Raw genomic sequence first — 72089 nt, 5'->3', positions numbered from 1 at the left:
AATCGTCTTGAAGAATTTCCACAGAAGTTGGATCAGCCTATGTTCTCATTTTCCACTTTGATTTTGAGTATGATTCTGAATCCAGACCTTAATGGGCTAATGATTTTGATTTCCATTGATCATTCTTAGGTTATTTCGCTCTAAACACATTCCTCTGTCTAATAAATAAAGATTTTCAGCTGAAATATTTCATTCATCGAGGTCTATATTGTGTTTTTAGGTGTTCCCTTTATTTTTTTGAGCAGTATATTTCAAATTCATTTACTACTGCACTTTCAAGATGCCCAAATTTGAATATTTGCTGTCAGCAGGCAAGTGTTTAAAAGTACGTTTTAATACATTGCTTCAAAACTACACCCTCACAAGACCACCTCTATGTTTAACATAGTTTATGTGTGTGGGAAAATGTTATGTATCTCCAGATGGGGACAGATAGAGCGTGATGTTGAAGGCGTGCACAAGGCATGGATTATGCAAATCCATATCACAAGTCAGTGACTATCGACAGTATAAAAGGGAACGGAGGACCTGTGGCAAACCAAGCTGAAAACATGGCCTTCCTCTGGATCGTCTCCTGCCTCGCCTTCATTGGTGCTGCCTATGGTGAGTTTGATCAAAGTTTGACCTGACCTTCTGGGATAGTTTAAATCAACAAAATACATATTATAAAGCAATAATGTTTTATTATCATCTCCTTTTGACGCTTAATCAAGATATTACAATTATTCTAATGTAGTTTCTTCATAAACCTGATTAATCTGGAAACTTGGTGTCCAGCTCAATCACTCCTTCTGAGATGTTTTTGAATTTTAATACAGATATTTGATTAAACTGCATTGTTTTCAGCAGCATAAACATCAAGCATTCAATAAATGTCACAAATTGACACGTTGATATATTCAAGAATAGTATCAATACATTTTAAATCTATTAATGAGAGAATATGAGAGATGAAAAGCACAATCTGTTAAAATCTGACCATTGGTCCATCTAACTTTTCTGTCTGCATATCTACCTGCATTCAACTTGTGGTGATGTTTGAGAGTACGTCTTTTTGTTTTTTTGGGGTTTTTTTGCATTGCTGTATGTAGAAATGAATTATGACAACCTAGTAAACAATTAAACATATTTGTTTCCCCCTATCAGGTTGTGGCAACCCAGCCATCCCTCCAGTCATCACTGGTTACTCCCGTATTGTCAACGGTGAGGAGGCTGTGCCCCACTCCTGGCCCTGGCAGGTCTCCCTCCAGGTGAGTTCACAATTCAAGACTGACATATGTAAAGAGACATATAAAGGAGCTGTACACCAGCACACATATTCTGTATGAGACCATTATTCCAAGTCTATTATTCTGTATTGCATAAATTTGGGTGATCTCATTTATGGTCAAGATTAACTTTCATTAGCCCCGTTGGCACATTGCATGCTGTGTCATTGTGTAAATGCTAACCAAAAATCATTAAGTTTGAAAATTCAAGGCCTTGTAAAGTGTATGGGCACTGCAAAACCCCAACGTAAACCCCTACTCTCATGAATAAAGGCTTTTCATTATTCTGTGTTATATACTAGGATTACTCTGGTTTCCACTTCTGCGGTGGCTCTCTGATCAATGAGAACTGGGTTGTGACTGCTGCCCACTGCAATGTCAAGTAAGTTCAGCTTCTGCTACACCAATCAAATAAAAAAAAAAAAATCCAATGCAACATGCAAAAACCCCAATATAAAGTTTATTTTCATTGTGAGTCACTAGGCATAAATAATTTGCTGAATTCCTAACATATTTGCAAATCAATGTGAATTTGAATTCAAGTGTATTGCAATGACTGAGTGTTTTTGCAAACACTAATGGCTACATGTAAAATAGCCATGTTCTCTGTACTAAATTAAAAAGCCGAATTTAACTGAAAAATGCTGCAATAGTCAACTCAGCTAAATGGGACTGAATTGCATTAGAATGAAGTTAACTGGACTGAACAGAATTGGTGTAATTTGGTTTAATTCACTGAATTTACTGAATTGAACAGAAATCAAAATCTCATTCCAATGATCTGAAATGATTTTAGTTGAATTGATTAAAACTGAGTAAAAAATTTTAAATGATTTTTTTAGAACCTCTCACCGTGTGATCCTGGGTGAGCACGATCGCACCTCCAATGCTGAGGACATCCAGGTTATGAGGATCGGCAAGGTACAACACTACATCTGTTGTGTACATCAACTTTATGGGGAATCGTTGTTCTGTCTATACCGTACAATGCTGTCCCTCTGATCACACTATTGGTTGCTTGTGAAGTCATTGAGCACCACTGTCTCCTCCTCTAAAGGTGTTCAAGCACCCCCGCTACAACGGATTCACCATCAACAACGACATCCTGCTGATCAAGCTGGCCAGCCCTGCTAAGATGGGCATGCGTGTGTCCCCTGTGTGTGTGGCTGAGACCGGAGACAACTACCCTGGAGGCATGAAGTGTGTGACCACCGGCTGGGGCCTGACCCGCCACAACGGTAAGGAAATACCAAACAAACTCTCTCTAAAAAAAAAAAAAGACTGTTTCCATCCAACTTTCAAATACAGTTCAGTAATTAAACGTTACAAAAAAGAAAAGCAATCAGAGGTACGTTTCCATCAGATCTGTTTAAGGGAATAAAACCCTGAATGTGGGCCTACGTGTCCTACATCACACGTCCATACTTCATCACCAATGAAAATGATGGCCAATTTCAGGTTAAGAAACAGCTGATCATGTGATTAGCATTTCTTTTCTTTTTTCATTTGGCAAATGCAAATTTATTGCAATCTATCATGTTTCTTTTGATAGAATAAAAGGTTTATGTATCTCAAGCGAGTTAAAACAAAATTCACAGAAAACTCCAACTCCTGCCCTCTGGTAGGCGCTACAGAGCACTGTATGCCAAAACATCCAGACAATAACAGTTGCTTTCCGCAGGCTGTCACTCTGATGAACACTTAACATTATCAAAATAAATCTAAGCGTGCTGTATATATTATAAGTTGTATACATGCATATTCTGTCATGTCCACCTACCTCATGTAATATAATTAACCTGCTAACATATTTATACGACCATCTTTGCACCCTGCACAATTGCCTTACTGTTTCACCTGTATACGTAAAGTCATTCCTTGTATATATATAACTAAAGATTGTTGTGTTGTTATTCTATGTAAGTACATTGAGAGCCACTAAACTGGAGTCAAATTCAGTGTATGTGCAAACACATGGCCAAATAAAGATGATTCTAATTGATTCTGAAAAACACTTGGATGTAAACGTGGTTACTGATCCCTCTCATTCTTCCCATTGAAGGGGTTCATTGGGGAACTTTCTGGGGTTTCCTTTTGGTTGCTAACAAATAACTTGAGAGGTTCAAATTTTCCCAAAATGTTCTTCCTTTATCTATTTATTCACTAAGGTTGGTGCCCCATGTGGATTTGAAAATGTATTTTCAATTGCTGTTATGTATTTTAAGAAGTGACATGTGAGATTAATTATCACAATAAGCTGAGCACCCCCCCCAAAAAATACTTTTTTTTTAGGATTTACATACACCCAATTAAACAGAGTCAAATCTCAGCTGACAGATGTTTTCAATTTTCAGCTCCTGACACCCCCGCCCTGCTGCAGCAGGCTTCCCTCCCCCTGCTGACCAATGAGCAGTGCAAGCGTTATTGGGGCAACAAGATCTCCAACCTGATGATCTGCGCTGGAGCCTCCGGTGCCTCTTCCTGCATGGTGGGTCACCTTAGGCAATAGGCGGTCATTTTTTTTCCAGTGATTTAGTCTCACTTTGTGGGGAAATCAGGTGTCAGTCCATTTACTTTGCCTTGTTTTAAGTTGTGTTTGTATTTAATTTGCAGTAAACATAGTATTATATAGACAATGTTTTGCACCAATGAGAAAAACTGTGCAAAAAAAGAGGAAAAGTGAAATTAAAAAAAGCTCTGACGGCTTATAAAAACAACTCACCCCAAAGGGGGGAAAATATAAATAGAGATAGAAATGAAGATAACTGAAAAAATGTCTTTTAAAACGAAATGGGTTCTGGTGGGTAACAGGATAATAACAACATATGAAACTTGGACCAGGCTAATAACATTATACCTTACCTTTCACGCCTGTCTAACATTTGTCACTTTCATTGCCTATCGCATTAATGGGCTTTTAAATTGCTGTAAGTGCAGTAGTCAGTTAGTTGTACTATGGCTGGACATTAAGCATTTCACTGACAAGAAAATGGGCTCTGCGTAATTACAAGCAACACAAGTAGAAAACCCATCCACTGTCTTTAAAGGTGATTTTGTTTTTCTTTCCAAGAGCAACATGTGCATTGCAGCAGTCATTGAATCTCAACTCCAGTCATCAGTTTCACTGTTCACTGTTTTGATACTGGGTGGCTGTTTGCTGTATTTCAGGGTGACTCTGGTGGTCCTCTGGTGTGCCAGAAGGCTGGTGCCTGGACCCTGGTTGGTATCGTGTCCTGGGGCAGTGGAAACTGCACCCCTACCATGCCCGGCGTGTACGCCCGCGTCACTGAGCTGCGTGCCTGGATGGACCAGACCATCGCCTCCAACTAAATCCATCCTCATGACTCTTTTCAGTTTCATTTATGATCAATAAAACAAGTAACTCTCAAAAATAAGCATCTCTCTAGGTTTCCTGTGTGACTAAATGACATATTAATGGAATAGGGGGGCATCTTTAAAGTGTTAACGTTTTGGAGAACGTCAAAGTGTGGCCTGACCCAACAGACAGTAATGCAAATTCAAGTCCCAGCACAAACTAATCAGATAACCATATCAGATTATAAAAAATAAATAAATCACATAAACGGAGACAAGCTTGATCGTAAACTTGTCTCTGTTAAACCACAGCATGTCTGTAAATCTCCACCTTTACAGAGCATTATGTGTCTATATACAAATGCAGATCAACTCGATAACAACATGCATGAATTTATTGTTGTTTGAAAGTATTCCCTTTTTTTTGTACTATAAGAATCCCTGAAGTTAAGTCCAAAAATCAGAAGCATAAAATGAGCCCAGCAGAATTTAATTTGGATTGTACAGAATGTTTAAATTTATTTTCAAGGAATGTAGACAAATATATAGGTAGAGGTTTACTGCTTTATATTCATAAATCATATATAGACTGGAATTTTAATGATGCAAAGGGGGATAATCTTGCATCACTAGATAATAAGTTTCTGGACTGTATTCACAATGCATTGCTGTTTCAACATGTACAAGAACCAACAAAGTGGCAAGGTGATGACACACCACGTGTTGGCTCTTATAGTTACAAATTAAGATAAAATGATAAATGACATTCAGTAGTTAGGCCCTTTAGGTAAAAGTGATCATTGTGTCATATTGTTTAAGGTAATTTGTTACACAAAACGGTAAGAAATTGGACTACAAGAAAAACTTACATCAAGCGGAATTTTGAGGAAGCATGTAGAGAATTGGAAGTCTTTTACTGGACACAAAAACCTGTCTAATTATGATGTTGAACACAAATGGAGATTAATAAAGGATAAGTTGAAAGAAATAGAAGATAAGTATGTACCGAACAGTAAAACCGGGTCCCAGATAAAAAGCATACATTTCCCTTAGACGGTATTACAAAATGGAAAATTGTAGAAAAAAATATTCTTGAGAGAAGGGCAATAAGAAGTAAAATAACCAGAGGTACAACAGCAATATCGAAGAGTTAGAAACTTTGTGAGAACAAGAACACATTATTTAAGAAAGCGATACGAAGATGACTTAGCAAGACAATCTACGATGAAACCAAAGATTATCTGGAATTGCATTAATAAGAGGACAAAAATTAAGACATCAGTAGGAGACTTATATACCAATCGGAAGGATACGAACTCCACAAAATCAGATAAATATATTGAAAAAGCAGAAATACTGTCAGATTATTTCAGCATTGTATTTGTGATCAAAAACTGAAGGGCACATACCTGAATTGCCAGGAGTTGAAGTTCAGCAAACAGAATGTTTTATAATAACTTCTGAAGATATAAAACAGGTTCTACACGATATTAACGTCTATAAATTGCCTGGGCCAGATTCCATACACCCTAGGATCTTAAAGGGATTGTCTAGTGTGATTACTGAACCCCTAACAATGCTGTATAATAAATCATTAGAATAATCAACTTTACCCTGCGATTGGAAAGAGGCACATATCAGTGCCATTTTCAAAAAAAGAAAACATGTCACTAGCAGGAAATTACAGGCCAGTTAGTCTGACATCTATAGCATGTAAGACAATGGAAAAACTATTCAGGACATATATTGTTGACCATATGAAGTCTAACAGACTTTTTAGTAACAAGCAGTATGGATTTATATCTGGACGATTGACTACACTTCAGCTTCTCACCGTTGATAAGTGGTCAGCAGCTTTGGATAGAGGGTAGTCAGCTGATTGCATATACTATTGGACTTTCAAAAAGCTTTTGATAAAATTCTTCATAAAAGACTGCTGTCAAAATTAAAATTCTATGGCATAGATGACAGAGTTACAAGCTGGATACAGGATTTTTTACATAATAGGAAACAGCAGGTGGTGGTAAATGGGGCCACTTCAAAATGGAAACCGGTGACCTCTGGAGTTCCACAAGGTTCTGTGCTGGGCCCTGTAGTCTTTGTTGTCTATATAAATCATTTACCAATTGTGATACAAACTGATTCATACGTTTTTGTGGACGATAAAAAATATTTAGAATAATTAATAAGGACACTGATACAGCCCATCTTCAAGCAGACCTCCATAGCACAAGTAACTGGTGTGATAGGTGGCTACTGAAATTGAATCCATAAAAATGCAACCATTTACACATTGGGAAAATAAGTGCCAACTGGGTTAACTACAAAGTTGGAGATTTAATGGTTCAGCAAGTGGAAGAAGAAAAGAACATTAGTGTCGTGGTCGATAGTTCAATTGAATTTCACACACACATTTCTGAAAAAAAAAGAAAAAAAGCAAACTCTATGCTGGCGATAATTAGACGAACTTTTATAAATTTGGGTAAGGAACTAGTTTTACCATTATATAAATCCTTGTTGCCATCTCATCTTGAATTTGCAAGCTTGGTCTGGTGTCCTCATAAAGTAAAATATATAGAAAAAAATGAGAAGGTTCAGAGAAGAGTTACTAAACTAATCCCAGGTCTGATGTCATGAAGAGAGGCTAATGAATTTACAACTACCAAGTCTAGTATACAGGACACATGATTGAGAGTATATAAACTTGTACACAAAATATATGATTTCACAGATGAGCCGGTTGTTTATTTGTGGAATAACAGGTATGACTTAAGAGGGAACTCCTTAAAACTATTCCCGTTAAAGTGTCACTCTGAAAAGAGAAACAACTTCTTTACAATTTGTGCTGTAAGAGAATGAAATGAACTTCCAGAGGATGTGGTGCAGGCTCCTTCAGTTAATTCTTTTAAAAATAGATTATATAAATTTTGGTCAACAAAGGATTTTTTATACAATTATAAAGCTGAGTTGTGATCATTGTGAGTATTGTGTGACTATGATTATTTGTGAGACTAACATATTTGAGAGACTATTGTATTTATGTGATTTGATTATTTGTGAGATTATTATGATTTTAATAACTATATTGTGGTTCTTTTTTGTATGGTTGTTTGTTTTAATTTGTGGAATCAGATTTAGAGGATTTGTATCCTGTGCCAGAAAATTTTTCATTAAATTTCATTAAATAAAACTATAAGATGGGTACAATATGGAATTTTGTTTGTGATTTTTTTTTATCCACAAATACGCTATGTAATTTCATGTAATGTAATCCTCCATCGCCTGGCTGAAGACAATAACACAGAGGTTTTTGCTTGTATGGTAAGGTCTTGATACGCAGTTCAGCTAATGGATGATGGATGGATGGTAAGGTTTTGAATAAGTCCAAACTGTAGCCAGGACGAATTTTTGTGTTAATCTATCATTCAGAGTTGGCAAAGCTGTCTGCAGTTTTGATAATATTGTACTCACTTCTGATTGGTAGAGAAGACTTCAGGATCTTGATTAGCGTCATCAAAATGCCACTACCAGCAGGGCACAAGGGAAGGACTGTGAGAAGACACAAATCATTAGAAAAAACAGATTCAAACTATGCTTTTGGAATGAACAACGCAGAGTTCATCTGCTTCTTTAATAAATCCAACGTGTTACAATGGCTCTTCAGATTTCTGAAAGTGAGAGCTGTTCTCAGCTCAACACTGTGCTGTCATATCATTTATCCAGTCAGATTAATGTTGAAAAATAGGGTAAGGATTAGGGTTAGTCTAAGGCCAACGTATCGAATGTTGATCTGAGAAGCACTGCTCACTTGCAGAAATCAGCATGTGCATGTTAAATTAACAGAAGATAAACTTAATCCATTACAGAGAGGAAATGAGGACAAACAATGATGAAGATTCAAATATAGCACTTTTGTGGAGGTCATAATTTAACAGGTGGATTGCATTGTAACAAAATCGACTGAGATGGAAAAATATGAGATAGCTCTGACATTTACTGTGCATATTAATATTTCTCTTTCACACACATTGTCAACGTAAAGGGTGGGGGGGCTACGATGATTCCAAGGGCACCGGACTGACAAGGGCCCTAAAAAATACCAAAACCTAAGTCATAATGTTTTATTCCTCAGTCAATGAAGTTGTTTTTAATAGAATATTTAAGGAATACATTAATTAGATAATTAAATGAATCAAACTAGAGAAGTGCACCCAGTAGAGTGCAGATCTCTGTCAGGCATAGGTATCTCCCCTTCTGCAGTGCTTAGACTTGGTGACAAGCCACCCTTTTTTTTCTCCTTTTTTTCTTTTGCCTACTGGGAGAAGGGAAATACACGCACACACGGACAGAAAAAAACCCCAGTGTTTTTACTGCCATTATAAGACTTTTGCATAGCACCCAAGTCGATTGAAAGGGAAGTATGAAAAAGAACATTTGTTAATATCCAGTGCTCAAGCTTAAAGAATCTGCCTAATAAAACGGTTTTCAGTCTGTGGATGCACAGCCTCGTTGGCAGACCATCGCACTAAAGCGACCAAGTCTAAAATGAAACGACAGAGATCAGGCTATCATCATTTCGGGGTCAGCCCTCAGCCCTATGTTCCCTCAGCCATGTGGGTTATCTATTGAATAGGTTAGCTATTGGTTGAGTTTAGGTTAAGGTGAGTGTTGGGTTGAGGTTAGGGTTAGGTAGAAGCTGAGTTTAGATTAAGGTGGGTTAGGTTAAGTTTAGGTAAATTCAATGAAAGAGGGCTGAGGGAACATAGGGCTGAGGGAAGATAAACAACTCCTGTAGTGAATTTACAGACAAAACCCTTATTAAAGCGTTTAAATGTGTTTAACTGGCATGGTTTTCATTATATAGTAAAATGAATGAAGGCGAAAGGCTGCTCTGCTGATTGACTTTCATTCACAAACTGACGATAAGAAAACATCACTCAGCCATGGGAAATGTTTCATTGTAGCTACTGAAATGATTTCCAGCTGCAATCATTGTGAGGAAATGTCCCCCCCCCCCCAATGTAGTTCCATGGCAATGAATTTTGCTGCTCCGTTTACACTTCTTTGAAGCAGTCTGCAGTCCTGAGCTGTCAGGTTGCTAAACCACACTGTGATAAAAGCTGTCAAGACGCTCTCAATTTCGACTGTACTGAGAACACATTTTTATATACACTACCGTTCAAAAGTTTGGGATCACCCAAACAATTTTGTGTTTTCCATGAAAAGTCACACTTATTCACCACCATATGTTGTGAAATGAATAGAAAATAGAGTCAAGACATTGACAAGGTTAGAAATAATGATTTGTATTTGAAATAAGATTTTTTTTACATCAAACTTTGCTTTCGTCAAAGAATCCTCCATTTGCAGCAATTACAGCATTGCAGACCTTTGGCATTCTAGCTGTTAATTTGTTGAGGTAATCTGGAGAAATTGCACCCCACGCTTCCAGAAGCAGCTCCCACAAGTTGGATTGGTTGGATGGGCACTTCTTGCGTACCATACGGTCAAGCTGCTCCCACAACAGCTCAATGGGGTTCAGATCTGGTGACTGCGCTGGCCACTCCATTACCGATAGAATACCAGCTGCCTGCTTCTGCTCTAAATAGTTCTTGCACAATTTGGAGGTGTGTTTAGGGTCATTGTCCTGTTGTAGGATGAAATTGGCTCCAATCAAGCGCTGTCCACTGGGTATGGCATGGCGTTGCAAAATGGAGTGATAGCCTTCCTTATTCAGAATCCCTTTTACCCTGTACAAATCTCCCACCTTACCAGCACCAAAGCAACCCCAGACCATCACATTACCTCCACCATGCTTAACAGATGGCGTCAGGCATTCTTCCAGCATCTTTTCATTTGTTCTGCATCTCACAAACGTTCTTCTTTGTGATCCAAGCACCTCAAACTTGGATTCATCCGTCCACAACACTTTTTTCCAGTCTTCCTCTGTCCAATGTCTGTGTTCTTTTGCCCATCTTAATCTTTTTCTTTTATTGGTCAGTCTCAGATATGGCTTTTTCTTTGCCACTCTGCCCTGAAGCCCAGAATCCCGCAGCCGCCTCTTCACTGTAGATGTTGACACTGGTGTTTTGCGGGTACTATTTAATGAAGATGCCAGTTGGGGACCTGTGAGGCGTCTGTTTCTCAAACTAGAGACTCTAATGTACTTATCTTCTTGCTCAGTTGTGCAACGCGGCCTCCCACTTCTTTTTCTACTCTGGTTAGAGCCTGTTTGTGCTGTCCTCTGAAGGGAGTAGTACACACCGGTGTAGGAAATCTTCAATTTCTTAGCAATTTCTCGCATGGAATAGCCTTCATTTCTAAGAACAGGAATAGACTGTCGAGTTTCAGATGAAAGTTCTCTTTTTCTCATTTTGAGCGTTTAATTGACCCCACAAATGTGATGCTCCAGAAACTCAATCTGCTCAAAGGAAGGTCAGTTTTGTAGCTTCTGTAACGAGCTAAACTGTTTTCAGATGTGTGAACATGATTGCACAAGGGTTTTCTAATCATCAATTAGCCTTCTGAGCCAATGAGCAAACACATTGTACCATTAGAACACTGGAGTGATAGTTGCTTGAAATGGGCCTCTATACACCTATGTAGATATTGCACCAAAAACCAGACATTTGCAGCTAGAATAGTCATTTACCACATTAGCAATGTATAGAGTGTATTTCTTTAAAGTTAAGACTAGTTTAAAGTTATCTTCATTGAACAGTACAGTCCTTTTCCTTCAAAAATATGGACATTTCAATGTGATCCCAAACTTTTGAACGGTAGTGTATATATATAACTTTGTTAAAAGAAACACTCTCAATGGTAGGGAAAGTGCTCATCAAAGAAGGAGCAAAATAAGTCAGTGAGTCAAGTAAATTCTTTATGAGACTGTCTCATAAAGAATTTACTTGACTCACTGGATTATATATATACACACACACACACACACACACACACACACACGTGTATACATACGTGTGTACACACACACACACATATACAGTGCATCCGGAAAGTATTCACACCCCTTCACTTTCCCCACATTTTGTTATGTTACAGCCTTATTCCAAAATGGATTAAATTCCTTTTTTTTCTAATCAATCTACACACAATACCCCATAATGACAAAGTGAAAAAGATTTTGTAGAAATTTTTGCAAATTTATTAAAAATAAAAAACTGACATATTGCATGTATACATAAGTATTCACAACCTTCGCTATGACACTCAAAATTGAGCTCAGGTTCATCCTGTTTCCACTGATCATCCTTGAGATGTTTCTACATCTTGATTGCAGTCCACCGGTAGTAAATTCAATTGATTGGACGTGATTTGGAAAGGCACACACCTGTCTATATAAGGTCCCACTGTTGACAGTGCATGTCAGAGCAGAAACCAAGCCATGAAGTCAAAGGAATTGTCTGTGGACGTCCGAGATGGGAGAACCTTCCAGAAGGACAACCATCTCTGCAGCACTCCACCAATCAGGCCTTTATGGTAGAGTGGCCAGACGGAAGCCTCTGCTCAGTAAAAGGCACATGACAGCCCGCTTGCAGTTTGCCAGAAAGCACCTAAAGGACTCTCAGACCATGAGAAACAAGATTCTCTGGTCTGATGAAACCAAGATTGAACTCTTTTGCCTGAATGCCAAACATCACGTCTGGAGGAAACCAGGCACCTCTCATCACCTTGCTAATACCATCCCTACAGTGAAGCATGGTGGTGGCAGCATCATGCCGTGGGGATTTTTTCTGGCAGCAGGAACTGGGACACTAATCAGGATTGAGGGAAAGATGAATGGAGCAAAGTACAGAGAGATCCTAGATGAAAATCTGCTCCAGAATGCTCAGGACCTCAGACTGGGGTGAAAGTTTACCTTTCAACACGACAACGACCCTAAGCACACAGCCAAGACAATGAAGGAGTGGCTCCGCGACAAGTCTGTGAATGTCCTTGAGTGGCCCAGCCCGAGCCCAGACTTGAACCCCATTGAACATCTCTGGAAAGACCTGAAAATAGCCGTGCAGCGACGCTCCCCATCTAACCTTACAGAGCTCGAGAGGATCTGCAGAGAAGAATGGGAGAAATACCCCAAATATAGGTGTACCAAGCTTGTAGCTTCATACCCAAGAAGACTTGAGGCTGTAATCGCTGCCAACGGGGCCTCAACCAAGTACTGAGTAAAGGGTGTGAATACTTATGTACATGCAATATTTCAGTTTTTTATTTTTAATAAATTTGCAAAAAATTTCTACAAAACCTTTTTCACTTTTTCGTTATGGGGTATTGTGTGTAGATTGATGAGAAAAAAAAAGAATTTAATCCATTTTGGAATAAGGCTGTAACATAACAAAATGTGGGGAAAAGTGAAGGGGTGTAAATACTTTCCGGATGCACTGTACATATAACTGTATAATTATGGGGATTGAACCCTTATGCCTGGTTAGACTACATGACATTTCAACCTGTAACCCTTCGATCACAGAACGTTTAATCAGTTCATTGGGGCACAACGTTTATTGACAGAAATGTTTCATCACTCATCTAAGTGACCTCTTTAGTCTCAACTGACTGCAGGTATCCCCACCCTTATATACAATACAGTGGTATAATGACCGAAAACAACGATCAGTCTCATATGCAAACTGTAGTGACCATTAACTAGAGTTATAATGGCCATGTGTACTATTCACAGAGGATTTGGGAATAGTTAAAATCACAGCATTGTAACATGGTGATGGTGATTACCTTACCTGGATTATTGAGCATACATAAAAACATTTTGTAACCCTTTGATTCATGTTCATTCTCCATTTCAATTTTTCTGCAAATACAAATACTAAAAATGAAGAGGAAAAAAAGGAAACTGGGCAAATGAGACAAGGAAATCCCTCAATAATAATGTGTCAATAATATGTCAGCACAAAATAAGAAAGTAGAGAATAAATAGATGTCAAACATAGACTGAGCTAAAACACAGATCAGATCACATTAAACCCATCACAGCAGGCAAAACTGTATATTAAAAAAAAACAATAATATTAAAGCCATTGATCTATTTCAAATTCATTTACTACTGCACTTTCAAGATGCCCAAATTTGAATATTTGCTGTCAGCAGGCAAGTGTTTAAAAGTACGTTTTAATACATCGCTTCAAAACTACACCCTCACAAGTCGGCCTCTATGTTTAACATAGTTTACGTGTGTGGGAAAATGTTATGTATCTCCAGATGGGGACAGATAGAGCGTGATGTTGAGGCGTATAAGGCGTGCACAAGGCATGGATTATGCAAATCCATATCACAAGTCAGTGACTATCGACAGTATAAAAGAGAACGGAGGACCTGTGGCAAACCAAGCTGAAAATATGGCCTTCCTCTGGATCGTCTCCTGCCTCGCCTTCATTGGTGCTGCCTATGGTGAGTTTGATCAAAGTTTGCCTTGACCTTCTGCGATAGTTTAAATCAACAAAATACATATTATAAAGCATAATGTTTTATTATCATCTCCTTTTGACGCTTAATCAAGATATTACAATTATTCTAATGTAGTTTCTTCATAAACCATCATAAACCTGATTAATCTGGACACTTGGTGTCCAGCTCAATCAGTCCTTCTGAGATGTTTTTGAATTTAAATACAGATATTTGATTAAACTGCATTGTCTTCACAGCATAAAAATCAAGCATTCAATAAATGTCACAAATTTACACACTGATATATTCAAGAATAGTATCAATATATTTTAAATCTATTAATGAGAAAATATGAGAGATGAAAAGCACAATCTGTAAAAATCTGACCGTTGGTCCATCTAACTTTTCTGTCTGCATACCTACCTGCATTCAACTTGTGATGATGTTTGAGAGTATGTCTTTTTGTTTTGTTTTGTTTTTTTGCATTGCTGTATGTAGAAATGAATTATGACAACCTAGTAAACAATTAAACATATTTGTTTCCCCCTATCAGGCTGTGGCAACCCAGCCATCCCTCCAGTCATCACTGGTTACTCCCGTATTGTCAACGGTGAGGAGGCTGTGCCCCACTCCTGGCCCTGGCAGGTCTCCCTCCAGGTGAGTTCACAATTCAAGACTGACATATGTAAAGAGACATATAAAGGAGCTGTACACCAGCACACATATTCTGTATGAGACCATTATCCCAAGTCTATTATTCTGTATTGCATGAATTTGGGTGATCTCATTTATGGTCAAGATTAACTTTCATTATTCCCCTTGGGACATTGCATGCTGTGTCATTGTGTAAATGCTAACCAAACATCATTAAGTTTGAAAATTCAAGGCCTTGTAAAGTGTATGGGCACTGCAAAACCCCAAAATAAACCCCTACTCTCATGAATAAAGGCTTTTCATTATTCTGTGTTATATACTAGGATTACTCTGGTTTCCACTTCTGCGGTGGCTCTCTGATCAATGAGAACTGGGTTGTGACTGCTGCCCACTGCAATGTCAAGTAAGTTCAGCTTCTGCTACACCAGTCAAATAAAAAAAAATAAATATTCAATGCAACATACACAAACCCCCAATATAAAGCTTATTTTCATTGTGAGTCACTAGGTATAAAATAATTTGATGAATTCCTAACATTATATTTGCTAATCAATGTGAATTTGAATTCGAGTGTATTGCAATGACTGAGTGTTTTTACAAACACTAATGGCTACATGTAAAATAGCCATTTTCTCTGAACTAAATTGAAAAGCTGAACTTAACTGAAAAATGCTGCAATAGTCAACTCAGCTAAATGGGACTGAATTGCATTAGAATGAAGTTAACTGGAATGAACAGAATTGGTGTAATTTGGTTTAATTCACTGAATTTACTGAATTGAACAGAAATCAAATTCTCATTCCAATGATCTGAAATGGTTTTAGTTGAATTTATTAAAACTGAGTAAAAAATTTTAAATGATTTTTTTAGAACCTCTCACCGTGTGATCCTGGGTGAGCATGATCGCACCTCCAATGCTGAGGACATCCAGGTTATGAGGATCGGCAAGGTACAACACTACATCTGTTGTGTACATCAACTTTACGGGAAATTGTTGTGCTGTCTATACCGTACAATGCTGTCCCTCTGATCACACTATTGGTTGCTTGTGAAGTCATTGAGCACCACTGTCTCCTCCTCTAAAGGTGTTCAAGCACCCCCGCTACAACGGATTCACCATCAACAACGACATCCTGCTGATCAAGCTGGCCAGCCCTGCTAAGATGGGCATGCGTGTGTCCCCTGTGTGTGTGGCTGAGACCGGAGACAACTACCCTGGAGGCATGAAGTGTGTGACCACCGGCTGGGGCCTGACCCGCCACAATGGTAAGGAAATACCAAACAAACTCTCTCTAAAAAAAAAAACCCACTTACTAGTCATGTTTCGATCTAACATTCAAATACAGTTCAGTAATGAAATGTTACAAAAAAGCAATTAGAGGTACGTTTCCATCAGATCTGTTTAAGGGAATAAAACCCTGAATGTGGGCCTACGTGTCCTACATCACACGTCCATACTTCCACACCAACAAAAATTATGGCCAATTTCAGGTTAAGAAACAGCTGATCATGTGATTAGCATTTCTTTTCTTTTTTCATTTGGCAAATGCAAATTTATTGCAATCTATCATGTTTCTTTTGATAGAATAAAAGGTTTATGTATCTCAAGCGAGTTGAAACAACAAAATTCGCAGAAAACTCCAACTCCTGCCCTCTGGTAGGCGCTACAGAGCACTGTATGCCAAAACATCCAGACAATAACAGTTCCTTTCCGCAGGCTGTCACCCTGATGAACACTTAACATTATCAAAATAAATCTAAGCGTGATGAACATATTGTATGTTGTATACATGCACATTTTGTCATGTCCACCTACATCATGTAATATAATTAACCTGCTAACATATTTATACGACCATCTTTGCACCCTGCACCATTGCCTTACTGTTTCACCTGTATATAGTCATTCCTTGTATATATATAACTAAAGATTGTTGTGTTGTTATTCTATGTAAATACAGTGAGAGCCACTAAACTGGAGTCAAATTCAGTGTATGTTTAAACACACATGGCCAAATAAAGATGATTCTAATTGATTCTGAAAAACACTTGGATGTAAACATGGTTACTGATCCCTCTCATTCTTCCCAATGAAGGGGTTCATCAGGGAACTTTCTCGGGTTTCCTTTTGGTTGCTAACAAATAACTTGAGAGATCCAAATTTTCCCAAAACATTCTTCCTTTATCTATTTATTCACTAAGGTTGGTGCCTCATGTGGATTTGAAAATATATTTTTAATTGCTGTTATGTATTTTAAGAAGTGACAGTGAGATTAATTATCACAATAAGCTGAGCACCCCCCACCCCCCCAAAAAAAGACCATTTGAGGGAATTTTTTTTTTTTAGTATTTACATACACCCAATTAAACAGAGTCAAATCTCAGCTGACAGATGTTTTCAATTTTCAGCTCCTGACACCCCCGCCCTGCTGCAGCAGGCTTCCCTCCCCCTGCTGACCAATGAGCAGTGCAAGCGTTATTGGGGCAACAAGATCTCCAACCTGATGATCTGCGCTGGAGCCTCCGGTGCCTCTTCCTGCATGGTGGGTCACCTTAGGCAATAGGCGGTCATTTTTTTTCAGTGATTTAGTCTCACTTTGTGGGGAAATCAGGTGTCAGTCCATTTACTTTGCCTTGTTTTAGGTTGTGGTTGTATTTAATTTGCAGTAAACATATTATATAGACAATGTTTTACACCAATGAGAAAAACTGTGCAAAAAAAGAGGAAAAGTGAAATTTAAAAAAAACTCTGAAGGCTGAGAAAAACAACTCACCCCAAAAGGGGAAAAAGGATAAATAGAGATAGAAATGAAGATAACTGAAAAAATGTCTTTTAAAACGAAATGGGTTCTGATGTGTGACAGGATAATGACAACATAGGAAACTTGGACCAGGCTAATAACATTATACCTTACCTTTCACGCCTGTCTAACATTTGTCACTTTCATTGCCTATCGCATTAATGGGCTTTTAAATTGCTGTAAGTGCAGTAAGTCAGTTAGTTGTACTATGGCTGGACATTAAGCATTTCACTGACAAGAAAATGGGCTCTGCGTAATTACAAGCAACACAAGTAGAAAACCCATCCACTGTCTTTAAAGGTGATTTTGTTTTTCTTTCCAAGAACAACATGTGCATTGCAGCAGTCATTGAATCTCAACTCCAGTCATCAGTTTCACTGTTCACTGTTTTGATACTGGGTGGCTGTTTGCTGTATTTCAGGGTGACTCTGGTGGTCCTCTGGTGTGCCAGAAGGCTGGTGCCTGGACTCTGGTTGGTATCGTGTCCTGGGGCAGTGGAAACTGCACCCCCACCATGCCCGGCGTGTACGCCCGCGTCACTGAGCTGCGTGCCTGGATGGACCAGACCATCGCCTCCAACTAAATCCATCCTCATGACTCTTTTCAGTTTCATTTATGATCAATAAAACAAGTAACTCTCAAAAATAAGCATCTCTCTGGGTTTCCTGTGTGACTAAATGACATATTAATGGAATAGGGGGGCATCTTTAAAGTGTTAACGTTTTGGAGAACGTCAAAGTGTGGCCTGACCCAACAGACAGTAATGCAAATTCAAGTCCCAGCACAAACTAATCAGATAACCATATCAGATTATAAAAAAAAATAAATCACATAAAACGGAGACAAACTTGATCGTAAGCTTGTCTCTGTTAAACCACAGCATGTCTGTAAATCTCCACCTTTACAGAGCATTATGTGTCTATATACAAATGCAGATCAACTCGATAACAACATGCATGAATTTATTGTCGTTTGAAAGTATTCCCATTTTTTCGTAGTATAAGAATCCCTGAAGTTAAGTCCAAAAATCAGAAGCATGAAATGAGCCCAGAAGAATTTAATTTGGATTGTATAGAATGTTAAAATTTATTTTCAAGGAATGTAGACAAAGATATAGGTAGAGGTTTACTGCTTTATATTCATAAATCATTAGAAGTTAAAGAAATTGCATTAGCGACAGAGTTTCAAGAGAATATTTTTGTGGTGATCAAATGCAATACCCAAGAGTTTTTTTTATGGTGGGTTTAATTTATAGGTCTGTTAGGGGTACAGAAACTAACAATGACAATATTTTGGTTCTAATGGAAGAGGTGTCAACTAGAAAGTACTTACATAAGTTAATTATGGGTGATTTTAATTTGCCAAATATAGACTGGAATTTTAATGATGCAAAGGGGGATAATCTTGCATCACTAGATAATAAGTTTCTGGACTGTATTCACAATGCATTGCTGTTTCAACATGTACAAGAACCAACAAAGTGGCAAGGTGATGACACACCACGTGTTGGCTCTTATAGTTACAAATTAAGATAAAATGATAAATGACATTCAGTAGTTAGGCCCTTTAGGTAAAAGTGATCATTGTGTCATATTGTTTAAGGTAATTTGTTACACAAAACGGTAAGAAATTGAATTACAAGAAAAACTTACATCAAGCGGAATTTTGAGGAAGCATGTAGAGAATTGGAAGTCTTTTACTGGACACAAAAACCTGTCTAATTATGATGTTGAACACAAATGGAGATTAATAAAGGATAAGTTGAAAGAAATAGAAGATAAGTATGTACCAAACAGTAAAACCAGGTCCCAGAATAAAAAGCATAAATTTCCCTTGGACGGTATTACAAAATGGAAAATTGTAGAAAAAAATATTCGGTAACACTTTAGTATGGGGAACGTAGTCACCATTAATTAGGTGCTTATTAGCATGCAAATTAGCAACATATTGGCTGTTAATTGGTCATTATTACATACTCATTAATGCCTTATTCTGCATGGCCTTATTATACAACCAGTAAGCCATTAACTATGAGTTTTCCCTCTATAACCTCAGAATTATTGCTTATTAGTAGTACCATCTCAATATGCTTTGCTTAGTATGGACTTTATAAGGTGGTAGTACCACAAGAACAGTTATTCTCCCTTACTAACACTTAATGAATATGGTCTGTTCTTACATAACAAAACACAAAACTACAAGTGTTAATAGTGTTAAATTACTGTAAATTAAGTTTTTGTTACCTAGAATATGTTCCCCATATTAAAGTGACATCTTGATCATTACTAATTCACTAGTAATTACGTTTTTTTTTTGTTCCCCATACTAAAGTGTTACCAAATATTCTTGCGAGAAGGGCAATAAGAAGTAAAAAAAAACCCAGAGGTACAACAGCAATATCGAAGAGTTAGAAACTTTGTGAGAACAAGAACATGTTATTTGAGAAAGCGATATGAAGATGACTTAGCAAGACAATCTAAGATGAAACCAAAGATTATCTGGAATTGTATTAATAAGAGGACAAAAATTAAGACATCAGTAGGAGACTTATATACTAATCGGAAGGATACAAACTCCCCAAAATCAGATAAATATATTGAAAAAGCAGAAATACTGTCAGATTATTTCAGCATTGTATTTGTGATCAAAACTGAAGGGCACATACCTGAATTGCCAGGAGCTGAAGTTCAGCAAACAGAATGTTTTATAATAACTTCTGAAGATATAAAACAGGTTCTACATGATACTAACATCCATAAATCACCAGGGCCAGATGCGATACACCCTAGGATCTTAAAGGAATTGGCTAGTGTGATTACTGAACCTCTAACAATTCTGTATAATAAATCATTAGAATAATCAACTTTACACTGTGACTGGAAAGAGGCACATATCAGTGCCATTTTCTAAAAAGAAAACATTTCACTAGCAGGAAATTACAGGCCAGTTAGTCTGACATCTGTAGCATGTAAGACAATGGAAGAACTAATCAGGACATATATTGTTGACCATATGAAGTCTAACAGACTTTTTAGTAACAAGCAGTATGGATTTATATCTGGCCGATTGACTACACTTCAGCTTCTCACCGTTGATAAGTGGTCAGCAGCTTTGGATAGAGGGGAGTCAGCTGATTGCATATACTAGATGGACTTTCAAAAAGCTTTTGATAAAATTCTTAATGAAAGACTGCTGTCAAAATTAAAATTCTATGGCATAGATGACAGAGTTACAAGCTGGATACAGGATTTTTTACATAATAGGAAACAGCAGGTGGTGGTAAATGGGGCCACTTCAAAATGGAAACCGGTGACCTCTGGAGTTCCACAAGGTTCTGCGTTGGGGCCTGTAGTCTTTGTTGTCTATATAAATTATTTACCAAGTGTGATACAAGCTGATTCATTCACTTTTGCGGACGATAAAAAAAATATTTAGAATAATTAATAAGGACACTGATACAGCCCATCTTCAAGCAGATCTCCATAGCATGAGTAACTGGTGTGAAAGGTGGCTACTGAAATTGAATACAGAAAAATGCAACCATTTACACATTGGGAAAATAAGTGCCAACTGGGTTAACTACAAAGTTGGAGATTTAATGGTTCAGCAAGTGAAAGAAGAAAAGAACATTAGTGTCGTGGTCGATAGTTCAATTGAATTTCACACACACATTCCTGAAAAAAAAAAAGAAAACTCTATGCTGACGATAATTAAACGAACTTTTCTAAATTTGGGTAAGGAAATAGTTTTACCATTATAAAAATCATTGGTGCGATCTAATCTTGAATTTGCAAGCTTTGTCTGGTGTCCTTATAAAGTAAAATATATAGAAAAAAATGAGAAGGTTCAGAGAAGAGTTACTAAACTAATCCCAGGTCTGAAAGAGATGTCATATGAAGAGAGGTTAAGAAATTTACAACTACCAACTCTAATATACAGGAGACATGATTAAGAGTATATAAGCTTGTACACAAAATATATGATTTCACAGATGAGCCTGTTGTTTATTTGTGGAATAACAGGTATGAGTTAAGAGGGAACTCCTTAAAACTATTCCCGTTGAAGTGTCACTCTGAAAAGAGAAACAATTTCTTTACAATTTGTGCTGTAAGAGCATGAAACAAACTTCCAGAGGATGTGGTGCAGGCTCCTTCAGTTAATTCTTTTAAAAATAGATTATATAAATTTTGGTCAACAAAGGACTTTTTATACAATTATAAAGCTGAGTTGTGATCATTGTGAGTATTGTGTGACTATTTGTGAGACTAACATATTTGAGAGACTATTGTATTTATGTGATTTGATTATTTGTGAGATTATGATTTTAATAACTATATTGTGGTTCTTTTTTGTATGGTTGTTTGTTTTAATTTGTCGAGTCTGGTGTAGAGGATTTGTATCCTGTACCAGAAAATTTTTCATTAAATTTCATTAAATAAAACTATAAGATGGGTACAATTTGGAATTTTGTTTGCCATTTATTGATCTACAAATATGTTATGTAATTTCATGTAATGCAATCCTCCATCGCCTGGCTGAAGACAATAACACAGTGGTTTTTGCTTGTATGGTAAGGTCGTGATACGTGGTTCAGCTAATGGATGGTGGATGGATGGTAAGGTTTTGAATAAGGCCAAACTGTAGACAGGGCTAATTTTTGTGTTAATCTATCATTCAGGGTTGGCAAATCTGTCTGCAGTCTTGATAATATTGTTGTCACTTCTGATTGGTAGAGAAGACTTAAGGATCTTGATTAGCATCATCAAAATGCCACTACCAGCTGGGCACAAGGAAAAGACTGCGAGAAGTCTTAATAAAAAACAGATTCAAACTATGCTTTTGGAATGAACAACGCAGAATTCATCTGCTTCTTTAATAAATCCAACATGTTACAATGGCTCTTCAGATTTCTGAAAGTGAGAGCTGTTCTCAGCTCAACACTGTGCTGTCATATCATTTGGCCAGTCAGATTAATGTTGAAAAATAGGGTAAGGATTAGGGTTAGTCTAAGGCAAATGTATCGAATGTTGATCTGAGAAGCACTGCTCACTTGCAGAAATCAGCATGTGCATGTTAAATTAACAGAAGATAAACTTAATCCATTACAGAGAGGAAATGAGGACAAACAATGATGAAGATTCAAATATAGCAGTTTTGTGGAGGTCACAATTTAACAGGTGGATTGCATTGTAACAAAATCGACTGAGATGGAAAAATATGAGATAGCTCTGACATTTACTGTGCATATTAATATTTCTCTTTCACACACATTGTCAACGTAAAGGGTAGGGGGGCTACAATGATTCCAAGGACCCCGGACTGACAGGGGCCCTAAAAAATACCAAAACATAAGTCAAAATGTTTTATTCCTCAGTCAATGAAGTTGTTTTTAATAGAATATTTAAAAGAATACATTGATTAAATTAATTAAATGAATTAAACTAGAGAAGTGCACCCAGTAGAGTGCAGATCTCTGTCAGGCATAGGTATCTCCCCTTCTGCAGTGCTTAGACTTGGTGACAAGCCACCCTTTCTTTTTCTTTGTTTTTCCTTTTTTCTTTTGCCTACTGGGAGAAGAGAAATACACGCACACACGGACAGAAAAACCCCCCAGTGTTTTTACTGCCATTATAAAACTTTTTCATAGCACCCAAGTCGATTGAAAGGGAAGTATGAAAAAGAAAATTTGTTAATATCCAGTGCTCAAGCTTAAAGAATCTACCTAATAAAAAGGTTTTCAGTGTGTGGAATCACAGCTTCCTTGGCAGACCATCGCACTAAAGCGACCAAGTCTAAAATGAAATGACAGAGATCAGGCTATCATCATTTCGAGGTTAGCCCTCAGCCCTATGTTCCCTCAGCCCTGTGGGTTATCGATTGAATAGGTTAGCTATTGGTTAAGGTTAGGTTAAGGTAAGTGTTGGGTTGAGGTTAGGGATAGGTAGAAGCTGAGGTTAGATTAAGGTAGGTTATGTTAAGTTTAGGTAAATTTAATGAAATAGGGTTGAGGGAACATAGGCCTGAGGGAACATAAACATGCTCCTGTAGTGAATTTATGGACAAAACCCTTATTAAAGATTTTAAATGTGTTTAATTGGCATGGTTTTCATTATATAGTAAAATGAATGAAGGCAAAAGGCTGCTCTGCTGATTGACTTTCATTCACAAAGTGACGATAAGAAAACATCGCTCAGCCATGGGAAATGTTACATTGTAGCTACTGAAATGATTTCCAGCTGCAATCATTGTGAGAAAATGACCCCCCCCCCCCATATAGTTCCATGGCAATTAATTTTGCTGCTCTGTTTACAGCCATTTGAAGCAGTCTGCAGTCCTGAGCTGTCCGGTTGCCAAACCACACTGTGATACAAACTGTCAAGACACACTCAATTTTGATTGTACTGAGAATAAAAGTTCATATATATATAAAACTTTGTTAAAATAAACACTCAACAGTAGAGAAAGTGCTGAACAAAGAAGGAGCAAAATAAGTCGGTGAGTGAAGTAAATTCTTTATGAGACTGTCTCATAAAGAATTTACTTGACTCACCGGATTCATATATACACTACCGTTCAAAAGTTTGGGATCACCCAAACAATTTTGTGTTTTCCATGAAAAGTCACACTTATTCACCACCATATGTTGTGAAATGAATAGAAAATAGAGTCAAGACATTGACAAGGTTAGAAATAATGATTTGTATTTGAAATAAGATTTTTTTTACATCAAACTTTGCTTTCGTCAAAGAATCCTCCATTTGCAGCAATTACAGCATTGCAGACCTTTGGCATTCTAGCTGTTAATTTGTTGAGGTAATCTGGAGAAATTGCACCCCACGCTTCCAGAAGCAGCTCCCACAAGTTGGATTGGTTGGATGGGCACTTCTTTGAGCAGATTGAGTTTCTGGAGCATCACATTTGTGGGGTCAATTAAACGCTCAAAATGGCCAGAAAAAGAGAACTTTCATCTGAAACTCGACAGTCTATTCTTGTTCTTAGAAATGAAGGCTATTCCATGCGAGAAATTGCTAAGAAATTGAAGATTTCCTACACCGGTGTGTACTACTCCCTTCAGAGGACAGCACAAACAGGCTCTAACCAGAGTAGAAAAAGAAGTGGGAGGCCGTGTTGCACAACTGAGCAAGAAGATAAGTACATTAGAGTCTCTAGTTTGAGAAACAGACGCCTCACAGGTCCCCAACTGGCATCTTCATTAAATAGTACCTGTTAGAACTCACCACTTCCGGCACTGTGACCTCACAGATCATCATCGACTTCCTGGACTCTCTCTTCTCTCGCTGGGGCCTCCCAAAGACCATCACCACTGACAACAGCCCTCAGCTGGTCTCTGCTGAGTTCACTGCTTATCTCGAAAGCAAGGGCATCCGTCATATATGCACTGTGTACTACCACCCCCAGGCCAATGGCGGCGTTGAATGTTTTCACCAGTCACTGAAGAATGGCCTCAGAGGACACATGGCCCAAGGGTGCTCTTTCACGCAGGCCATCCGTCACACTCTGCTGCACTATCGGGCCACACAGCACTTGACCACAGGCGTCTCCCCAGCCTCTCTCAAGCTAAGCCGGGAACTGTGCATGCCCCTTGACAGGCTCCGCCCCTCCACACCCCAGGCACCTCCCTCTGGGGTCAGAGTCTCAGTCACTCATCAGCAGACGCGGATGAAGCAAGGTTTGACCAGTCAAAACGAACCAGGGTGCCAGACATCAATGTGTCAGACTGGGTCAGGGTCCGCAGGCCCCACAGGGACAATAAAATGGCTTCATACTGGTCCTCTCCTCTCCAAATCACCCGTCAGCTGGGCCCAGCCACCTACCTCCTCAGCGATGGCACTCAGTGGCACTCCAGTCGTCTACGGAAGGTGTCAGCTCCGCCACACACAGCTGGTGACACAACCTTAGCCATTCCCTCAGCATGGCGAGACGCCCCGGGGCTTCATGCAGCTCCTACACGGGCCCCAGACATTCCTGGGCCTCAGCTTCCCCTGCCTTCTCCCTCCCCACCTCGGCCTGCCCAGCCTCAGGCCGCCCCGCGACCTGTTCGCACATTTTTACGCCCTGGCCACCTAGAGGACTTTGTGTCAACCTTTCATGTTTGAAATCCTGCCGGGGGGGATGTTATGTCTGCACACATCGACAGTGCTGCATTTGATTTGGTGCTGTTCTATTGTGCTGGGATCGATTGGTGATGCCTGTGGGCTCTGGGTTGTTTGATCGGGTCTGCCTGTGATGCTGGGTTAGTCTAAATAAAGAATGCAATGTAGAGGTTGTGTCGAGCGACAGCGCTGTGTCCTGACGTGATTTCTAAATACAATAACAGCCTTATTCCAAAATGGACTAAATTCCTTTTTTTTCTCATCAATCTACACACAATACCCCATAATGACAAAGTGAAAAAGGTTTTGTAGAAATTTTTGCAAATTCATTAAAAATAAAAAACTGAAATATTGCTTGGACATAAGTATTCACACCCTATGCTATGACATTCAAAACTGAGCTCAGGTTCATCCTGTTTCCACTGATCATCCTTGAGATGTTTCTACATCTTGATTGGAGTCCACCCACAGTAAATTCAATTGATTGGACACGATTTGGAAAGGCACACACCTGTCTATATAAGGTCCCACTGTTGACAGTGCATGTCATTGTAGAAACCAAGCCAGGAAGTCAAAGGAATTGTCTGTGGACCTCTGAGACAGGACTGCATCGAGGCACAGATCTGGGAAAGGGTACAAAAACATTTCTACAGCTTTGAAGGTCCCGAAGAGCAAAGTGGTCTCCATCATTCGTAAATGGAAGAAGTTTGGATCCACCAGGACTCTTCCTAGAGCTGGCCGCCCAGCCAAACTGAGCAATCGGGGGAGAAGGGCCTTGGTCAGGGAGGTGACCAAGAACCCGATGGTCACTCTGACAGAGCTCCAGCGTTCCTCTGTGGAGATGGGAGAACCTTCCAGAAGAACAACCATCTCTGCAGCACTCCACCAATCAGGCCTTTATGGTAGAGTGGCCAGACAGAAGCCTCTGCTCAGTAAAAGGCACATGACAGCCCGCTTGCAGTTTGCCAGAAAGCACCTAAAGGACTCTCAGACCATGAGAAACAAGATTCTCTGGTCTGATGAAACCAAGATTGAACTCTTTGGCCTGAATGCCAAACGTCACGTCGGCAAGAAACCAGGCACCTCTCATCACCTTGCTAATACCATCCCTACAGTGAAGCATGGTGGTGGCAGCATCATGCTGTGGGGATGTTTTTCAGCGGCAGGAACTGGAAGACTAGTCAGGATTGAGGGAAAGATGAAGGGAGCACAGTACAGAGAGATCCTTGATGAAAACCTGCTCCAGAATGCTCAGGACCTCAGACTGGGGCGAAGGTTTACCTTTCAACACGACAACGACCCTAAGCACACAGCCAAGACAACGAAGGAGTGGCTTCGGGACAAGTCTGTGAATGTCCTTGAGTGGCACAGCCCGAGCCCAGACTTGAACCCCATTGAACATCTCTGGAAAGACCTGAAAATAGCTGTGCAGCGACGCTCCCCATCTAACCTTACAGAGCTCGAGAGGATCTGCAGAGAAGAATAGGAGAAATACCCCAAATATAGGTGAGCCAAGCTTGTAGCTTCATACCCAAGAAGACTTGAGGCTGTAATCGCTGCCAAGGGTGCCTCAACCAAGTACTGAGTAAAGGGTGTGAATACTTAGTATGTACATGCAATATTTCAGTTTTTTATGTTTAATAAATTTGCAAAAATTTCTACAAAACCTTTTTCACTTTGTCATTATGGGGTATTGTGTGTAGATTGATGAGAAAAAAAAGAAATGTAATCCATTTTGGAATAAGGCTGTAACATAACAAAATGTGGGGAAAGTGAAGGGGTGTGAATACTTTCCGGATGCACTGTACATACACACACACACCCATACATACACATCCATATACATATAATTTAATAATTATGGGGATTGAACCCTTACGCCTGATTACACTATATGACATTTCAACCTGTAACACTTCGATCACAGAACGTTTAATCAGTTCATTAGGATACAAAGTTTATTGACAAAAATGTTTCATCACTCATCTAAGTGACCTCTTCAGTCTCATTGGACTGCAGGTATCCCCACCCTTATATACAATACAGTGGTATAATGACCGAAAACAACGATCAGTTTTATATGCAAACTGCAGTGACCATTCACTAGAGTTACAATGGCCATCTGTACTATTCACAGAAGATTTGGGAATAGATAAAATCACAGCATTGTAAAATGGTGATGGTGATTACCTTTCCTGGATTATTGAGCATACATCAAAACATTTTGTAATCCTGTGATTCATGTTCATCCCTTATTTTCCTTTTTCTATAAATGCTAAAAATTAAGAAAAAGGGAAACTGGACAGATGAGAAAAGGAAATCACTCAGTAATAATATGTCAGCACAAAAGAAGGTAGAGAATAAATAGATGTCAAACACAGACTGGGCTAACACACAGATCAGATCACATTAAACCCATCATATCAGGCAAAAACTATATATATGAAAAAAACAAACAAACAAAAAAACAATAAAATTAAAGCCATAGATCTATTTCAAATTCATTTACTACTGCACTTTTAAGATGCCCAATTTGAATTTTGCTGTCAGAAGGCAAGTGCTTAACAGTACATTTTAATACATCGCTTCAAAACTACACCCTCACAAGATCACCTCTATGTTTAACATTGTTTACGTGTGTGGGAAAATGTTATGTATCTCCAGATGGGGACAGATGGAGCATGATGTTGAGGTGTATAAGGCGTGCACAAGGCATGGATTATGCAAGTCCATATCACAAGTCAGTGACTGTCGATGGTATAAAAGGGAACGGAGGACCTGTGGCAAACCAAGCTGAAAACTTGGCCTTCCTCTGGATCATCTCCTGCCTTGCCTTCATTGGTGCTGCCTATGGTGAGTTTGATCAAAGTTTGACCTGCCCTTCTGAGATAGTTTAAATCAACAAAATACTATTACTATTATAAAGCAATAATGTTTAATTATCATCTCCTTTTGAAGTTTAATCAAGATATTACAATTGTTTTAATGTAGTTTCTTCATAAACCTTCATAAACCTGATTAATCTGGACACTTGGAGTCCAGCTCAATCAGTCCTTCTGGGATTTTTTTTAATTTATATACAGATATTTGATTAAACTGCATTCTCTTCACAGCATAAAAATCAAGCATTCAATAAATGTCACAAATTGACACGTTGATATATTCAAGAATAGTATCAATATATTCTAAATCTATTAATGAGAGAATATCATTAGTCGAGGTGGTGGTTTTCTCGCACATATTTCTTCCTTAACTACGACAGTTAAGTTGCATCTACTGGCCTCCCAAAAAGTTTTCCAAAAGTGCTTATGAATAATGGCATTGCTCTGCGCAATCTGTTAAAATCTGACCACTGGTCCATCTAACTTTTCTGTCTGCATACCTACCTGCATTCAACTAGTGATAATGTTTTAGGGTGTGTGTTTTTTTGTTTTTTGTTTTTTTGCATTGCTGTGTGTAGAAATGAATTATGACAACCTAGTAAACAATTAAACATATTTGTTTCCCCCTATCAGGCTGTGGCAACCCAGCCATCCCTCCAGTCATCACTGGTTACTCCCGTATTGTCAACGGTGAGGAGGCTGTGCCCCACTCCTGGCCCTGGCAGGTCTCCCTCCAGGTGAGTTCACAATTCAAGACTGACATATGTAAAGAGACATATAAAGGAGCTGTACACCAGCACACATATTCTGTATGAGACCATTATTCCAAGTCTATTATTCTGTATTGCATAAATTTGGGTGATCTCATTCATGGTCAAGATTAACTTTCCTTAGCCCCTTGGCACATTGCATGCTGTGGCATTGTGTAAATGCTGACCAAACATCATTAAGTTTGAAAATTCAAGGCCTTGTAAAGTGTATGGGCACTGCAAAACCCCAACGTAAACCCCTACTCTCGTGAATAAAGGCTTTTCATTATTCTGTGTTATATACTAGGATTACTCTGGTTTCCACTTCTGCGGTGGCTCTCTGATCAATGAGAACTGGGTTGTGACTGCTGCCCACTGCAATGTCAAGTAAGTTCAGCTGCTGCTACACCAGTAAAATAAAAAAAGATCCAATGCAACATGCACAAACGCCAAATATAAAGTTTATTTTCATTGTGAGTCACTAGGTATAAAATAATTTGCTGAATTCCTAACATTATATTTGCTAATCAATGTGAATTTGAATTCAAGTGTATTGCAATGACTGAGTGTTTTTGCAAACACTAATGGCTACATGTAAAATAGCCATGTTCTCTGAACTAAATTGAAAAGCCATACTTAACTGAAAAATGCTGCAATAGTCAACTCAGCTAAATGGGACTGAATTGCATCAGAATGAAGTTAACTGGATGAACAGAACTTGATGTAATTTGATTTAATTCACAGAATTTACTGAATTGAACAGAAATCAAATTCTCATTCCAATGATCTGAAATGGTTTTAGTTGAATTTATTAAAATTGAGTCAAAAATTTTAAATGATTTTTTAGGACCTCTCACCGTGTGATCCTGGGTGAGCACGATCGCACCTCCAATGCTGAGGACATCCAGGTTATGAGGATCGGCAAGGTACAACACTACTTCTGTTGTGTACATCAACTTTATGGGGAATTGTTGTTCTGTCTATATCGTACAATGCTGTCACTCTGATCACACTATTGGTTGCTTGTGAAGTCATTGAGCACCACTGTCTCCTCCTCCTCTAAAGGTGTTCAAGCACCCCCGCTACAACGGATTCAACATCAACAACGACATCCTGCTGATCAAGCTGGCCAGCCCTGCTAAGATGGGCATGCGTGTCCCCTGTGTGTGTGGCTGAGACCGGAGACAACTACCCTGGAGGCATGAAGTGTGTGACCACCGGCTGGGGCCTGACCCGCCACAATGGTAAGGAAATGCCAAAACAAACCCTCTCTCTAAAAAAAAAAGAGAAAAAAAAGACTTACTAGTCATGTTTCCATCCAACTTTCAAATGCAGTTCAGTGATTAAATGTTACAAAAGTGAAAAGCAATCAGAGGTACATTGCTATCAGATCTGGTTAAGCGAATAAAACCCTGAATGTGGGCCTACATGTTCTACATCACATGTCCATGCTTCCACACCAGCCAAAATGATGGCCAATTTCAGGTTAAGAAACAGCTGATCATGTGATTAGCATTTTTTTTTCATTTAGCAAATGCATATTCATTGCAGCATCTTTGCACCCCGCACCATTGCCTTACTGTTTCACCTGGAAATAGTCATTTCTTGTACATATAACAAAAGATTGTTGTGTTGTTATTCTATATAAGTACATTGACAGCCACTAAACTGGAGTCAAATTCAGTGTCAGCCGCCTTGACGATCCGCTGCAGAGCTTTCTGGTCTACTGAGGTGCAGTTGCCGTACCACACTGAGATGCAGATGATCAGGATGCTCTCTATGGTGCAGTGGTAGAAGTTGGTGAGAATTTTTGGGGGTAGACGGGTGCTCCTCAGCCTCCTAAGGAAATGCAAGTGTTGTTGGGCCTTTTTCACAAGGGCCTGGGTGTTTAATGCCCACAAAAGGTCCTCGCTGATGTGGACTCCAAGGAATTTAAAGCTGGAAATACACTCCACTTCCACCCCATTGATGTGTATGGGAGAGTGGCTGCAGCTTCTAGACGTCTTGAAGTCCACAATCAGCTCCTTTGTCTTCTGCACATTAAGGACAAGATTGTTGGTAGTACACCATGATGTGAGGTGCTCAATCTCGTCTCTGTAGGCCGTCTCGTCATTGTTGGTGATACGGCCAATGACTGTGGTGTCATCTGCAAAGTTAACTATAACATTTGAAGGGTGAGTTGGCAGGCAGTCGTGGGTAAAGAGGGAGAAAAGGAGGAGGCTCAGAACACAGCCTTGAGGGGCACCTGTGCGGAGGGTAAGGGTGGAGGAGGTGTGGTCACCTAACCTAACAGACTGAGGTCTGTTGGTCAGGAAGTCCAGGATCCAGTTACAGAGAGAGGGGTTGAGGCCAAGGGAGAGGAGTTTGGTGGTTAGTTTGGCGGGGATGATAGTGTTGAAGGCAGAGCTGTAATCTATAAACAGCATCCATATGTATGTGTTGTTAAGTTCAAGGTGGGTCAGAGCAACGTGCAGGGCAGTGGCAATGGCATCCTCAGTAGACCTTTTGGGACGGTAGGCGAACTGATGTGGGTCGAATGTGGGGGGATAATGTTTTTGATGTGAGCCAGAACCAGTCTCTCAAAGCACTTCATGGCAATGGGGGTGAGTGCTATGGGTCAGTAGTCATTCAGAAATGTGGATGTTGGTTTCTTGGAGACAGGAATGATAGAGGTGGTCTTAAAGCATGCCGGGACTTTAGATTGGGACAGTGAGAGGTTAAATACAGGTGTGAAGACCTCAGCCAGTTGGTCGGCACATTCCCGGTAGACCCAACCCGGTATGCCGTCTGGTCCGGCAGTCTTCTGTGTGTTCACTCTGCGCAGTGATTCTCTGACCTCTGAGACTGATAGAGTGAGCACCTGGTTTTTTGGGTGGCTGGGGATTTTTGTGGCTGGGTCAGTATTGTCCTTGTCGAAGCGGGCATAGAAATTATTTAGCTTGTCTGGCAGGGAGGCATCATGGACAGTGGGACCGCGATTAGAGCTTTTGTAGTCTGTGGTAGACTGAATGCCTTGCCACATTCGAGAGATAGAATAGAGATAGAAATGAAGATAACTGAAATAATGTCTTTTAAAACGAAATGGGTTCTGATGTGTGACATGATAATGACAACATAGGAAACTTGGACCAGGCTAAGAACATTATACCTTACCTTTCATGCCTGTCTAACATTCGTCACTTTCATTGCTTATCACATTAATGGGCTTTTAAATTGCTGTAAGTGCAGTAAGTCGTTTATTTACACTATGGCTGGATATTAAGCATTTCACTGACAAGAAATGGGCTGAGTAATTACAAGCAACACAAGTAGAAAATCCATCCACTGTCTTTAAATGTGATTTTGTTTTTCTTTCCAAGAACAACATGTGCATTGCAGCAGTCATTGAATCTCAACTCCAGACATCAGTTTCACTGTTCATTCTTTTGATACTGGGTGTCTGTTTGCTATGTTTCAGGGTGACTCTGGTGGTCCTCTGGTGTGCCAGAAGGCTGGTGCCTGGACCCTGGTTGGTATCGTGTCCTGGGGCAGTGGAAACTGCACCCCTACCATGCCCGGTGTGTACGCCCGCGTTACTGAGCTGCGTGCCTGGATGAACCAGACCATCGCTTCCAACTAAATCCATCCTCATGACTCTTTTCAGTTTCATTTATGATCAATAAAACAAGTAACTCTCTAAAACAAGCATCTCTCTGGGTTTCCTGTGTGAGTAAATGACAAATTGTGGCAAATTCTATTGGAGTGTTCCTGCTGGGAGTCAGGGGGATTCATTTGCATATTACCCACAATGCAGCGAACTCAGGGGGCAGCTGAGAACCGTCGCCACTGCCGAGACGCGAACCCATATCTCCCGCACCGCGGACAGCAACGTTAACCAGTCGACTAAGGGGTCCAACTCATTAGCCGAGGGCTAACGTGTCTACTTAGGGGGGCAGATCACCAATGTGACATGGTCAAACATTGGACTCCTCAGCCAACCTTTTAGAGTTAACCAGCAACCTTTTAATGACTGTAAGACAAGCCAGTGATAACACACATAGGTTTGTATTGGTCTCAGCTTCCCCCTTTGAATGGCCACAGAACCGACCTCACCTATCTGCCTACTCTTTACGCCCATGGTGGGAAATAGCATGCTGTCCAATACAACTTTTCTAATAACGTCCCCATTATCTTCCACAACATCCCTGCTATCTGTAACAAATATGCGCCCGTTTTTAACATGTTCAATATCATACAACATAACACAAAACATTAACACTCTTCAGCTGCCCCTGTTCAGATCAGGCCTGCCGCCATTGTAGCTGGTTGGAGACTTGAGAACAGCAACGGGTAGATCGTGTCACAGTGCGGGCACTTGTGGTCCCAAGTGCACCGCTAGAGGAGATGTCACCAACCAAGATAGTGGAACTCCAACATCGGGATAGCCACCTGGGACCCGTGATACGCTGGCTAGCGACATAAAGAGGCCCCAAGTAGAGAGATGGCAGATCCCCACTTACCCACCACCAAGGCATTGCTGGGACAGTGGAACTCACTCATGCTTCATGAGCGGTGCCTCTATCGGGTGTGGGAAGAGCAAAGGAGGGGAAGCAGTGCTTGGCAACTAGTTGTTCCCAGAGCACTACAGCAGCAAGTGTTACGCACAGTTCATGGCCCCCCTGGAGTGGGACACTTCGGCATTACCAAGACTCTGCAGCAGCTGCAGGAAAGATTCTACTGGGGGAGGTACCGGCGAGACATGGTGCAGTTCTGCCGTAACTGCAACACCTGCATAGTGGTAGTGAGGATAAAAATTTTTTGGCCCTCTCCATCATCAAAGTTGCCCATCCCTGCTCTAGACAGTCATGTATAAACTTCTGGATTGTTTCCAAATCCTTAGATAATAGTATTTCTGCTAATATCTTAACTACTCCATTAACTGACCATAAAGCTATCTCAATACGCATTAATTTTATTTCAAGTTTGTCTTGCTACAGAGGCTCTGCCTACTGGAAAATGAATAGTTCTCTGTTGGATCATAGTTGTCTCAAATCTGAACTGGAGAGGCTTATAAATCACTACTAGACAAAGGCATGAAATGAAAGGAGTTTTGGTCTAAACTTGGAGCATCTAAAATTTGAAGTTGGTAAATATTTAAGGCGATATGGGCACCTCTCTTGCTAAATTAAGATGTGCTTTGTAAGAATCAGTCATTTCAGAAATAATCTCCCTTTCAAAATGTCTTACAGATAGTCTGTCAGAAGAGGAAAGATTAGATTTGTCTAAGCTACAACATCAATTAGATGAAATTTACCAAACTAAAGCAGAGGGTGCTTTTATTCGATCAAAAAAAGTGGTGAGAGCAAGGGATGCAAATATCTGCCTATTTTTTCAAACTTAAAAAAATCACAAGCAAAGCATAACTCTAATGTTCAGCTAAACATAGAAGGGTTTCTTACAGATAAACCAGAAGAAATATCCAAATTTTGTTACGAGTATTACTCCACTTTATTTAAGTCTCACTTTAACAGAGATGCATTACTGCCTTTTTTCGGTTCATCTTAATAATGAATCAATCAGCCAATAAGATCAATCATTCTGTGATTCTCCTATCACTCGAGATGACATTTTAGATGCTATTACTCACCTTAAAAATAATAAGTCACCAGGCAATGATGGAATGACATCTGGATTTTAAAAGCTTTTTCCAGAGTTACTTGCACTATTTCTCTTTGAGGTTTTCTCAGAAGCTATTAACCTGTCTTCACTGCCTGCCAGCTTGACACAAGCTGTAATCTGTCTCATACCCAAGCTGAGAAAAGATTTGCTATATATTGGCAATTTGTGGCCTGTAACATTACTTAACAATGATTATAAGTTGTTTGCTATAGTCTTCGCCAAAAATGTAAAAAGGCCCTAGACTCAGTTATTGATGAAATCCAATCAGGATTTATTGACACATTTTTAATAATATAAGACTGGTTTTTGATGTCATTGATTATTCTGACTTTATTACAGATGATAGCTTTATACTTTTTGATTTCTATAAAGCATTTGACACAATTCAGCACCCCTTTATATTTTACTGTTTGGAAAGGTTTGATCTTGGGGAAAACAAATTGTGATGCCATGAAAACTCTTTAAGTAAATGGTAATAGCGCTGTGAAACTACAAAATGGCACTACCCAAAGATTATTTCTTGAAAGCGGTATTGGACGAGGGTATCCTGTCTCTGTTTACTTCTTCCTTCTTGTTTTACAGGCTTTCTGTCACTTCATCAAAACAAGTAATCTGGAGCATATCTCTGTTGCTGGTAGGGATATTATATGTCAAATGGCTAATGATACATCCTTATTCTTAAGAAGTGCTTTACAGATACAGCCAGGTGTTACTCTTATAAATGTTTCCCGAAGCTTCAGGTTTGTGCCATAATCTTAAAAAATGTGTTATATGCTTTAAAAAAATGTGAGGTAGCATCCTTTGCAGACATACTACATGTTAAAGATAAAATCACATATTTAGGGATCATAGTATCAAAAAAATCAACAGGACAGAGTTTTTCTAAATTCAACCCAAAGATTGACAAAAGCTAAAACCAAATTCTATTTGTGGCTTAAAGGGTATCTATCATTGAACGGTCGTGCACTGCTGTCCAAAGTTGAAGGAATATCCTGCCTTACCTATGTTGCCTCTTCAGTTAATTTAGATAAAACACTGCTAAAACTGCAAACCAGCTGTTATTTAATTTTCTGTGGAAAACCAAGACACATTGTATGAGAAATCTGCAGTGTCAAATTCATGCAAAATGGTGGTTTGGATTTCTTAGATTTTCTACATTGAATTACACATTTAAGATTAAAGGATAAAACATTTTTTTATAAAAATGATTAATCGATATAGAACGTTATTTCTAAGTTTGTTTTTGACCAACTTGGTGGCCTCCCCTTCGTTACTAATATTTAATTATAAGACATGAAAAAAATTCCTATTAAACTATTAGAATATCGAAAAACAAGCTTTTTTGTCATGGATAATGATCTACAAGCACAACTTTTCCCTTCAACGTTATTATATCTGAAACAATGGTGACATTTTATACAAAAAAACAGATCTATCTTTTTAAAGAATTGGTTTGAAAGGAACATTGTTTTGGTGGGTCAGCTGCTCAACTCACAAGGTCATCGCATGACTTACAGTGAATGTATCTCCCATTTTAATTTTCTAATATCGACTAAAGAATATAACCTTGTAATAAGAGCAGTGGCTATATGGCTATATAAAGGTGTTCCTTGTCCTACTGAAATGTCATTACATCACCCTAGTAACACTCCTTGTGGTAAAATCTGTTTTGTACCATCTAAAAATAATAAAAGAGCTATACATTCCTTACTTCAGCAAGACAGTATTTCTATCCCTTATGTCACCTCATACTGGAATAATTTTGTAAGTGATATTCCATAACAGAAGGCTATGGGATGGCGATGAGATATTTGTGAGGCAACAGACTCACAAATATCTCATCGTCACCAATAATATAAAGGAGGTGCCATTTCCGCTTGTAAACAAATTCTATCTTGTAAAACATTCTCTTAAAAGATTTGAGAATGATATTGTTTCATGTTGTTTGCTCTGCACATCTTGACACTGTGACTCATTTATTTTGGCATTGTTACTACACTAAAGTCTATGGCAAGAGGTTTCTCAGTTTATTGATGTTACATTTATGGCTGATTTTACTTTATTGTATAAACATATCCCGTTTTTTCTTTAGTTATAACAGAAAGAATGAGAAACAAGTGTACATCATAAATCTTATTATCTTAGCTAAGTTTTCATTTTCAAAAATCTAAGTTTGCCAACAAAGAAAAAAACTATCTTCTCAGTTTTTCATAAAGAATGTGAGCTGTACTTAAAAACTATTAAATTTAAATCCTGCGCTGAGGGCTGTAAAAACTGTTAACGAGTGTATTTTTAATGTCTGTATTTCACTAGTCTGTTTTATTTATGTATTAATGTTCTTATTTTTGTATTCATTATTTTATTCTTATTTTAATTACATTTTATATTTTCTTTCTATTTCGTATGTTGTTTGTGAACCACTATACGTGTGTGTGTGTGTGTGTGTGTGTGTGTGTGTGTGTGTGTGTGTGTGTGTATATATACATATATATATACAAGAAGAACCCCACTACAATGTAGCGGTTTGGTTATCCACCCGTCTATCTCCCTCCTCTTCATCCTGCCAGCTAACCGCCTTCCCCCTGCCCCTAAACCCCTCCCACTCCAACTCCCTCCCCCCAAATGCTCAGAATCATCTGAAATGCCGAGAAAATTGGTTTACCCCCCCACTCCAACTCCCTCCCCCCAAATGCTCAGAATCATCTGAAATGCCGAGAAAAGTGGTTTTTAGCCATTTTTAGAAAAATTCATATTTTGCATATTTATGCATAATTATGCATAATTTTAATTTTCTGGGATTTTTCCCTTACTCTCTGAGACAATACCTACCACCTCCAAAAAGAATAAGGATCATAAGTGCTTTAGTTTCCGTCCCGCTATCTACACTAACACCACACACACACACATTACGAAAATATATGAGTAGACATATATATATAAAATCCAGTGAGTCAAGAAATTCTTTATGAGTGTCACAACCCCTCTCCCTTGACATCTGCTCACCCCTCCTTCACTCTGGCACACCTGCCCATGGTTTCAATCAACACACCTGCTGGCCATCAAGCAATCACCCTCACCTTTAAGAAGCCTCCACTGTGAACCAGTCTTCGCTGGAACGTAGCCATTCACGATTTGTTGCCTAAAGGGTTATTGCACATCCAGTCCCAGTCCTAGCCTGCATTCTTCGATGTTCATAGTTTTTGCATTTTTGCCTGCCTGTCTGAGTTTTTGCTCTCTGCTCTTCATGGACTTCAGCCTGCCAGTCTCCCTGCCACTGAGCCAACTCCTGCTCTACTCCTGGGATCTGCCACTTCAATAAAGACTTGATTTTTTCCTTACCCGGTTGTCCCGTCTGCTCTTGGGTTTTTCCAGATACGTGACAGTGAGACAGTACAAGCCTGTTTCATGCCATAAGCAATCATCAGCTGTCAATAAAGCTACTCGTGAAAGAACAATAAAGCTACTCATGAAAGAACAATAAACCTACTCATGAAAGAACATACCTCTTACTGCCTCGTCATGCACATCACGTGCACAACGCCCAGCGGGGAAGGAAGAGGTGCGACATTCAAAAATTCAAAAACACGTGATCGCTAACGGTACAATGGGGGGTTGGTATTTATCTATTGACATGATTTATTAATAATTACAAAATAGGTGCTTAAATCTATGTCTGCAACTGCTGGCCAATTCATTCCTGTTATTCAATGTGGACATTTCTTGTTTGCAAATGATAAAATATTTTATTGACAGCTGATGATTGCTTATGGCATGAAACAGGCTTGTACTGTCTCAATGAATTTACTTGACTCACTGGATTATTTTGCTCCTTATTAGCTGATCACTTTCCCTACATATATATATATATATATATCAACACGGGTACAGGAAGAAAAAAAGGGAAAATAAATATATATGCTCCAGCATCCCCACAACCCTGAAAGCAGGATAAGTGCATTTTGGATAATGGATGGATGGATATATACAGACTCTCAATAGTTTCAAGAGATTTTTATCTGTCACAACAACATACAAGTACGTTTGGTGAAATGCTATTGCATCAAACTCCCAGGCAGTGCACAATGCAAGTACAAGAAATTATAAAAGCTAAACAAATTATATTAGATAAAAATAAGCAAAAATATACAAGAAATATACAGAATAAGCAAAAAAGTAAACATGGTTAAAAGAACAATACGAATAAAGTGAAAGCAGAATTTGTATACTTATATGTATATTGTCCTTCAGAATTTATTGTTCATTGTTCAAGGATAGCCTGTAGGAAGAAACTCTTCCTCAGTCTCTCAGTGCATGATTTGTGGCCAGATCTGGCACTAGAGCAAATCAATAGGACGGGCATTTGTTTTTCATGAGGGGGCACACAAAATTACCACAGCAACCGCACAACAGCAATAACAGCACCACTGTCTTAGAGCCCTGTATGGATCAGAAACTCCAGCCCTAGCCCAACCCTGGCATGTAGTGTTCAAGCCCTAGCCCGCAATTTACTCTGCAATTTTCAGCCTGAGCCCAACCAAAGACTAACACCAATATCACTTGAAGCTCGCTCTGATGCACGTGCTCTCTTATGCCCCTTCTCTCAGATACCTACAAACACACAAATATGGCATGGTCAACTGTCACGTGTACTGCACACATACATAATATTTATAATATAGGGTGGCACGGTGGTGCAGTGGTTAGCGCAGTTGCCTCACAGCAAGAAGGTCCTGGGTTCAAGCCCCAGGGTAATCCAACCTTGGGGGTCGTCCCAGGTCATCCTCTGTGTGGAGTTTGCGTGTTCTCCCCATGTCTGTCTGGATTTCCTCCGGGTGCTCCGGTTTCCTCCCACAGTCTAAAGACATGCAGGTCAGGTGAATCGGCTGCACTAAATTGTCCCTAGGTGTGAATGTGTGTGTGTATGTGTCAGCCTTGTGATGGGCTACTAGGACGAGGCCTAGTCCAGCTCGAACTGACCTTCAAGACTACCACTATCAGGCTGGATGCATACCTGACAAAAACAGATGACCCACTCCTCTGAACAGTAAAACATCAGATCTACTCCATCAATAAAGAGGCTGCACAATTCAAGAAAGAGCTTGATGTCCCAGAAACCCCACCAACAGAAAATGAGGCAACTACCATTTACACCAAACGAGTGAAACAGAAGGCAAAACACCATATCTGATTCTGATACATTGCAGCAACTGCAATATATCAACATCAGAATACTTTATTCATCCCTGAGGGGATTTTTTTTTCAGAAAAAAACCTGGGAGGACAAAGCAGTCCATGGGAAGTATCCAAAAAGAATAAAAGATGCAGAGATGGACCAACAAAAGACACACCAGTGGCTGAGGAGCACCGGACTGAAAGCAGAGACACAGGGCCTGATAATCACTGCGCAAGACCAGGGCCTGGCAACCAGATCATATCACCATCGCATCATCAAAGATGTAACAGACCCAAAATGCAGAATCTGTGGAATGTATGAAGAAACCATCGACCACGTTGTCTCAGGCTGCCCAGAACTGGCAAAGACCAAGTACAGGTACAACAAGGCAGCAGCATACCTGCACTGGAAAATCTGCAGGAGTTACAAGATCAAGATGACTGAGAAGTGGTATGAATATCAACCAAAAACAGTCACTGAGAATGATGATGTCACCATCCTCTGGCACATGCCCATCCACACTGACAGAGAGATAAAAGCCAACAAGCCTGACATCATTATCAAGGACAGGAAGCAGAAGAGGTGCATGCTCATCGACATGGCAATACCAACAACAAAAAAACACCTCAGTGAAAGTCACAGAGAAGCTGACCAAGTATAAAGACCTGGAGATTGAAATGAACAGGATGTGGGGCATGAAGACCGAAACAACACCAGTGGTCATCGGAGCTCTAGGACTCATGAAGAAGGGAATGGAAAAGTTCACCAACCATATCCCAGGCAACATCAACATCCATGCAGTCCAGAAGATGGCTCTACTCGAAACAGCCCACATATTACTACAAGTACTGTCAATCAATTGACATCTGCCCTATAGTGCCTCAGGTCCATAGTTTGGACCCGCCGCTACACAATGCAAAACAGGAAACATGACAATAATAATAATATAATAATAATAAGCTCCTGCAACCCCCTGTGCTTGTATCACATCGAATGCTTTCCTCCAAGAACACTGGAATTTCAGTGTGCAGCGCAAAAAACCTCGCCAAGCACTTCCTACAGCTCATCCATCTGATCTCAGTGTGCATCTGTAAATCCCCATAAGTGGCACCCACTTCATCCAAACAGGCTACAAAATTCCTATGATTGAGAGACCTGTTCCCCCCTCGAATGAGATTGGTAACCTTGGTAACTAAATCCACGACATGGCTTACGTTCATTGTCTTGGCACAGGGGGCCTCCTGTAAGATCAAAATGAAATAGGATTTAGCCCGTGATAAAAAATTCTCACAAAGAAATCCCACATTCATAACCATATATTAATAGTTAGCTAGCAATAAAGTAATGGTTTGGAGACAGTGGCACTGACGAAAAGACAGGAGGCGGAGCTGGAGGTGGCAGAGTTGAAGACGCTAAATTTTCATGGGTCTTTCGATCGTGATGTCACAATGCCTCTGATCCTTGGAAGATGGCGCCCGGCGTCGTGTTGCCCTTGGAAACGGCCCAAGTCCGAAAGACCGATTAAACTCGAGAATGGGTTACGCTTTTTTTCTTTCCCTTCTTGGAAGGGAAGCGAAGGAAAGCACATAGAGGACTTAACCAAGAGGCACGGGATGGCCTGGCTTGCAGCAGTGAAACGCAAATCGATCACGCTCAAATGCATTTCGGTGGCAATGTTAGTGTGTTCTTTGCATTTTCACAAAGGTAAGCTTTCCTTTCACTCACACACACATAACGTTAGCTAAGGTTACCGTACAGTCTCACAGGCACAGGGCTGTTAAACTGATTGTCTAACTGCGTTAGATGGATGATGATAACATTGGCTAACGTTGTACTTGGATATGATTTGAGTTAGCTATCAGTGACGTGTAGTAAGGGGAGGCAGGGTAGGCAGTGCCTCACCCAGGCTAATAAGGAAAAAAAATGAAATATCATAATAGTTAATAAAAATATGTATGTATTTATTTTGTATTTATTTCTTTAACTTTAATTTGTTAAGATTGTTGTAAAAGATAATAAAAAAATCATGTAAAACTTGTTGTTTTATCAATAAAAGGCATGCCCTATTCAGGATGGCTTACTTCCAAAGCTAGTATTTGTGAATGCAGGCTGCTGAGGCAGAGTCTGCTTGTGCCTCTCTCTGGTGTGTGAGTAAGTACTTACTGCCTACCCAGGCATGGACCTCACTGCACATTACTGTTAGCTACAGTGGCTTGCAAAAGTATTCATACCCCTTGAACTTTTCCACATTTTGTCACGTTACGACCACAAACATAAATATATTTTATTGGAATTTTATGTGAAAGACCAACACAAAGTGGCACACAATTGTGAAGTACAAAGAAAATTATACATGATTTAAAACATTTTTTACAAATAAAAAACTGAAAAGTGTGGTGTGCAAAAGTATTCAGCCCTCTTTTCTCTGAGTGCAACCAATTGCCTTCAGAAGTTGCCTGATGATTGCTGAATGATCGAATGTTGACCCAATGACTAAATAGAGTCAACCTGTGTGTAATCTAATCTCAGTACAAATACAGCTGTTCTGTGACGGCCTCAGAGGTTTGTTAAGAGAATATTGGGGAGCAAACAGCATCATGAAGTCCAAGGAACACACCAGACAGGTCAGGGATAAAGTTGTGGGGAAGTTTAAAGCAGGGTTAGGCTATAAAAAGATTTCCCAAGCTTTGAACATCTCATGGAGCACTGTTCAATCCATCATCCGGAAATGGAAAGAATATGGCACAACTGCAAACCTACCAAGACACGGCCGTCCACCTAAACTTACAGGCCGAACAAGGAGAGCACTGATCAGAGATGCAGCCAAGAGGCCCATGGTGACTCTCGACGAACTGCAGAGATCCACAGCTGAGGTGGGGGAATCTGTCCACAGGACAACTATTGGTCGTGCACTGCACAAATCTGGCCTTTATGGAAGAGTGGCAAGAAGAAAGCCATTGTTAAAAGAAAACCATAAGAAGTCCCGTTTGCAGTTTGCCAGAAGCCATGTGAGGGACACAGCAAACATGTGGAAGAAGGTGCTCTGGTCAGATGAGACCAAAATTGAACTTTTTGGCCTAAATGCAAAACGCTATGTGTGGCGGAAAACTAACACTGCACATCACTCTGAACACACCATCCCCACTGTCAAACATGGTGGTGGCAGCATCATGCTCTGGGGGTGTTTCTCTTCAGCAGGGACAGGGAAGATGGTCAGAGTTGATGGGAAGATGGATGGAGCCAAATACAGGGCAATCTTGGAGGAAAACCTGTTGGAGTCTGCAAAAGACTTGAGACTGGGGCAGAGGTTCACCTTCCAGCAGGACAACGACCCTAAACATAAAGCCAGGGCTACAATGGAATGGTTTAAAACAAAACATATTCATGTGTTAGAATGGCCCAGTCAAAGTCCAGACCTAAATCCAATTGAGAATCTGTGGCAAGATCTGAAACCTGCCGTTCACAAACGCTCTCCACCTAATCGGACTGAGCTTGAGCTGTTTTGCAAAGACGAATGGGCAAAAAATTCAGTCTCTAGATGTGCAAAGCTGGTAGAGACATACCCCAAAAGACTTGCAGCTGTAATTGCAGCAAAAGGCGGTTCCACAAAGTATTGACTCAGGGGGGCTGAATACCTTTGCACACCGCACTTTTCAGTTTTTTATTTGTAAAAATTTTTTTAAATCATGTATAATTTTCTTTGTACTTCACAATTATGTGCCACTTTTTTTTGGTCTTTCACATAAAATTCCAACAAAATATATTTATGTTTGTGGTCGAAATATGACAAAATGTGGAAAAGTTCAAGGGGTATGAATACTTTTGCAAGCCACTGTATGATCGATTTAGCTCGCTATGATAGGAACGATTAATGATCCATAGTGTTAACGTTAGCTAGGTAATATTTATGCAAACGTAAACAATGTCTCTGATCCTTGGAAGATGGCGCCTGGCATCGTGTTGCCCTTGGAAATGGCCCAAATCCGAAACACCGATTGGGAGTGACGAAGAAGGACAGGATTAGGAACGATTATATAAGAGGGACCGCTCAAGTTGGACGGTTTGGAGACAAAGCAAGAGAGGCAAGTTGACATGGCTTGGACATGTGTGAAGAGAGATGCTGGGTATATTGGGAGAAGGACGCTGAATATGGGGCTGCCAGGGAAGAGGAAAAGAGGAAGGCCAAAGAGGAGGTTTATGGATGTGGTGAGGGAAGACATGCAGGTGGCTGGTGTGACAGAGGAAGATGCAGAAGACAGGAAGAGATGGAAACGGATGATCCGCTGTGGCAACCACTAATGGGACATTCAATGCCGCTCTGTTGGAGGAGCCCGGCAAATCCAGTGCGTCTTCCTCGCATTGATGGTGTGCCATCAGTAACAGCTGAAAACTTGTCAAAGCCCCTGCTCGCTTACAACACTTTTAACGGCATTGAAAACACCCTTGCCCTTGGTAGTGTCATGCAAAGATACCAATTTCAATAACTCCTCGTGCACATCAAATTAACTGTCAATGACTCTTGTGTAAATGAGAAGCAGGCTAACATCCATCACATCTGTACTCTCATCCAATGCTAAGAAGTACTTGCAGTCACGTATGACTTGTTTTAGCTTTCCCTCGACATGATTTTGAACGTCAAAAATTACCGTAGATATGGCTTTGGTAAAAAGGCCCTGATGTCCGAGTATTTTTCCTTTGAGGTTAGTGATGATAGCGGCTCTGGCACCTCCGGTGTAGCTACATGCCATATTTGTCTTTGTGTGTGATATGGCAGCGGTGACTCATGTTGAAATCCTTCATGGCTTAATTTGTTTCCAGGCACACTAACCACATAGGTTTGTCTTTAAATTCCGTAAAAATATATTCTGTTCCATATTTTGCCTGGAAGACCCTGTTCTCTAGGTCAAGTTCTCTCCTAGTCATGTGTCGTTGCGGAAGAGGCCCGCCAAGATCATGTGCAAGCAGTTGCTTGGTTACAGGCCTCTTGTGTTTTGAAGGAGCGCCCTCTATCAGTGGACAGTATAATTACATCAGGATCCGGTTCAATTGGTCAAATGGCCCGCTTGCTTCCAACGCCTGTGAAACCAACAATTTGGAAAGTGACCTGTGGGCCTTACTGAGGACAGGGGCCGAATGCGGCCCATGGGCCGCCAGTTGCTCATGTCTGCTCTAAATGGACAAATGTAAAATAGGAGAAAATACAAAGGAGTGTGTGATTAGTGTATAGTTTTGTTTTTTTTTCTAAGGTATTACACAAGTAATCAAAACATAGGTCACAGTAACCCACTTCACAAATCTTACTGAAGGTAAAAAGAAAATGACTAAATTCTGACAGGCTGGAAGTTGATGAACTCCGTTTCTGGAATCTCCTGACAATTGCACTGTGTTGCATGTAAAGAAACATCTTGTAGTCTTTAAAAACTACATCTTTCAAACAGTAATGTCAAATGAAGTAGTGGTATTAAGAGCAGTAATAAAATTACAATAACAGCTCTTTAGAGAAAGTTTTATTTAACCTATTTCATTCTAGTACATTTGTTAGATATACATAAGTCATATATGTCTACTGTTGTCTTTTCTCAACAAACTTTTGTCATGCCTTCTTTAATTGCACAACGATTGACCAATCAAATAACACTTAAAAAACGCAATTCACAATTTGTTTAACAGCACCAGAGGGACCCCCCACACACACACACACACACATACAATAATTCATGTTTAATGATGAAAAAACCCATTTCATTATTATCATTCCACGCATCTTTTTGGCAGTTCTATAAATAGTTGACATGTTAAACTCTCTGCTGAGGTTGTAAATCAAATTTGAACTATAATGTATGTGAATAAAAGCAAACCAAATGTGATAGTATGAATTGATGATCAAGTTGTGCAACAGTACATTAACATGCATGAGGTCAAACACAATGTAAGTGTACATTTTTTTTTGCTCTTTAAAATGTAACCGAGGGCGTCCGAGTGGCGTGGCGGACTAGTCCGTTGCCTACCAACAGGGGGATCGCCAGGTCGAATCCCCACGTTACATTCAGTTTGGTCAGAAGTCCCTACAGACACAATTGGCCATGTCTGCAGGTGGGAAGCCAGACGTGGGTATGTGTCCTGGTCGCTGCACTAACGCCTCCTCTGTCCTCCTCTATCTCCTCCTCGGTCGGGGTGCCTGTTCAGGGGAGAGGGGGAACTGCGGGGAATAGTGTGATCCTCCCCACGTTCTACGTCCCCCCTGGTGAAACTCCTCACTGTCAGGTGAAAGGACGTGGCTGGTGACTCCACATGTATCGGAGGTGGCAGGCGGTAGTCTGCAGACCTCCCTGGATTGGCAGAGGGGTGAAGCAGCATCCGGGATGGCTCGGAAGAGTGGTGTATTTGGCCAAGTACAATTGGGGAGAAAAGGGGGGGAACCCCCCCCAAAAAATGCAGCCGTAGGATCAGGGGAGAGGAGCAGCATTACCCAGTGAAGAGGGTAGTAAAACGCAAAAGGCTGAAGGTTTGCTTTGCCATAATCAGAGGTCAAAAATTTCAGTTAATGTAATTTCAAATAAACTGTTGCTACGGATGCACCTCGTGGATTTGAATGTACCACAACTTGAAACTCTATAAAGTCATGTGACCATATGTTTACTTGTAATGGTTTTAATGTTTTTCAGGGGAAACTGTCACGTATCAGGAAAGAACCCAAAAGCAGACGGGACAACCAGGTAAGGGAAGAATCAAGTCTTTATTGAAGTGACCGATCTCAGGGGTAGAGCAGGAGTTGGTTCAGTGGCAGGTAGACAGGCAGGCAGAAGTCCATGAAAGGCGACGTTCCAGCGAAGACTGGTCCACAGTGGAGGCTTTTTAAGGGTGATGGCGATCGCTTTGATGTCAAGGGAGAGCGGTGATTGCTTTGATGGCCAGCTGGTGTACCGGGGTGAAGGGGGGGGTCAGCAGGTGTCAAGGGCGATCGCTTTGATGTCAAGGGCGAGAGGCTGATTGCTTTGATGTCAAGGGAGAGAGGGCGTGACCAGCTGGTGTACCGGGGTGAAGGGGGGGGGGGTCAGCAGGTGTCAAGGGCAATCGCTTTGATGTCAAGGGCGAGAGACTGTGACAGTACCCCCACTCCAAGGGGTGCCACCGGGCGACCTACCAGGCCCGTCAGGGTGCGTCCTGTGAAAGTCCCGGATGAGGTTCGCGTCCAGGACCAGGCAACGAGGGACCCAACACCTCTCCTCCGGGCCATATCCCTCCCAGTCCACGATATACTGCAGGCCGCGACCGCGGCGATGAGAGTCCAGGAGACGACGAACGGTGTAAGCCGGATGATCGTTGATCATACGAGAAGGTGGGGGCAGGGGGGCCGGAGGAACTAGAGAGCTGGTAGAGACAGATTTGAGGCAGGACACATGGAAGGAAGGGTGAACCCGGAGAGTGCGGGGCAGCTTCAGACGGACCACAGAGGGGTTAATGACTTTGACAATGGGAAAGGGACCAATATACCTGGGGGACAGTTTTTTAGCGTCCGATTTCAAGGGTAGATTCTTGGTAGAGAGCCATACCTGGTCACCGGGGGAGTAGTCCGGAGCAGGGGTGCGATGACGATCCGCCAAGCGCTGGTAACGGCCGGAGGTCCTGAGCAGTGCAGCACGGGCTCGCCACCAGGTCCGACAGCACCGACGGACATGGGCCTGGACAGACGGAACCGGAATGTCTACCTCTTGAGAAGGAAAAAGGGGAGGCTGATAGCCGTAAAGGCATTGAAAAGGGGACAACCCAGTAGCAGACGATGGCAGAGTGTTATGGGCATATTCTACCCAGGGAAGTTGTGAGGACCAAGAGGATGGGTTGGCAGACATTAGACAGCGGAGAACAGTCTCCAGTGCCTGGTTGGCCCTCTCGGCCTGGCCGTTGGTCTGAGGATGGAACCCCGATGACAGGCTGACGGTGGCACCGATGGCAGAGCAGAAAGCCTTGCAGACAGCAGAAGTGAACTGGGGGCCACGGTCAGACACTATATCACGGGGAAGACCGTGGACCCGGAAAACCTCCCTGACCAGCAGATCCGCAGTCTCTCGGGCCGAAGGCAGTTTAGACAAGGGCAAAAAGTGAACAAATTTGCTGAAGCGATCAACAACAGTCAGTACAACGGTGTTACCGTCGGAGGCGGGCAGACCAGAGACGAAATCCAAGGACAGATGCGACCACGGATGGTGTGGAACAGGCAGGGGGTGCAGCAGACCGGCACTGGCCCGAGTGGAGGGCTTATTCTAGGCACAAACAGGACAGGCAGAAACAAAAGACCCAGTATCCTCCGTCATGGAAGGCCACCAGAACCGCCTACGGAGGAAGGCTAGGGTACGGGTTACTCCAGGATGGCAGGTGAGTTTGGAAGAGTGAGCCCACTACAGCACACTAGATTTAACAGCATCTGGAACAAACAAGCACCCGGGGGGACCGTTACCTGGGTCAGGCTGAGTCTGTTGTGCTGCCATGACCTCCCTTTCAATGTTCCAGGTGACAGCCGCAGCCGCAACCACACAGGTAGAGGGAACGATGGTGTCAGGTTGGAGCTTGGGCTCAGACTCCTCCCCATGCACACGAGACAGAGCATCGGGCTTGGCATTTCTGGAGCCAGGTCTGTACGTCAACGAAAAATTAAAACGACCAAAAAAGAGCGCCCACCTGGCTTGGCGCGCAGTGAGTCGCTTTGCTGACTGGATGTATTCCAGGTTCTTATGGTCAGTCCACACTATAAAAGGAAGCTCAGACCCCTCCAGAAAATGTCGCCATTCCTCCAGTGCCAATTTCACTGCCAGGAGCTCACGATTACCCACATCATAGTTCCTTTCAGCTGGGGAGAGATGGCGAGACAGGAAGGCACAGGGGTGTGTCTTGCCATCCTCACTGGAGCGCTGAGAAAGGACCGCCCCCACCCCAATCTCAGAGGCGTCCACTTCTACAATGAACTGCTTGGTTGGGTCTGGCTGGATGAGGATAGGAGCTGTGGTGAAGCGGTGCTTGAGGGCTTGGAAAGCTGCCTCTGCTACAGGGGTCCACAGGAACTGTCTGGAGGTGGAGGTAAGGGCAGTTAGTGGGGCCGCAACGCGGCTGTAATTGCGGATGAACCGTCTGTAGAAGTTGGCAAACCCGAGGAACCTCTGAAGCTGCTTACGGCTGGTCGGGCTTGGCCACTCAAGAACCGCTCTGACCTTGGCGGGGTCCATTCTCACCTGCCCATCGGCTACGATGTAGCCCAGGAAGGTGACTGAAGGGGCATGGAATTCGCACTTCTCTGCTTTTACGAAAAGGCGGTTCTCCAGAAGCCGTTGAAGGACTTGGCGGACGTGCATGACATGCTCTGACAGGTCTCTGGAAAAAATCAGGATATCATCCAGGTAAACAAAAACGAAACGATCCAACATGTCATGTAGGATGTCATTGACCAGACTCTGGAAGACAGCTGGGGCATTAGTGAGACCAAACGGCATCACCAGATATTCAAAATGCCCCAGGGGGGTGTTGAAGGCAGTCTTCCATTCATCTCCGTCTCGAACCCGGACCAGGTGGTAAGCATTGCGGAGGTCTAGTTTAGTGAACACTGTGGCTCCCTGGAGAGAATCAAAAGCAGAAGTCATGAGGGGCAGAGGGTACTTATTCTTGACTGTGATGTTATTGAGGCCTCTATAGTCAATACACAGCCGGAGGGTTTTGTCCTTCTTGGCCACAAAAAAGAACCCCGCACCGAGGGGTGATGATGACGGGCGAATAAGACCAGCCACCAAGGAGTCCTTGATGTACCTCTCCATGGACTCCCGCTCAGGCTTGGAGAGGCTATATAGACGACTGCTGGGGAGGGGAGCGCCCGGCAGCAGGTCAATAGCGCAATCATTGGGACAATGAGGAGGCAGGGAGAGAGCTTGCTGCTTGTTGAACACGGCTTGGAGGTCATGGTACTCTGGAGGCACCAGTGACAGGTCAGAGATCTCAGAGCTTGACACCTGACAGGGGACAGACTGAGGCAGAGCAGACTGGAGGCATATGGCATGACAGACAGGACTCCAACTTGAAATTCTGGCCGATGACCAATCAATATGGGGACTATGCTTAACCAGCCAGGGATGACCAAGTATAATGGGAACAAATGGAGAATTGATAACGAAAAAACTTAACTCCTCTTGATGGTTCCCCGACAACAGGAGGCACACAGGCTCGGTCTTAGAGGTTATCCGGGCCAGGAGACGTCCATCCAGGGCATTAGCTTCAAGAGGCTGGTCCAGACTTACAGTGGCAAGACCTAACTGCTTCACAACACTTGCATCCAAAAAGCTTTCATCAGCTCCAGAGTCAATTAAAGCCAAAAGTTTAGTGGACTGACCTTTAAAACTGATGGTAGCTTGCAACTGGTTACGTGGACGAGGAGACAGAGGGCAGACAGTTGGGCTCACCAGGATCCTCCCCCTCCCTCGTGAGCCTGCTAGTTTGACAGAACGGTGAGGGCAGGAGGTGAGAAAGTGACCAGGCTGACCACAATACAAGCAGCTGTTCTCCGTGATGCGGCGTTGACGCTCCTCCGGGTTGAGCCGGAAGCGGCCGAGTTGCATCGGCTCCGAAGCTAGGGAAGAGCCACGCCTCGGGCTTTCTCGGAGGACGTCAGCCTCAGTCGAGCGAGCTCGGCCCCCAGAGTTTGGAGGTGTGGCCCGTGGAAAATTGTAGTGACCAGGAAAGCGGCGCGTCCTCTCTCTCCTCCGCTCCCGGAGACGGTTGTCCACACAAATGGCCAGGGTAACCAATTCCTCCAGCCCTCCAGGCTCAGGGTAGGAAACCAATTCGTCCTTTATGGATTCGCTTAGACCGTTGGAAAACCCGGCCTGGAGGGACTCGTTGTTCCATCCGCTCTCCGCTGATAGCGTACGGAACTCAACTGAGTAGTCGGTGACGCTGCGGGAACCCTGGCGGAGAGAGATCAGTCTTTTTGACGCATCCTTTCCCCGCACGGGATGATCAAAAATTTGGCGAAAAGCAGTGGTGAACTCAGCGTAGGATGAGGAAGTGGAGGCCCGCATTTCCCACACCGCAGTAGCCCAATCCAGAGCACTTCCCCGGAGAAGACCCATGATGTAAGCGACTTTGGCTCCATCCGTGGAATATGACTGGGGCTGCTGGTTAAACACAATCTCACACTGCATCAAAAAAGGGCGACAAAGTCCAAAATCTCCATCATACTTATCGGGTGGGGCAACCCATGGTTCCTTAGCCGAAGTTGATGGCACTGGGGGTGGCGGAGCTGAAGGGGCGGATCCCGGGCTAGCGGAGGCCCTAAGTTGGGTCTGGATTCCGGAGATCTTTAAGCTGAGCCCACGGAGGGCGTCAGCCATCCCCTGTAGCACCTGGCTGTGCTGGCCGAGGACCGATTCCTGGTTGGCTACAGCCTGGCAGACCGTGGCCAGGTCTGTGGTGGAATGGTCTGCTGGGTCCATAGTGGCTGGAACGTACTGTCACGTATCAGGAAAGAACCCAAAAGCAGACGGGACAACCAGGTAAGGGAAGAATCAAGTCTTTATTGAAGTGACCGATCTCAGGGGTAGAGCAGGAGTTGGCTCAGTAGCAGGTAGACAGGCAGGCAGAAGTCCATGAAAGGTGACGTTCCAGCGAAGACTGGACCACAGTGGAGGCTTTTTAAGGGTGATGGCGATCGCTTTGATGTCAAGGGAGAGCGGTGATTGCTTTGATGGCCAGCTGGTGTACCACGGTGAAGGGGGGGGGGTCAGCAGGTGTCAAGGGCGATCGCTTTGATGTCAAGGGCGAGAGGCTGATTGCTTTGATGTCAAGGGAGAGAGGGCGTGACCAGCTGGTGTACCGGGGTGAAGGGGGGGGTCAGCAGGTGTCAAGGGCGATCGCTTTGATGTCAAGGGCGAGAGACTGTGACAGAAACGAATGGAATTGGTAAGTGGGAGCCCTGTTCCACTTGGTGTGCAGAATTTCTCTTAATTTTATCTGATTGTCTCTAAAATTACCTCTTTTTTTTGTATTCATGTATTTTAAATTGCACTGCAATATTACCAATAACAAACAAGTCTATTATAACAATCTAAAAAGACATGCATAAACACAGAGTACATGGAAACATCTTAATCAGGTCATTTACAGTAATCAGGTTGCGACATGCCTGTTAACATACTGAGTGAGTATAGCGTACATGTAGCTCACTGTGCCTCATGCCCTTCACCCTTGACATGTTTTGAATTACATTAATGGCTGAAGTAAAAAAAATCTTTTGCATTTTATTACTGTGGGAAGACATGGCTCTTACACTGGGTGGCGAAGGAGAACACCGAGAGTTAATAAGTCATTCCACACACACACACACACACACACACACACACACACACACACACACACACACACACACGGTCTGCAAAATGTTCCATCATGTTTTTGTTGTTCAAGTTCTTCAGGTGTTAAAAAAAAATGTTCTGGCTTATTTCCTGTTGCTTGATTTGAGTTTTCTTGTGGAATGGCACCCATGGTCTATAGGCAAGAGTAAGGGCACTTGTTTTTGTTAGTTACTGTTAATAACAGCATTATTTATGTGTTTTATAATAAAAAAAATCTTGCTGGATCACCATAATGAGCACAAGTTACGTGAAAGTCTCCCCATGCTACGATATATTTACAGTAAACTGTTTAACCCTTGGCATATACAGTATGTCTATTGTTTTCTGTTGTTGCACAGTTCAACAACAAAAAAATATAATAAAAGGTCAGACTGCCGTTGAATAATTACTATTCAACAGCACTAGGTCAGACATGTCTGTAAATAGATTATATAATAAAAATAATTTAAAAAAAGGTTTCAACAGTTCACACTTTGAGAGTCTTCAAGGCTTTGGTTTTGTGAGCGTTTTTTTTAATGTACTATATGCAAAACACACATCAGAATCAAAATCATGTTTATTGGTGATGTAGGTTTGCACATACAGTGCATCCGGAAAGTATTCACACCCCTTCACTTTCCCCACATTTTGTTATGTTACAGCCTTATTCCAAAATGGATTAAATTCCTTTTTTTCTCACCAATCTACACACAATACCCCATAATGACAAAGTGAAAAAGGTTTTGTAGAATTTTTTGCAAATTTATTAAAAATAAAAAACTGAAATATTGCATGTACATAAGTATTCACACCCTTTGCTATGACACTCAAAATTGAGCTCAGGTTCATCCTGTTTCCACTGATCATCCTTGAGATGTTTCTACATCTTGATTGCAGTCCACCTGTAGTAAATTCAAGTGATCGGACATGATTTGTAAAGGCACACACCTGCCTATATAAGGTCCCACTGTTGACAGTGCATGTCAGAGCAGAAACCAAGCCATGAAGTCAAAGGAATTGTCTGTGGACCTCCGAGACAGGATTGTATCGAGGCACAGATCTGGGGAAGGGTACAAAAAAATTTCTACAGCTTTGAAGGTCCCGAAGAGCACAGTGGTCTCCATCATTCGTAAATGGAAGAAGTTTGGATCCACCAGGACTCTTCCTAGAGCTGGCCGCCCAGCCAAACTGAGCAATCGGGGGAGAAGGGCCTTGGTCAGGGAGGTGACCAAGACCCCGATGGTCACTCTGACAGAACTCCAGCGTTCCTCTGTGGAGATGGGAGAACCTTCCAGAAGGACAACCATCTCTGCAGCACTCCACCAATCAGGCCTTTATGGTAGAGTGGCCAGACGGAAGCCTCTGCTCAGTAAAAGGCACATGACAGCCCGCTTGCAGTTTGCCAGAAAGCGCATAAAGGACTCTCAGACCATGAGAAACAAGATTCTCTGATCTGATGAAACCAAGATTGAACTCTTTGGCCTGAATGCCAAACGTCACATCTGGAGAAAACCAGGCACCTCTCATCACCTTGCTAATACCATCCCTACAGTGAAGCATGGTGGTGGCAGCATCATGCTGTGGGGATGTTTTTCAGCGGCAGGAACTGGGAGACTAGTCAGGATCGAGGGAAAGTTGAATGGAGCAAAGTACAGAGAGATCCTTGATGAAAACCTGCTCCAGAGCGCTCAGGACCTCAGACTGGGGCGAAGGTTTACCTTTCAACACGACACCGACCCTAAGCACACAGCCAAGACAACAAAGGAGTGGCTTCGAGACAAGTCTGTGAATGTCCTTGAATGGCCCAGCCAGAGCCCAGACTTGAACCCCATTGAACATCTCTGGAAAGACCTGAAAATAGCTGTGCAGCGACGCTCCCCATCTAACCTTACAGAGCTCGAGAGGATCTGCAGAGAAGAATGGAAGAAGTACCCCAAATATAGGTGTGCCAAGCTTGTAGCTTCATACCCAAGAAGACTTGAGGCTGTAATCGCTGCCAAGGGTGCCGCAACCAAGTACTGAGTAAAGGGTGTGAATAATTGTGTACATGCAATATTTCAGATTTTTATTTTTAATAAATTTGCAAAAATTTCTACAAAACCTTTTTCACTTTATCATTATGGGGTATTGTATGTAGATTGATGAGAAAAAAAGGAATTTAATCAATTTTGGAATAAGGCTGTAACATAACAAAATGTGGGGGAAGTGAAGGGGTGTGAATACTTTCCGGATGCACTGTATATGGAATTTGTCTCCGGTTTCATGGCTCTCTCAGTGTTAACTAACAGAATAACAACACTACAGTACAACAATCTTCAGATATATACACAAGTATTGACCACACACACACACACACACACACACACACACACACACACACATACACATACACACACACACACACATATATATATATAACTCGACTCGAACACACATCCTAGGATGCACTGGGAAACACCCCAGTGTCCAAAATCCAGAGTTTTTCAAAAGGCAAAATCAGGAAACAAGTTTCAAATCTTTTTAGGATAAGCTAGGGGGAAGGTACTTGAGAGGCTGGAGTACTCACACAAATGCAAGACAACTCGAAGACTTGGCAAAGAAGAACAAAAAACAAAGGGTTTAAATACACACAAACAAGGAACAGCTGAAAACATTAGCTATGTTTACATTTACCCTAATATTCCAATTATAATCAGTTTGAAAGCCCGAGCAGAATAAAAATGCCCCATATAAATACCTCAATTAGAATATACAGGTCCAAACCAATTGAAATTTCAATTGGATGCAGATTTGGGATGGGCAGTTCGATACCAAGGTATCAATACACCAATCCTAAGGATTACATTTTGAGATGCAGTCCTCATGTTAATATTATTGATACCAAATACTTTCTTCAACTAGTGATTTGAATTTTAAATGCAACATTTTTTATTTTTACTTTATATGCTCCAGCATCCTGCGACCCCGATTGGGATAAGCAGTTTGGCTAATGGCTGGATGAATGGATAATTGTTCTTTAGGAAGGTCCTGGGTTCGAGCCACAGGGTAGTCCAACCTTGGGGGTTGTCCCGGGTCATCCTCTGTGTGGAGTTTGCATGTTCTCCCAGTGCCTGCATGGGTTTCCTTTGGGTGCTCCGATTTCCTCCCACATAGTCCATGGGCCAGAGCCCAAAATTTCCTATTTCGGTACACTCAAGGTGGCAAAACTTACTTATAATTTTTGAAAGGATCCATTACTGTAGATGATATTTTGGTATGATAACCATTCCTGAGTGGCAGCTGTATCACAGTTATCAGCTCATGAAGTTAACCACCCGCTAAACTAAATTGCATTTTAGACGCCGGTGCATATCCTGGTTTAGCCTCATGGTCAGGACATTTTTCAATGTTCTATAATATTGTCTTTGGTATCATTTTAAAGGGGACCTTCTTAGCTTTCATTCAAGCCCTGTTGTGGATATTTCTCACAAATATAGAGGTCACTTGAGCTCTTCAACCCGTCAATAACACACATCTTTCTGCAATGTTCGCCTAAACTATATACTTTCTTTTAGCCCTGTGGCATCTAGGAATATCAGGGACACAAAACACAAAAACTGTAATACTCACAGGACTGTAAAGATTCAGGAAATGTATAATATACCCATACTATTTCATTGTGTGAGGTGATTGTGAACCTTAAATTAGAAGGGCATTATTACTAAGAAACTAACTAGACCAAAGCCAGTTAGTCCATGGGTCAGACCAGATATCGATATCACCCAAGGTGACACAACTTCACTGGTGCCATTTTATTTGGTACGCTAATAGAAGTAAAATAATACATGATAACCTTTCCAAATGAGCAGCTATTTCATTTTTCTTTCAGGAAACCTGTTTCTGTGCCTCTCACGATTGTGTATTTGCCCAGATTTTTACAAATATAGCATTTCAACACCCCTGGTACTGACTCTGGGACAGTTCTTAGTTGGCCAACAACCAAGGATAACCAGTACTGTGTACTTCCATTCATTGTGCTAAGCTAGGCTAACGTGCAGCCAGATAGCTTTCTACTAAACACATATAGAGGAAACTGGTATCTATCTTCTTGTCTCACTCTGGAGAAGATTGTAAGCTAATTTCCCATAATGTTAGCATGTTCTTTTAATGTATATGTTAATATGATTAGTTAAAGTGGCTACGAGGAACTTTCATCTTGTGTTGATTTTAGCGGCCTCATGTGGACAAAATACAGCTGTTGCATAGCAACTAGGTAATGTATCTATTTGTGGCTAAGTAAGATAAATAATGGTAATATGACGCTGGTGAAGCAAAGTAAACTTTGTTTTAGTAGTGTTCATACACCTAAGTTACATGTATTTGTTTGTATGTGGCAGGTGAAAACTGACTGAATATGGCCACTGGTGAACAAGCAAGTTTTTACCCAATACCAAAGCGCCCACGGGTGGAGTGCATTATCCACTGTTCTGATGATACAGATAAGCTGGTTTCACTACAAAGTGTCGACTCATGGAGAACTCTGCTCAGGGCAGCTCAGATACGAAATCATACACCAGTTTTGAAATTGGCAAAAGACATTCCTGAGGGACAGATTCCAGCAATCTACTACCACAGAAAGTTTCGCAGTAGCTTCACTATGAAGCAAATTCTTGATGGCCTCCTTGCAAAAGAAAAGAAAAGTTGTGTCTCAGCTGAAGAGAAACAATCTAAGAGAGTAGCTCGACATGCTCCAAGTACATCTAGGACTTATGATGCAGAGTGCATATTTTGACAGAAAAACAGTCCGCGGTGGCGTAGAGTCCGCGGTGGCGTAGCGGTCTAAGCATCGGCTTGGTGTCGATGCAGTTGCCCACTGGGGACTGGGGTTCGCGCCCCGGTCTCGTCAGATCCGACTATGGCCGGACTCGATGAAGCAGCAATCATTGGCAACGCTGTCTTCGGGAGGGGGGCGGAGTCGGCTTGTGTTCGTCATGTGAATGCGTCTCTGTGTGTGTCGGAAAAACAGTGGTATGGCTTGGATTCGCCTTGTCACGAAAGTGGGGAGGCGCTTTCCTTCGAAACTGCCGGCCGGAGAGATGCAGTTGGCGAACGCATGTAATACGAGGGTGGGTGTTTGAATTAAAAATAGGGATCAATTGGCCACTAAATTGGGAGAAAAAAGGGAAAAATCAGAAATAAATTAAAAAAAGAAAAAAGAAAAACAGCAAATATTCCAAGAGACACAATACGAGAGAAGTACTGGTGCAGTGTCGAGAACTGCGAGCTGATGCAAAGATCAGGAGTGCAGCCACAAAGAAAAGGGACAGCAGAATCCTTGCCATTGTGAGTAGAGACCTTGTAGCAGCTGAAGGGCACTACCACAGGTCATGCTATAGACTTTACACCAAAGAAGAGGTTTCCAAAGGAGAGGTTGCCAGCAATGAAGATGATGATGCTGCAGCCCAGTATGAAGCTGCTGTGAATAAGGCATACAATGAGCTGTTCCTCTTCATCAGGATGGAGCTTTTTGGCAATCCTCAAGTGATGACAATGACTGATCTCTCTTCTAGACTGGTAGCTTCAATGAACTCCCAAGGCATTGCCCAAGTCAAGGAATCAACCAAGAAGCACATAAGGCGAAACCTGGAGAGTGAGTTTGCTGGAGCCTTGCAGATATTCCCTGATGAGAAAGGAAAATTCCTCCTCTATCCCGATAACTTGTCCATGAGGGAACTTGCCAAAGAAAATCAGTGTCTCAAAAGGGAGCTGCAGACCCTGAAAAGTGTCAGTGCACAAGATGTTATAGCCAAAGCAGCCATCAAATTGAGAGCAGACATTAAAAGTCAAGATGTTCCTCAAACCTGGCCGCCTGAAGTCAAACCAGAAGCAGAATGTCCTACCATTCCAGAGTCGCTCATTATCTTCCTGTACTCTCTACTCACAGGCTCAAATGATCCTGATCATGCATCCCAGAGAGTGCAGTGCCTTCTGCAGTCATTTGGCCATGACATAGTATATGCAGTGACATGTGGAAATACCAAGCCTTCCAAGCACATTGTTCTGCCATTCAGTGTCAAATCGTTGACAGGAAATGCAGAGTTGATAAACATCCTCAACCGACTTGGTCACAGTGTGTCCTATTCATAGATGGAAGAGATCAACACTGCCCTGTGTCTCCAGAAACTCTCATCATCAGGGAGTGGCATTGCCCTTCCAGTTAACATCCATCCTGGCATATTCACAACTTTAGCCTGGGACAATATCGACCGTCTTGAAGAAACTGTCAGTGGTGAGGGAACATCTCACAGAGTCAATGGGATTGCTGTGCAAGCAAAGCCAGTCAACCCACTTCCTGTCCAACCCATGCCCACTGTTCCCAAAACAAAGAAGAGAAGCATTGATGGACCCCCACCAATGTTACCAACTTACAATGCTGGACAACGGGTAGGGCCACCACAAAGCAAAAAGTCAGATGCCGATACTGCAGCCAATACTAAGCTTTCCAGAGAGAAAAACCTTCTTTGGGTCCTAGCACGCATGTCACAACAAGAAGAACAGTCAGTCAGCAGCTGGACAGGCTTCAACATCCTGACTCGAGGAGAGATGACTGTCATCCCCGACAATATAGGCTATCTGCCTACCATCAATGCTCCAGCGACACAAATGTCTACTGTCAACGAGGTGCTTAACCAGTCACTGAGCATCATGCAGTGCTTAGGCCTGAGGAAGATTGTCTGTGTCTTTGACCAAGCCCTGTATGCGAAGGCTGTCGAGATCACATGGAAACACCATGACAAGTTCCATGATATCATCGTTAGGCTTGGGGTATTCCACACCATCTTCACACTGCTGGCAATAATAGGAAAGCGTTTCCAAGATGCTGGACTCAAAGACCTCTGCATTGAGTCTGGCATGATTGCAGAAGGCTCAATTGCTGGTGTTATGGATGGCCGCAAGTACAACAGGGCAGTGCGACTACACAAGCTCCTGTATGAGGCTCTCATGCGACTGACCTTGAATGGTTTCCTGTCCTGGTTGGAAGAAACTCACAGGAATGACATGGTTCACCTGAATGAGACACTGAAGACCATTGACAGCCTTGGGAAAGAAGTCTCACAACATGCTTTGAAGGAGGTCCTCGAGGACAGCTCTTGTACACACATCATGGATCTATTTGAAGTCTACCGTGAGTTCCTTAGAGGTGGAAACGGCAGCCTCTCGAACTTCTGGATGTCCTATTTGGACATGGTTGAAATCTTGTTGGGGCTCATCCGAGCATCCAGAGAGGGAGACTGGATGCTACACTTGGCTAGCATTCGAGCAATGATCCCATGGTGCTTTGCTTATGACAGGATGAATTATGCACGCTACCTCCCCTACTACTACGCCCAGATGTCTGAGCTGCCCATCACACACCCAGATGTGTACACAGAATTCATGGAAGGAGGCTTCTCAGTCCAACTGGGCTCCACCAATCCCTTTGGCCGAATCCTTGTTGACCAAGCTATAGAAGAAAAGGTGAACAAAGACACCCAAACAGCTGGAGGGACAAAGGGATTCAGCTTGAAGCCAGGAGCTGTGACCAAATATTATCTCACAGCTGAGTATAGAAGCATGTACCTCAGACAGCTGAGAGACCTGACAGGTCAAGGCAGGTGCAAATGGTCTCATCCAGATCTACAGAGTCCAAGGATCAAGAGAGATGAAGCAGATGTCCAGTCTCTCATGGACCTTATGGAGAATAACTGGCTCAATCCTATGTCCCCTGATAAGATTGATTTGGTTAGCCTCTCCACTGGCAACATGGCTCCACCTGATGTGACCATAGATCTCTTGAGAGCTCTTGAGAAAGGAGAAGAGGCCTACCAAGCATTCCAGCAAACAAGGTTAGATGCAGACCCACCACCTGTGAAATTCCACGACAAGATGACCAATCAAAGTCTGAAAACATTCTCCAATGTTAGCACAAAACAAGCTAATGGAAAGAAAGCACAGGATGTGGTTCTGAAGGCAGATAGAAACCTTTTCAGTCACATGATCCTGGTGGCTGAAAGCAGGAAGGTGAATCTGAAGGATGTCCTTGCCTACCCATTGGGCCCACTACCATGGGCACTGGCAAATGCTGATGGGTCCTTACGAAAAACAAACAAGGCTGCACTTGCCAGAGAGCTTGAACAGAATGTATCTCCTGCAGAACACATCCCAATCCCATCTACTTCCATCATTGATGGGATGAGCCTGGTCCAAAAAATGAATGGCAACAACAAAACCTTTGCACAGGTGGCAGAGTCAGCCTTGACCCAGGTCCTCCATGAGGGAGCACAGAGTGGGAGGATTGATGTTGTTTTTGATGTCTATCACCAGACTTCGATCAAAGATGCTGAACGACTGAACCGGAGTGGAGACATCACTCTCCAGTACAAGAATCTTGCAGGGGGACACCACGTCCAGCAGTGGAGAAAATTTCTGTGCAGTTCCTCCAACAAGACCAGTCTCATCAAGTTTCTGGTGGAAGAGTGGAAACTCCCACGATACAGAGCTATGCTGCATGGCAAGGTGTTGTACATGACCTGTGAGGAAACCTGCTACAAGTTGACAGAAGATGGGTGTGAGGAAGCAGCAGAACTGCACTCCACACATGAAGAAGTTGACACCCGTCTGCTCCTGCATGCATTGCATGCAGCAAATGCGGGCTCAAAGTCAGTTATCATCACAGCTGAGGACACTGATGTCATGGTGCTTTGTCTTGGCTTCCAGAAGGACATCACCTGTCCCATCTACCAGAAGTGTGGGACTCAGAACCGCACACGGTTTGTCGACATCACCAAACTGGCAAGTTCACTTGGAGACAGCATCTGTGACAGCCTAATTGGCTTACATGCCTTCACAGGCTGCGACACTGTCAGTGCATTCGCTGGTCGAGGGAAGCTGAATGCCCTGAAGATAGTGAGAAAGCACACTTCCTGCCAAGAGACTTTTAGTCAACTGGGACAGACATGGAATGTGAGTGATGAGCTGTTCCAGAAAATTGAGCAGTTCACCTGTCGGATGTATGTTGCTAATAGCAGCACTGCTGAGGTGAACAAACTGCGTTACCAGCTCTTCTGCACCAAAAGGGGAGAGGTTGAGTCCAGCCAGCTGCCACCATGTAGAGACTGTCTCTTTATGCATGTTCAACGAGCCAACTATCAGGCAGCAATATGGAAGTGCTGTCTGCAGGCTAACCCTGTGGTGCCAAGCCCTACTGAGTATGGATGGACAGACGATGAAGGCAAGCTGGCCATTTACTGGATGCGCTCCCCACCTGCACCAGATGTGGTCTTGGAAATGCTAACATGCAAGTGTGTGCATCCATGCAAAATGCCAAGCTGCATGTGCCTGTCAAATGGACTTCCATGCACAGACATGTGCAGGTTACAGACCTGCAGTAACCAAAAACAGCAGGATGGTCCAGAACTGGACTTTGAACTTGGGGAGTCAGATGATGAGAGAAACGAGCAGTTTGATGAATGACAGTGTGATGATTCTGATGGTATTACTGTGGTAGTAGTCTATTGATGCACAGGATGTTGATTCTGGACTTGGTTACCCAGAGCTTGATAACAATAATGTAACCATATTCACATATACCCATTACCCTACCCATTACCATTACATATACCCACTAATGATATCGGATTACATGTATCATTGACTAAGTATATGTAAATGTCAATGTTGTTTAAAATATTAAAATAGTTGGTCTGCGGTGGTGTAGCGGTCTAAGCATTGGCTCTGTGTCGATGCAGTTGCCCACTGGGGACTGGGGTTCGCGCCCCGGTCTCGTCAGATCCGACTATAATAGGGATCGATTGGCCACTAAATTGGGAGAAAAAAGGGAAAAATCAGAAATAAATTTATTAAAAAAAAAAAAAAATTAAAATAGTTCATTACCTCACTATGGTATTCCTTTTTATCATGTATTTTGATTGTGTATTTAAACAAATGTATAGAGACCAGTTTGTGACCTAACTGGCTTTGGTCTAGTTCTCATTTAAGGCTCACAATCACCTCACACAATGAAATAGTATGGGTATATTATACATTTCCTGAATCTTTACAGTCCTGTGAGTATTCCAGTTTTTGTGTTTTGTGTCCCTGATATTCCTAGATGCCACAGGGCTAAAAGAAAGTATATAGTTTAGGCGAAAATTGCAGAAAGATGTGTGTTATTGACGGGTTGAAGAGCTCAAGTGACCTCTATATTTGTGAGAAATATCCACAACAGGGCTTGAATGAAAGCTAAGAAGGTCCCCTTTAAAATGATACCAAAGACAATATTATAGAACATTGAAAATGTCCTGACCATGAGGCTAAACCAGGATATGCACCGGCGTCTAAAATGCAATTTAGTTTAGCGGGTGGTTAACTTCATGAGCTGATAACTGTGATACAGCTGCCACTCAGGAATGGTTATCATACCAAAATATCATCTACAGACATGGATCCTTTCAAAAATTATAAGTAAGTTTTGCCACCTTGAGTGTACCGAAATATCGTCTGGCCCATGGACTAACAGTCCAAAGACATCTAGGTCAGATGAATCAGCCATACAAAATTGTCGCTAGGTGTGAATGTGTGTGTGTGTGGGGGGGGGGGGGCTGTGATGGCCTGGCAGCCTGTCCAGGGTGTCTCCCCGCCTGCTGTCCAATGACTGCTGGGCTAGGCTCCAGCATCCCCGTGACCCTGAGAGCAGGATAAGTGGTTTGGATAATGGATGGATGGATGGATGGATGTTCTTTAGGACAGGGATTACTTTTCCTTCCGCCTTCTCGCTCCACTCCCCATAGCTTATAGAAAGGCATTGGCATGGCACCGCATGCAGACTCAGATGCTGCAACTGGGTATCACGAGATTTCGTGGCATGGTCACGAAATTTAATCTATGAAATCGTGCTGGGACACACACAACAACTACGGCGGTTAGGGTAGTTTTTTGTGTTTTCAAATATATGTAAGTGACCGGCATTCTCCTGGGAGGCCAGACCAGCCAGAGCCAGCATCTTGATAATGTGAATCACGCAAGAAAAATTTTGCCCATAGGAATGCATTGGATACAACTTCGTGGTGCCGGACAAGAAAATTTCAGTGACATCGTGTCCCCCAGCATGATTTTATAGATTAAATTTCGGGACTATGACATGAAATCTCGTGCCTGCCGGTCAGGCATGGCAGAAAGAAAATGTAGCATTGTCTATTTCATGACAGTAAACACGAATGAAGCATAATGTGACATAAGTCAAAAATCAGTACGGTATTGTGGCAATACCACACACCTGTTCAAACGCTTGAAAGCCGTCCCACCAATGAACATTGCAACTTGCAGCAAAAATGAGGTGAGGCAGAGAGAATGAAGCCAAATACTCGCACATCTGACAGAGTGAGGCAGACTTCTCTGATGGACGCTCTTCTGAGAGGCAGGCTTTATCCAGCTAATCAGCCATAACACTAAGTTATATTGAACATTTCAAATGAAAGCAGTAAATACTAGTTATTTCTTGAGGGGCAGAATGTGTGCTAGGACCTAGGAGTATAAGTCAAAATTCGCCTATGTAAATAGTCACGTCAACACCTTTATCTGATTTCTTCAATCAGATAATCAATTTTGTGAAAAAACTAATATGCATTGCTTAAGGTTTCCAAAGCAAGACTATTTTAAATGTTACCATATTGATGGTGAAGGTCTTAAGTTGCTAATACCTTCCCTTTTATAGATTTTATAGATTTTATTCCACATTTAGCTCCCTGGGGGGTTATTATTTGTTTGTGTTATTTATTTGTTTGCATGTTACTGTGTTTTGTGTTTACAAGCTTCTCCAAACAATTGCTCCAGCAGGATTAATAAAGTTGTTTGTTTTGTATTTCCATCCATTATCCAAGCCGCTTATCTCAACTGGAGACGCAGGATGCTAGAGCCTATTTGTAATACCTTCAGGAATGATCTGCAGTGAATGTAACTCTTATGTCAGCCATCATTTGATCACTAAGGTGTCTTTTTATCTAATGGTGCACAATGCATTTTGATCTGAGTGTATTAAGTATACATTTTGGATTAAATTACACACTTTAAATGTTAAGTAATTGCCTGTAGCTACTTAATCAAACTATTTTATGTTGTATGAGAGTTATAGTGCCCATATTAAGTGCAGCTTGTAGGACAATCATTTTTCTTTTTCAGAGATGACTACCAAAGAGCTGCAGAGATTACAAGACACCTGGGAGAGATAATTGTGAGGGACCTCCAGCCAGTCTCGATTGTTGAGGATAGAGGTTTCATTGTATTTGTCAAAACCCTTGATCCATTCTATAAAATTCCAAACCAGAAATGCTTGATGGAGGGTACAATTACAGACGTGTACAAAGACGGTCCAAATGTAATAAGGGTAACTTTACAACATGCACACAGTGTGGGTTTCATGTAGTGTAGCTGTGTTGCAAGTTAACATATAAATATGTTTTTAATTTGATGTTATTCTCTAAATTTTTTTTCCTTTTTCGGGGGGGATTTTCCCCCAATTGTATTCAGCCAATTACCCCACTTTTCCGAGCCATCCTGGTCACTGCTTCACCCCCTCTGCCGAGCCAAGGAGGGCTGCAGACTGCCACATGCCTCCTCTGATACATGTGGAGTCGCCAGCTGCTTCTTTTCACCTGACAGTGAGGAGTTTCGCCAGGGGGACGTAGTGCGTGGGAGGATCACGCTATTCCCCCCAGTTCCCCCTCCCTCCTTCACAGGCAAACTGACGATCCCCGTGTTGGTGGTCAACGGAATAGACTGCCATGCTACCCGGAAGTCCTATTCTCTAAATGTTGACTTATTTATAGAATGCCCGTCCTGCATCAGACAGCCATCTCTGAAACGCCTTCCCTATCAGCTGAACACACTCATTATTTCACATCCTTATTATTAATCACACTTTACACAATTATGTTGTAGATATGTTTTAATTCAAGTTTCATTGTTCATTTTTACAAATCTATACAAAGTTTGCATTGATATTTAGACTTAGACTTAGACACTTTTGTTGTCATTGCCTCATATGCATGTCTCATACATACAAAGGTACGAAATTATGTTTCACAAGGACCACAGTGTCGCATAAAAACACATAACACACAATAAATATTAAAAACAAAAATTACATTAAAAGCAAAAATTACTTCACAGACTTAAACATCACAAACACACCTGACAGACAGTGAGAAAGACTGTCAAAAAGTCATTTTGTTTAAGGTCTAGGAGTTCAAGCTGTTTTCGGAACCTCGCAGCCAGAGAAATGAAACTATTTATGTGATTTATGATGTTTGTTTTTCTCTCCCTTTTGTATCTGTCTAAGTGGGAGAATACTGCTGGCATCGTGTGTGGCTGCCGCTTCTCCTTCTCGTAGCCCCCCTTCCCATCCACCCCTGTATGTCTTTGTTATGTTTATCTGTTGTCTTGTTTCACCCCGTTTATTGTAAAGCGACTTTGAGTGTTAGAAAAGCACTAGAAAGTTTAATTTATTATTATTATTATTATCATTATTGCATAGTCTGGTGGAGGCCACATGGATGCTCCGGTACCTCCTGCCAGAGGGTAGGAGGGTGAAGTGTACGTATGTGGGAAGAGTGGGTGGGGTCCTTCACGATGGTGAGAGTCTTCGGGGTGCATCGTGCGTCATAGATGGCCTGCATAGATGGGAGAGCAGTTCCTATGATCTTTCCAGCTGTCGTCACTATCCGCTGTAGCGATTTACAGTTGGAGGCCTTGCAGTTCCCATGCCAGACAGTGATACAACTGGTCAGAACGCTGTCTATGGTGTCTGTAGAATGTGATGAGGATGGGTGGGGGTGACTCGCCTTTTTCAGAGTCTTCCGGGTGCATCGTGCATCATAGATGGCCTGGATGGATGGGAGAGCAGTTCCTATGATCTTTCCAGCTGTCGTCACTATCCGCTGTAGCGATTTACAGTTGGAGGCCTTGCAGTTCCCATGCCAGACAGTGATACAATTGGTCAGAACACTGTCTATGGTGTCTGTAGAATGTGATGAGGATGGGTGGGGGGAGACTCGCCTTTTTCAGACACCACAGGAAGTGAAGATGCTGCTGGGTCTTCTTGGAGAGTGCAGTGACATGTGAGGATCAGGAGAGGTCCTCTGTGATGTGAACTCCCAAGAACTTAACACTGCTGACTCTCTCCACGTCCATACCATTGATGGTCAGAGGGGTATGGTGGACGCTGGTCTCTCTAAATTCAATAATGACCTCCTTAGTTTTTCCTATGTTTAGGAAGAGGTTGTTGTTTTTGCACCTTGTCACCAGTTGATCCACCTCTGCTCTGTATGATGATTCATCATTGTTGCTGATGAGACCTACCACTGTGGTATCATAAGCAAATGTTATAATGAGGTTGGAGGTGGATGACGCTGTGCAGTCATGAGTCAGCAGGGTGAAAAAGAGCGGACTGAGCACACAGACCTGTGGAGCGCTGGTGCTCAGTGTGAGAAGCTCCTGGAGGAGATCTTGCCAATTTGCACTGACTGTGGCCTCCCTGTGAGGAAGTCCAGCAACCTGTTGCAGAGGGAGGTGTTTATTGTTCATTTTTACAAATCTATACTACAAATGTAGAGTTCACAAAGGTATGCAACTGTTTGTGTAGCTGAACTTAAGTGTTTAGTAATGGATTTTACAAATCTATACAACATTTGAATTGATATTTATTGTTCATTTTTAGACCTCTGGTTGGCATTGATATTTATTGCTCATTTTTACAAACCTGTACAAATGTAGAGTCCACAAACGTATGCCACTGTTCTTACATTCATGCACTTTGCAATTGTGTAGCTGAACTGAAGTGTTTAGCTGCAGTGGACGCGTGCATGCATGCTTTGCAGAATCAGAAACACTTCGTTTGTCACTTTATTTTCCCCCAGCCCACAGCAGTGCAACACAAAGACAAAAAACACATATCCAAGAACTACAAGAACACATATATCCAAGCTAACACATATATCTAAACTATCAAAAACCATACAAAACAAGGAAAAAGTACTTCATATATACTTTGACAATATTTTTGTTTAGGTTTTCATTTGGAATGTAGTTCAGCCAGGGGGGCACAATGTTCTAGAATTCTGTGGCAGTTGGAAGAATGAAGAAGGATCAGATTGTTATCAAACATTAGAAAGCACAAAAGGATGTAATATGGATTTGTGAATACCCACTGCCCACCCAGCCACTGACCTCACCGCACGTCACTGGCCAGTACTCATAAAAAAATTACTGTCAGACCCATCATTTGATTCTGTATGTTTGTTGCACTTCTATTAAAATGTCCGGTCTGTTATCTGAATGATTGTAAACTGGCTAGTGATGAGCTTGAGCCTGAGGAAATTATTGCTCTCAATGGTCTTGTGTCCTCTATCCATTTCACTGCTAACAATATTGAAATCATTTCACCAGTGTAGACTGATAATCCCTCACTTTTCCTTGTTTTAATATGAAACTCTAAAACAATAAATGCTACACCTATTTTATCTACTAAACTCTTTTGATGCATCTGCGCAGATCTGGATGTAACTGTGGTAAACATCAATACATGCTTATATGGTATGTGAATTAAAAATAAACTCCCTGTCCTTGATCTTCTTTCTTAATAATGTAAAATCTACCGTAGTGTCAGGAAGTATCCAAGGTGATATTGCAGGCAATGGTACTGTTGGAATAATGTTTAATTGAGCTACTGAAAGTTCTGCTACATTCTGTGTCATTGTCCATCCAAACCTTTTTGTCTCCTTCCTCTCATTTTCCCAACAAGATTTTAAAGTGTCTTATGTCAGGTGATCTTGACTATGGCCCTGTAAATTAAACTAGTAATTCAGCAATAGCTGCATTTTTCTCATTGGGCAGTTATCCCATTTCCCCCTGTAATGTTGCTGTTAAGGTTGTTTTAACTAAAAACCTCATTACATTTAGTACTTTCTTACATTTGTCTACTATTTTCTGAATATGTACAGTCCATGTAAGTCTTTCATCAAACCATCACCCTATTGAATTCTTGATTATATAATTTTGGTTTTACATCATTGACAATTATTTTCCTTGTAAAGAATGTTGTCTTTGTCTTATCAATTGATAATTTAAACCCCCATTTATATGATCACTCTTCTACTTTCATAATAGCCCCCTGTATTTTCTTTACAATGAATTCCAAATGTCTTCCCCTCTTCCAAATTGCACCGCCATCTGCAAAAAGCAAGAACCTCATCCCATTCTCTGTTTCCACAAAGACACAATTTATCACTATGGTGACTAATAAAGGGCTTACTACGCTTCCTTATGGTGCTCCATTTTCAATCACAAATTTCCCTGAATAGTGCTTTTGTATTCTGACTTGTATTAATCTTCCTAGTAAAAAGTCCTTAATTTAACTATATATTTGACCTCTGACACCTAATTTACAAAGTTTGATTAGTAATCAAACGGCTGGTTGGTGCTATTGCTATTGCCTCACAGCAAGCAGGTCTTGGGTTCGAACCCCGGGGTTGTCCAACCTTTGGAGTCATTCCAGGTCGTCCTCTGTTTGGAGTTTGCATGTGGGTTTTCTCCAGGTGCTCCAGTTTCCCCCACCGTCAAAAAGACATGCATGTTAGGGTTAATACTCCTGTCTGTGCCCCTGACCAAGGCAATGAAAAGAAGATCTGCAGTTGGTCCCCGGGCACTGCACGGCAGCTGCCCACTGCTCATAGCCACACAGCTAGGATGGGTTAAATGCATTAATAAAGTATATCAAAATCTACTACTACTACTTTCAGCTGCTCCCGTTAGGGGTTGCCACAGTGGATCATCCATTTCCATTTCTTCCTGTCCTCGGCATCTTCTTCTGTCACACCAGCCACCTGCATGTCCTCCCTCACCACATCCATAAACTTCCTCTATGACCTTCCTCTTTTCCTCTTCCCTGGCAGCTCCATATCCAGCATCCTTCTCCCAATATACCCAGCATCTCTCCTCCACACATGTCCAAGCCATGTCAATCTTGCCTCTCTTGCTTTGTCTCCAAACCGTCCAACCTGAGCGGTCCCTCTAATATAATCGTTTCTAATCCTGTCCTTCTTCGTCACTCCCAATGAAAATCTTAGTATCTTCAACTCTGCCACCTCCAGCTCCGCCTCCTGTCTTTTCATCAGTGCCACTATCTCCAAACCATATAACATAGTTGGGCTTACAACCATCTTGTAAACAGTCCCTTTAACTCTTGCTGGTACCCTTCTGTCACAAATCACTCCTGACACTCTTCTCCACCCATTCCACCCTGCCTGCACTCTCTTCTTCAACTCTCTTCTGTACTCCTCATTACTTTGGACAGTTGACCCGTAGTATTTTAACTCATACACCTTTGTCATCTCTACTCCTTGCATCCTCACCATTCCACTGTCCTCCCTCTCATTCATGCATAGGTATTCCATCTTGCTCCTACTGACTTTCATTCCTCTTCTCTCCAGTGCATACCTCCACCTCTCCAGGCTCTCCTCAACCTTCCCCCTACTCTTGCTACAGATCACAATATCATCCACAATCACCATCATCCACGGAGACTCCTGCCTGATCTCGTCCGTCAACGTGTCCATCACCAGTGCAAACAAGAAAGGGCTCAGAGCCAAGTATATCAAAGTATATCAAAATCATATGGCACGTCGCCAGCAAGGACAACTTCATTGCCGACTGCCTCTCCCGAGCGATGGTGGGGGCCGTCCACTTGGGACTCGACTTGCAGCCATGGCTGCAGACCAGGTTGCTGACACAGAAGTGCAGGCCTACCAGACCGCTGACACCGGGCTGCAGTTGAAGGATGTTGTGTTCGATGATGCTGGGGCCGTGCTTCTCTATGACATCTCCTCAGGTCAGCCCCAGCCCATGGTGCCCACTGGCTGTCGGCGACAGGTTTTCAATGCCATCCATGGCCTTTCACACCCAGACTAGAAGACGTCAACGAAGTTGGTGGAGGTCAAGTTTGTGTGGCATGGCCTCAGGAAGGACATCAAGGACTGGGCAGGCACCTGGGTAGTGTGTCAGCACTCCAAGGTTCACTGCCACACCAAGGCACCCCTTGCGCTGATTCCAGTGCCTGGGAGGCGTTTCGACCATGTCAGTGTGGACCTAGTGGGACCCCTTCCCTCCTCCCATGGTTTCACTCACTTCTTCACCATGGTGGACAGGGCCACTAGGTGGCCAGAGGCTATTCCATTGTCAACCACCACGTCTGCCGAGGTGGCGTGGGCGTTCATCGGGTCCTAGGTAGCCCGGTTTGGCACGCCATCTGACCTCACTTCTGACCGGGGCCTGCAGTTCATATCCGAGCTCTGGACTGCAGTCGCTGAAAGCCTAGGGGTGAAGCTCCACCGCACCATGGCATACAACCCGCAGGGCAATGGTTTATGTGAGAGGTTTCATCATTCTATGAAGGCCACTCTTCGGGCCAATCTCACAGAGCTTGGCCTGCGGGCTGCCCCTAAGGAAGATCTCCAATCCTCATCGGCGGAGCTGGTTTACAGACAGCCACTGCGGGTTCGGGGGAATTTCTCCTAGATGGCGCGGCACCCTGGTCTGCTGCCCGCCAATGGGCTGTGTTCCAGGACGGTGCCGGCATTTTCTCTCCAGTCCCAACTTCGCAGCACGGCCTCCCTCAGTCTTATGTCCCAAAGGACCAGCAGTCAGCCGGGTACATCTTCATCTGGCACGATGCCCACCATACTTCCTTGCAGCCCCCCCATGATGGCCCCTTCTGTGTCATGGCGGCGGGGGCTAAGAACTGTGGTGGACATCGGTGGTAAGCAGGAGCGGGTTTCAGTGGACCACCTCGAGCTGGCTCACCTGGACTTGGACAGGCCGGTTAAACTGGCCGTGCCCCCTCTGCGTGGACGCCCCCCTGCCACTACACCCTTCAAGAGGAGCCATTTGGCCGCATTATTCATCCCCCGCCACGTTGATTTTTTTTTTTTTTTTTTTTTTGTCATGGTGAATTCCGGGGGGGGCGTGTGGAGAGACCTACAAACCCCAATTCCAATGAAGTTGGGACGTTGTGTAAAACGTAAATAAAAACAGAATGAAATGATTTGCAAATCCTTTTCGACCTATATTCAATTGAATACACTACAAAGACAAGATATTTAATGTTTAAACTGATTAACTTTATTGTTTTTTGCAAATATTCACTCATTTTGAATTTGATGCCTGCAACACATTCCAAAGAAGCTGGGACAGGGGCATGTTTACCACTGTGTTACATCACCTTTCCTTTTAACAACACTCAATAAGCGTTTGGGAACTGAGGACACTAATTGTTGAAGCTTTGTAGGTGAAATTCTTTCCCATTCTTGCTTGATGTACGACTTCAGTTGCTCAACAGTCCGGGGTCTCCGTTGTCGTATTTTGAGCTTCATAATGCGCCACACATTTTCAATGGTAGACAGGTCTGGACTGCAGGCAGACCAGTCTAGTACCCGCACTCTTTTACTATGAAGCCACGCTGTTGTAACACGTGCAGAATGTGGCTTGGCATTGTCTTGCTGAAATAAGCAGGGACGTCCCTGAAAAAGACATCACTTGGATGGCAGCATATGTTGCTCCAAAACCTGTATGTAACTTTCAGCATTAATGGTGCCGTCACAGATGTGCAAGCTACCCCCATACC

General features: G+C 42.1%; 2 protein-coding genes and 1 pseudogene across 2 annotated transcripts; all 3 read left to right on the top strand.

Annotated features, from left to right (window-relative positions):
• Nucleotides 1–551: 551 nt before the first annotated feature.
• LOC130111374 (chymotrypsin A-like) lies at nucleotides 552–4598 on the top strand. The gene is made up of 7 exons (XM_056278548.1): nucleotides 552–603; nucleotides 1147–1250; nucleotides 1571–1650; nucleotides 2111–2189; nucleotides 2326–2506; nucleotides 3623–3756; nucleotides 4437–4598. Exons 1-7 carry the CDS (start codon nucleotides 552–554, stop codon nucleotides 4596–4598), a joined length of 792 nt encoding a protein of 263 aa, XP_056134523.1.
• Nucleotides 4599–13951: 9353 nt separating this feature from the next.
• On the top strand, nucleotides 13952–18038 carry LOC130111393 (chymotrypsin A-like). The gene is made up of 7 exons (XM_056278569.1): nucleotides 13952–14003; nucleotides 14554–14657; nucleotides 14978–15057; nucleotides 15525–15603; nucleotides 15740–15920; nucleotides 17064–17197; nucleotides 17877–18038. Exons 1-7 carry the CDS (start codon nucleotides 13952–13954, stop codon nucleotides 18036–18038), a joined length of 792 nt encoding a protein of 263 aa, XP_056134544.1.
• Nucleotides 18039–28283: 10245 nt separating this feature from the next.
• Nucleotides 28284–32779, top strand: LOC130112057 (chymotrypsin A-like; annotated as a pseudogene).
• Nucleotides 32780–72089: the final 39310 nt, after the last annotated feature.

This window comes from Lampris incognitus, chromosome 4, assembly GCF_029633865.1.
Source record: "Lampris incognitus isolate fLamInc1 chromosome 4, fLamInc1.hap2, whole genome shotgun sequence".
NCBI classification, from domain to species: Eukaryota; Metazoa; Chordata; class Actinopteri; order Lampriformes; family Lampridae; genus Lampris; species Lampris incognitus.
This window is presented reverse-complemented; position numbering and strand designations above follow the sequence as displayed.

Bases quoted from the DNA above. Each gene is read 5' to 3' on its own strand.
- LOC130111374 (XM_056278548.1), top strand. From the start codon at position 552: ATGGCCTTCCTCTGGATCGTCTCCTGCCTCGCCTTCATTGGTGCTGCC. The intron at 1,251-1,570 runs GTGAGTTCACAA...GTTATATACTAG, and splicing joins CCTGGCAGGTCTCCCTCCAG to GATTACTCTGGTTTCCACTT. The intron at 3,757-4,436 runs GTGGGTCACCTT...GCTGTATTTCAG, and splicing joins CCGGTGCCTCTTCCTGCATG to GGTGACTCTGGTGGTCCTCT.
- LOC130111393 (XM_056278569.1), top strand. From the start codon at position 13,952: ATGGCCTTCCTCTGGATCGTCTCCTGCCTCGCCTTCATTGGTGCTGCC. The intron at 14,004-14,553 runs GTGAGTTTGATC...TCCCCCTATCAG, and splicing joins CTTCATTGGTGCTGCCTATG to GCTGTGGCAACCCAGCCATC. The intron at 14,658-14,977 runs GTGAGTTCACAA...GTTATATACTAG, and splicing joins CCTGGCAGGTCTCCCTCCAG to GATTACTCTGGTTTCCACTT.